Source organism: Mercurialis annua, linkage group LG1-X (assembly GCF_937616625.2).
Source record: "Mercurialis annua linkage group LG1-X, ddMerAnnu1.2, whole genome shotgun sequence".
Lineage (NCBI taxonomy): Eukaryota > Viridiplantae > Streptophyta > Magnoliopsida > Malpighiales > Euphorbiaceae > Mercurialis > Mercurialis annua.
This window is the reverse complement of record NC_065570.1, coordinates 70,287,957-70,341,486: the sequence shown is the minus strand read 5'-3', so window position 1 is coordinate 70,341,486 and position 53,530 is coordinate 70,287,957. Positions and strand designations below refer to the sequence as shown.

The window sequence follows — 53,530 nt, the reverse complement described above, 5'->3', positions numbered from 1 at the left end:
TATTATTTTTAATTTTTTGAAAAAGATGATATTTTTGTACTATTAATAACATTAATATCTAATTCGTATATAAGTTAAAAATGAAGGATTGTTTTAAACTTTTTTTCAAATGAAAAGAGTACAATTTAATGCTTTTGGGTAGAGATGAAACATAAAAACTCAAAATTGGGTACAAATGGTGTTTTTACAAGGTCAGGGTATAAACGAAAAAAAAATGCAAGGTGGGGGTTTTTTAAGAAATTAAGCCCAATAAATGCGACTTTATGTATATATAAATATATATTTTTGTCTTTACATTTCACAATAAATGCGACTTGAGGTATATATAAATATATTTTTTTTTCTTGTAAAAGCATATCTAATATATTACACATCTTGCCAACCATATCATGTTTATGAAATATGAAAATTTTGAATGTGTCATTGCATAATATACATCTGTCTTTCTTGGCTAATTTTATTTGACAATCCCTTCAAATTTCATCTCTCTTTCACTATAATTACTAAATTTTAAATTCATACTATATTCCTTTTCAATTTTTATCTTATATCACTTTTATCTCTACCTTCATTCCATCCCCATTTTCATCAAAAAATTATGACGCATCGGCTAGTTGGAGTCATATTTCCAACCGACAAATTTTCAAATGAAGTTATTAATATGATTTATATAACTCAAATTGACCGCCGCATCATTAAATTTCGATAAAAATAGAGTCGGAGTGAGATCAAAGATAATAATGATAAAAAATAGAAATTAAGAAACATATAATTATGAATTAAAGCTAATGGATTATAGTAAAAGAGAGACAATAATTGAAGAAGTGCCAAGAAAAGTTACCCGCCTTTCTTTATTCAGACTGTGTTTTTTTTGAAACCTTAATGTACTGTCCATCTCCAAACCCTAACATTGGAGTTCTGACAATTTCTCCATCCTTGACATTACTACACCTGAATAAATAATTAATTAGTCTACAATATATGTAAAATATACATAAAAGAAAATAAATTAGAAATATTATTACCTGTATTTGGTCACAAAGACATGCAGAAACACCGCAATCAATACCTTACTGAATTCTGCTCCGCCGCATGACCTCATTCCTCCGCCAAATGGGATGAAATGTTTTGCACGAACATTTGGCCCTAATTCCTGTTAAGTTGTTTATTTTAAGATATCAGATTAATTAGAACGGCAAAGATATTGTTGTAAAGTCGTATTAATTCGTAAACAAAACCATCAAACCAAAAATGTAAATTATATTTTTTTATAAAAAACATAACATAAATTAATCTATATATATTATATATAAAAACACGGATGGGGGGGGAGACATACAAATTTACTAAATAACCCTTTATAAATTATTACTAATTGTAGTTAATTAAAGGTTTTATGGTAATTGTCTAATTAAAAATATAGTAATTAAAATATAATTCAGTTAGAGTTTAATTTGAATAAGAAAATATTAAACTTACGTGAAGATATATGGTAATTATCTAATTAATTAAAGATACAACACAATTAAAGTTTAATTTGAATAAGGAGATTGTTAAACCTATCGTACAACAAAGATTACATAGAAAGGCAACTTGCTAAATTGTTTATAATGCGATAATGTTCCTCCAAACAAGTACAAATTGTGTAATACCAATAACCAAATTTGTTAGAAAAGAATTAAGCCTTCAAATTGCTTGGTATATACTAAAACATTCTACGTGCATGATGGACTATTGATTAGTGTTTTGATAAATTATTTTTGACTCTTTTTAATTAGCTATTTAAAAATATTATTCTAAAAAACCAAGTAAAGTCAAATTTTACCATATTTTTTTTAATTCGCAATAAATATAATTATTTGACGAGTCACACTAAAAATCACGTGTGAAATGCGTAAATAAAACAATTAAAGATATAATGTAGTTAGAGTTTAATTTGAATGAGATAAAGCAATTAAAGAGATAATGTAGTTAGAGTTTAATTTGAATGAGGAATGTTAAATCTACGTACAACAAAAATTATTTACAAAGGTAGCTTATTAAATTGTTCTAATTGGAATAGAATTAGGCTATAAATGAAAGAAAGGAACCAAGCAAACTCCACACTACTTAAACAAGGAATTATCAAAAAAATTAAATCAAATTCAAATTCAAATCTTATATTTACAAAATAAAATTATCTATTTAAAATTATCATTAAAATTAAAGTAATAATTAAAATAAACTATTTTAAATATTTAACTTTTACTATCTCACTTTTTATTTAATCAATTAGAATTCTAAATAAAGTAAATCATTTTAAATAAAATATTATTTTAATTATTATTTGATGTTTTTATTTATATTTTTTATAAATAAAATAAATTATAATTAATTCTTATTTTTATTTTTATTTGAGATTTTATACTTAATTATTAATTAAATATGAATATAATTATTAATTATCATTATTTGACGAATTATACTACGAGTCACGTGTGAAACACGTAAGAGATTTTCCAACCCAACAAAAAATCTAACTAATTTACTAATATACATAAAATACATTGGTATAATTATAATTAATTATAAGTAAATGTTGTAGATGTCAATTAATTTATTAATATTATATTTATTTATAATAAAAATCTATAATAGTTTTAATATGAGAGAATCACAAAAATACAAAAAGAAAGCCCACCATTTTCACTAATTACAAGCTATTATGAAAACATTTCATCCATACCATTTCACATAAAAATATTTCACTAATACCACCTTGATGCACCAGCTATTGGTGCACCAAATCAGATAACTGACCCGCGCATGACGCGCGGGTCGGTTCATGAATTGCATCCAATTCAGTAATGAATTGGGTCCAATTCATGTTGTATCCAATTCAGCTTTTACTGAATTGGATTAGACCCAATTTTTTTTCTACTTTAATAAAATAAATAATTTATTTATGCATTTATTTTATATCTAATTTTTTTTTGTATTTATCTAATATTTGAATTTTAAAATATTAATGTTAATTTTAATTTTAAAATATAAATATATTAAATTTTAAAAATATAAATTATAAAATATAAAACATATAAATACACAAAATGATACAGTTTTAAAAAACATAATATTATAAATTATTTTTCAGATACATTATTGATACATACTGAACACGAGTCTGATGCATAAATAATTTATTTATCATATGTATAATTATATATTAGAGATGTATATATCATGTGTAAATTATATATCAGTGATGTATTTATAAAGTACATTTTAAAAAATGTATCTATCATGTATAAAATTAGACTCTAATATCACTACATATAATTAAACTCTAATATCACTACATTTATTATTTGAAAAATTAGTTAATACGTTTAATTAAACTCTAATATCATTACATACAATTCACTTTCTCGATTAAAAATTTTGAAAAAAAAAGAAATATTCCACCTATGTATCGTCTAATTACTTAATTTTTCAAATAATAAATTAATATATTTGATATCATATAACTATAATTTATACATGCTAGCAATCATGTATTTATTTAAATATATTTAAAAATATATCTATCGTGTATAAATTATGTATCAGCGATGTATCTATTACGTACATTTAAAAAATGTATCAATCATGTATGAATTATGTATCAACGATGTATCTATTAAGTACATTAAAAAAATGTATCTATCATGTTTAATTTTTTTATATATAAATATCACGTATAAATTATGTATCAAAAAATGTATCACATATGTATCTGAGATGCATCAAATATATGTTGGAAATATATTAACTATTTATCGAATATTTTACGCTTCTACTCGCCTTTTGCCTTCTTTCCACCTAGGGTTTCCGGTCAAATCATAAAACAAACCAATCAAATATATATGAAACAATAAATATTTGGTTCATTTTAATTAGTAATGTTACATATATGTTTATAAACTTTTCTAAATATTAAAACGAATCAATCGAATTAGTTAGTTAATTCAATTAATGTATCAAATATGTATCTAGCATGTATATATTGTGTATCAGAGATGTATTAAAAATATATTCGAATTTCAATTAAATGTACCAGAGGTGTACCAAAAATATAACGGAGATGTAACAAATATATGTTAAAAATGTATCAAATATGTACCAAACATGTATCATAGAAGTATCAAATATGTATTGGAGAAGTGTCAAATATATAAATGAACCGATGGAATTAGTCAATTGATTCAATTAAACCGATAAAAATAAAGATAAAATATGTAGTGGAAATGTATATTTGAAATGTATCAGAGATGTATCCAATATGTATCAATTATGTATCGTTCGAATATGTATAAGAAATGTATCAAATATGTATCGGAGGTGTATCGAATATGTAATGGAGGTGTATCGAATATGTATCAGAAATGTATCAAATATCTATCAAAAACTCGATACTTTCTCGATACAAGATTTTGGAAACCCACCAATAAATATATAAATTATATATTAGAGATGTATCTATTAAATAAATTTTAAAAATATACCTATCATGTAGCGGAAATGTATCAAATATGTATAATAATATATATGAAATATATATAAAAATATTTTGACACATCTCAAAAATGTATCAAATAAGTATAAAAATATATGTAATAAAATGTATAAAAAAAATAGGAAAATTTGTTCGAACAATCGAATATTTATCAAATATATATAAATATATCGGCAAAAAATAATTATATAGTATATGAGAGACATATCAAATATGTATCGAAGATATAAACAAAAAATATTAATATATTTGTATTTTTAAAATCAAAATTAAATTTAATATTTTTAAAATTTAAATATAATAAATAAATTTTATATATTTAATATATAAATATATAATTTATATTAAAAAAATAAAAAAATTATATCAGGTGCACCTTTTGGTGCACCTGAAATTTGCTAAGAATGACCCGCACATGACGTGCGGGTCATTCATTATAGCAAGTGCACCAAATGGTGCACCTTAAAATTGTTGAAATAAATAAACAAGTGCACGTGCATGTGGTGACACAATGGAGGCTTTTTTGGTCTTAACATGTGTGATTTGGTGGATATGTATTGACTTTAGAGAAAGGTGGTGTTGGTTGAAAATTAATAATGGAAGATGGTATTTTATGAAAGAAAAATTGTAATAAAATAAACAAATTAATTAATATTGTATTAGGTGAAATAGTGAGTTATTATTGTGGTTTTCTTGTTATTTTCTCTTTTAATATTGATTATGAATAAAATACATTCACATAATCATAAAAAAAATTAATTAATACATAAACTGACGAGACACATTACGTGCCACGTGCGTAGCACGTAATGCAAAACTAGTATATTTAAAAGTATGATGAAATTGATAATAAGAAATTATCTGTACTACTTTTTAAAAAAATTATATTACTAACAAATATTTTTGAATTTACCGCTATTTTAACAGAAAAATAACTTAAGATGTTGAATTGTGTTTTAAATTTTATTAATTGCACTCTTCATCTTTTTTTTAATATAAATGACACAAAATGTGAAATTACCGAATCATAATATATTTATTAATTCTATTATAGTTGTGAATTCATTTTATCTTATAAAAATATATTGTAATATATAAAAATTAAGAGTTTCATGAGTGTTATCAGAAACGAAAAATGAAATGTCGAAATATAGAAGTCTGACAAATTTTGTGCAACATAATTGGGCTATAATAGCTAATTAGCAATCAATTGTCTATACTCAAAATACATAAAATCAGGAGTTTAAACTTCATAAATATTTTGATTTCAAGAAAATACCTTCCATCGCCATGGATCGAAGGCAAGGGGGTCTTTATAAATATCTGGATTCAGGTGGAGAGAAGATGGAACAATCATAATTGTCCAGCCTTTCGGAATAGTATATCCTGTTAAATTTACAGTGTTTTTAATTAATCATATGCTTGGTTAGAAATTGCACCTAGCTAAATCATTTTAAAAAACTTTAAAGAAAATAAATTAATTTGTGCTACCATTTGTATAAATGTCTTCCTTTGTTCTCCTTAATATACCAATTGAACCGCTCATCCGAAGTGCTTCATTAATCACCTGCAAATATAACCAAAAACAAAGTATTGACAGCTAAAATTAAATAATTCTGAAGACGATACTCCAATATTGTTTTATTATATAAATTAATATCTAATATCTCCATAACTATGATGAAATTATTAAATATTTTGAATTGAAATTTTTTGACTGTTTGGTCAGGGACGGAACCCGCCCTTTGGCTGAGATAGCGACCGCTCCCGCAAATTTTATTTTTTGCAAAGTTATTCTTTCAAATTTTGATTTTTATTAAATATGGTTACTTAATTTTAATTTTTATACAATTAGTCCTTTCAAATTTTATTTTGTATAAATTAGCCACACTATAATAGAAATTCTAGTTCCGCCCCTGAGTTTGGTATAGTAATCAAGCCATTGTAAACTCACATGCATGGTGAAAGTCATGGATTTATATTCCTTCCATGTTAAACCAGTTTCTTTGTTTTCCCTGTTGACAAGAATCTCCTCGTTTTCCCTCTGGCAATATCATATATACATGAAATCAAAAATTAAAATTATTTAGAAATCATTAAAAATCAAGAAATGTAATTAATTAACATGGTGGGAAAAGTTAAGTACCACTAATTCTTGCATGATGAGAGGATGTTCGGTGAGTAACTTAATGGCCAGAGTTAGAGTAGAAGGAATTGTCTCAGAGGTGGCGAGTAGAAGTGCAAAGATGACAAAAGTTATAAGATCGTTTGTTAATAAACTATTCTCAGCTTTTAGGTCTTCTATTAGACTGTCCAGAAAATCCCCTCTACTTGTTTCACCATAATCTCCTCTTTCCACCATTGTTTCTCTTATTATCTTCAGAATACTCTTCTGATTCTGAACATTCAATCATGTACTTCATAATTAATATCAGTCTGACAAAATTAATATCATCTGTGATTTGAAAGTAGAATAATATTTACAATTACGTACTATTATCTTAAACCAGAACGGTTACTGACATTCAATTTGTTACGTTTTGCTAATTGTATTTATATTTTTACGACGGAAGGTTACTATATAGGAATTCAGACCAATATATAATTGGTTTTGTGACGACATAAAACTGTGTGGTTTTACAACTTTGGGACGTTGATTCTGTCACTATAAAAGTAATTGTCGCTCTGAATTTCTATGGTAACCTCCTTTACAATAAACATAAAAGTTACACTACTAAGATATAAAACTTACCTGCATACACTTGTGAAAGGTTGTGCCTGGAATATTCAGAGGAAAAGAAAATAGGCCTTCTATAAAGCTTGCAAAAGTTTCACTTAGACTTTCTCCTTTTTGTTCAGAATCATAACTGAAGAGTAACTTTGAAGTGAAATCTAATATCATCTGAAAATAGGAAAAACAAAACTCATATTAATTAGGAGTTGGTGTCCTTATTATCTAACTAAAAATTGTAATTTTTATCATTTTAATCCAATCATAAATTTTGTTTTTTAGAAATCATATGTATAAATCTACAAAAATAAAGTTAAATTATAAAAAGTTTACTTATATTAAATTTCTTAATTATTATTGAAAATATTAAAAATTTATAGCAAATTAAACAATTAATTAGTAAATTGGGCTAAAATTATTACTAATTTTTAAACAAAAAATAATTATCAAAATGAAAAATGTTGAGTAAAATTATTAAAATGGCGACAATTTTTGAATTTTACCGTTAGACATAAAATACATGATAATAATGGCATATTCCTCTTAATTAGTATAAGGTTACGTACCGTGGAACTTGCATGTTTGACTTCAATAGAATCTTGCTTAGACCAAGCATGCAACGATTTATTAACCATGTCTTCCAATTGAGGAAGGAGCTTTGATTTAAGTCTTTCAGGACCAAAATGCTCTGAAACTATTTTCTTTATATGCTTATGTAAATATCCAACAAATCCCTCTTTAAGAGAACCATTTTGGCCAAGAAGCTCAGCAAATGAATCCAAATACCACAGTTCCACCAACTTTCCTTCTTGCTGAAGAATAAAATGATTGAAATCAGCATCCGATGACACTACTACCGGTCGTCCTGCCAAGCTTGTCTTGAACATTGGCCCGTACCTGAAATGGTACTTATCAATAAGCAACACATGATAGTATGATGATAATTACAAAATAAATTTGTTTCTTCACGTCCGCAAAGGTAATGCGAAAATAATTTAAGTGATAAAATAGTCAAAACTCGCTTCTCTTGTTTAGTTTAGGGTTTAGAGTTTACAGTATTTTTCTCATCTCTTAATCTTTTCATTTTATAATTATGTTATTGCTTCTATCTATATATTAAAGCTTACTTTTTGATTCTATTTTTCATAAAAACAGGCATGTCGAGAGACTTGCTTGGAATGAAGAACTGAATAGTCTCTCCGATGAGCGGCAAGCCCATCGAACCGGGAGGAAGCCTGCCTTTACAAGGAGGATTCCGCCACCTGAAAATCCAATGAGCAACATAAACGAAAATCACAAATGCGAAAACATAGATACCAATTGGCGACATTTTAACTGAAAAATATGTGGATTGAGAGATCAGAATGGTAGATGATAAGATAAAATGGGAAAATCAGAAGGTACATTTATAATTAAACAGAAGGAGTTCAATTAATTATGAAGATAAAGATGTATCAGTGGAGCATCCAACTGCCCTACGTCGACATTAAATTCATCTGTTACCAAATTATTTAGGGCTTTAACAGTTCGGCATGGGACTAACAGATATACTTCAATGCCTCCAGTGCCAGTGCCTCCCCTTGTTTTTTCCTCATTTCATAATCCTTTATTATCATCTTATAAAAGTTCATTCAATGATTCAGCTTCAACAATTAAATATTACGAAAAAATATAATTTTGTGGAAAACCCACAACCTAGCAAGATGCTATCAGCACATATAATAGTTGTAATTCATTGATGTTAAGTATAAATTAATAATAGTCAAAAGATTAATCACTCAAAAATATCCAATTCTTTTAAGTTTTTTTTATTTATGGTATAATTTTTTTAAATTTCAATTTTAGTCAAATTCGATAAATATAATTTAATTATAGTATTCAATTTTGTCAATGCAGTGCCTTATTTTTTTAAAAAAAATTATAGTCTAATTTTGATCTCCGAGTTTGAATTTTTTTAATAATCTTTTGATTTGTATATGAAATCATCGGTGCGCGGTCAATTTTTTTTTTTTTGAAGCTTTGTTTATCTGCATGTCAGATTATATCTTGATTTGGTCAAAATTCTAATAATAGTGATTGATGAATATTATTTTAGATAGATATTTTGATGTTATTTTATGTACGTATTAAATTTTTATTGGATGTGTTGTTTTAATGGATATAAAACTACAACGGGTTCAGGTTATTTAATCGAATAAATTTGGTATGAATAATCTATTTTCAGGTTCTTAAAGTATAGATGTTTTTTTCATCCGATCTTTAAATTATTTTTTGTCCTATCTAGTCCTTTGACTTAACGAAAAGTCATTTTTAGTTTTCTGTTTACCTCTACGAACATCAACACGAAAGGGACGAGAAGAAGAAGCAAAGGGATCGACGAGAAGAACGGTGCGATACTATTTTGAAGAAAGGAGTTTCTGTTTTGGAATGAGGGGTCTGCGTTTTCTGTCTGAGAAGAAGGATATTTGATGAACTAGGGTTTTGATTTTAACATGTTAACTCAAAATGATGTGTTTTGATCATTTTAAAACTAGGGGTGTTCAAATTCAGTTTGGTTGGGTTATGAGCTTATAACCACCCAAACTGAATTTCTAATATTCTTGGGTTATAACCCAAATAATTTGGGTTATGTTAGTTTAGTTATTTAAAACCAACATGGATTATATGGGTTATTTAACTTATTTTTTTTTTGCTTTTTATCAATTTAGATGAAAAATTTAAAACCCAAATTTCAATCTGATTTTTTTTTATATAATAAAAAAAAAATTCCAGGAAAAAAAATATTTTCAAAAAAAAACTTAATTTTTTTTTTTCCAGAAAAAATATATTTTGATAAAAAAAAAATTCCAGAAATATTTTTTTAAAAAAAATATTTATTTCCAGAAAAAAATATTTTCAGGAAAAAATTTTAAAAAAAAATAATTTTTTTTAAAAAAATTTTCCAGAATTTATTTTTTTTTAAATATTGTTCCAAAAATATTTATTTCCAGAAAAAAATATTAAAAAATAATTTTTTTTGAAAAAACTTGGTGAATCAATCAACAAATGTATATGCATTTTAAATAATATATAACCCAAACAAACCCAAATAAACCAAGAAACTCTTTTATAGTTGGGTTATAAAATTTCAATAACCCAATGGTTTATGATTAAAATGAATATAGTGGTTTGGGTTGGTTTCACATGGTTGGTTTGGGTGGGTTATGTAAATTTTGTACACCCCTATTTAAAATGACCATTTTAGTTGATTTGCCAAGATTTGATGTTGGTTCAATCTTTGATTAGTTTGGGTTGTATGAACTGCCAACTTAGCATCACCCAGAGACTTATGCTGAGTTGGCAACAACATGGCGGGTGACCTAGAAAATCTTTCGGTTCGATTTAGAATTGGATAAAAGGTTCTAAATATTTCAAAATGGGCTAAAAGTAGACGCTTTTAAAAATTTTGAATATAACTAACAAAACTCGTAAATATTTAATATTTTTATGGGATTAACCCTATTTTTAATTATCTTTAATTTTATATCTATAAAAAACAAAATTAAGCTTAATTCTATTTAGATAGAATGTATAAAAAAAACCCTTCAAATTATTAAAAGAACAAATAAATCTCTATAATTAATATTTTTCTGTTTTTGTTTTTAATATTTTAAAGTGGTGCAAATAAACTATACTCTAGGAGGAAAACCAAAAAATATAACTAGAATGTCAGGGGCTAAATGTTCTAAAATATAAACTAAAAAGGCTTTTGTGGTTTTTCAAAATAACAATCAGTTTTGTTGTTATTTATTAAAAAAAAAATTATTAAGAGTTAGGTTTTGCAATTTTAAAAACGAGTTTTGCTAAATAAGGAATTAGTATATAAGTTCAATTGAAATTTAAGAGCCAAGAAATTGGAATCATTCAATTGATTCAAAAAATTGAATAGATTTATACGGGAATTGTTAAATTACGTTACACTTTAAGGCACCGTTTGGATTGAGTGGTTTTGAAATCCATGGATTTTATTAAATCGATGGATTTTAAATGCATGAAATGTAAAATCAATGTATTTATAAATTTCACAGTTTGGATTAATTATAAAATTAATGAATTTATAAAAATATATTTAAAATATTTAAATTGTAATATAATCCACCATTCATTAAAAGTAATGGATTTCAATTTTCCCACTTAGAAGGTGGGAAATTAAACGATGAATTTTGAAAGATGATTCATGAATTTCTCTTACTATTTCTTTCACTAAAAGATGAATTTTCATAAAACTCAAGGCTTGTGCAAAATTTATGGATTTTACTCTTTCAAAATCCCTCCAGCCAAATAGTGACTAAATGTTTTTAGATAAATTCATAAAAGGAAAAAAAATAAAAAATAAAAACTTTAACCATTGTGTCTTCCATTTATACGTCCATATCCAATATGGCAAAAATCCATTATTGGTCTCAATTCAGTTGCTTTTCATACAGATATATAAATCAATTAATTTTGTAAATGAAAAAATTAACTCCCATTTTTATAACCTGGTACTCTGCCATATGAAAAATGTTTTACGTATAAAAGATTTGTTTAATACAGTTGACTTTTTAATAATTAATATACATGATATATTAAAAAATTATTAATTAGTAAAATTATTAATTTATAAAATAAAAATAGCTTTTTTATATATAATTTTTATTTTTGAAGATATTTTTTAAATTAATGAGCTAGGCATGGTGGAACGGGATTGGGTTGGATGTTACACTTACAGTCAACTCAATACAAAATCTGCCCTCCAAGCAAAAGTAAAGGCACCACTGACATAACATAGTAAATCAAATTTATGGGAGAAAATACATGAAAATTGACCACTGCAACTGTCCATCTCAAGGAAGAACATGATGGAGCTGAATGCATCTATTAAATGTCGATCTGTTTATAAAAATTAGAATAATTTTAGTAGTTGTATCTGAAATCTTCGAATTTATTGCTTCAGTGTATGAATTTTTTTTAATTAATAGGTCCAATGACGAAAAATATACCCACCATTAAGCCTTTTTTTTAATTTTATTCTGAAGTTATAATTTTGTTAATTGTTCCCAAATTCACATTTTCGAGTTTCAATTTGACCCTCACAATCGAATTGGACTCTTTTTCATTGAAAAAAAAATCATAAAAATCCTTTAAAAGTATTTATTTGAACTCTTTTCCACTCAAAAAAATAAAAATGAATGACTTGTTTAAATTTTTTTTGAATGGATAAAAAATCAATTTAATACTTGAGGTGGAATTGAAATTCAAAAGTATAGATATAGGTGCAATTAACGAAATTATAAACGTCAGGTGAAATTGAAAATGGTCTAAAAGATGAGTGGCTCTTTAGTCAATAGAGAAAACTTATATAGTATTTCAGATTGATTTAATTCAAGTAAATGTAGTGCTCCCCTCTTCCTAACTATTAAAAAAAATTAATCTTCAATTTTATGTCTAAATTTATAACTTGGAATCAAATAATTCATTTTTATTTGTTTGATCAATTAAAATTAATATATTCTATTTGTAAATCAACTAACGATAAAGAGTATACAATATAAATAAGTTCAGAGATTAAATAATCCAGTTAAATTTTTGATTGACCTAAATATAAATAGTATTGTCCTTTATTAACTTAATAATAAAAAATATTATACTTAATTGATTAAAATAGTTGAGAGTAAATTGCTTGATCCCGAGTAATAAATTCAGAAATCGGATTAACTCGTTGCTTATTTTGCAGAAATATTGACATAGAAAATCCTATTTAATTGACTTTCTATATTTTAAAAAATTATAGTTTTATATATTAAATTTGGATCTAAATTAACATTATAATGAGAATGTTGCAAAGTAAAAATCAACTAAGATCCTCTGGGAGTTACTTTTGTTCATTCAATTATGTGGCTCAAAAGCACTGTATTTATACATTTTTCAAGTGGCTAAGAAATAAACTAAAAAGATTTATATACTCTTTTGAAAACTTTAAAGAGTTTTTTTGCATCGTTTGAAAATATTGAGAGGGTAAGTGGTAAAGAAATAAATAAAATTATTATTTGTTCTTTTAAAAAAGGCAGAAGGTACAAAAAAACCCTTGTAGTTTTCATAAAAGTACAAATCAGCCTTTTACTTTTTTGAGGTATAATTAAGCCCTTTTTGTTTTCAAAAAGAACAAATAACATCTTTCATCCAGCATCATTGGAAACACTCATTAATGGCTGACATGTCTTTCATAATCATATAGGAAAAAAATTCAAAAATAATTTTAATGTTTAAAATATTTACCGAAAATTTGAGGGGGTAAGTGTCCCAAAAGTAAACTAAAAGGGTTTATTTGTTCAATTTTAAAACAACAAGGGTTTAATTGTTCAATTTTAAAAACACGAGGGCTTAACTGTGCCCCATAAAAATAAAAGGCCTGATTTGTACTTTTGAAAAAAAGTCGAGGATTTTTTTGTACCTTCTGCCTTTAAAAAAATTAAAGTTTTTTTAGCCTTATTTTCTATTCAAAAATTGTCCGTAAAATAACCAGAATTTTACAGGTCAAAATCAAAGTCCTTTTTTTTGGATAAACCCATCCGATTTTCAAGGTTTACCCCTGACTAATCTGGACCCGACCCGCGTTGCGCACCTGGAATGGTGGGTAGTCTACCATTGGGAATTTTCTGTATTCACAAAACTCGAACTCGAGACCTTATTTAAGCGATATCAAACCACTTACCACTTGAACCAAACCCCATTGGTCGAAATCAAAGTCCTTAACAATTAATCCTAATATATATATATATATGGCAAATTAACAACCAAACTTTATTTGAAATTAAGCAGAATGAATGGAAATTGTCTGAAACAAATCAAACAAATACTACCTCTAAATTATGTCCTTGGCAAAAGCAAGAATGTCTAAAGATATGATTGGAATGAAGAACTGAATAGTTTGTCGAATGATTGAAGCAGTACATTGTGGGTTCCTCCGTTTGCATATCCAAATCATGATTATCATCATAATCCATGCCATAACATAAAATAAAACCCACATTATAGTATTACTTGCAAATGATTAAAGAAATATTTTGTTGAAGATTAAAGGAAGTGGTGTAAATGTGTTGGTAGAACAATATATGGTTATTAATGAAAGTTCCCACTCAACTACTACTCTTTAATAAACAACTCCCCCTGACCGACCCTAGACCCAATTGGACTTGTTCACAAGAATTTGAGTTCTGTGGAGTCTTCAGTTTTGTGAGCGAAAGAGAAGATAAATTCTTAAAAATATATACCACATACGCGCTAACTGTTTATCCAGTCGGCTGGCTGGTTTGCTTCACACACTATTGTTAATGTTTTATTGCATTTTAGTATAATACATTATTATTTAATATGTTTCATGGAAATTCTATAGCCGCTTTATCTTTTTCATACAAATAATATACCGAGTTCTTGAGAAATAACATGAAAAAGTGCTACAGAGCAATTAGTGCAATGTAATGTTTGTTGGAGTTCGGCTGTTTTATCATGGGGACAACGTGTTTGTTAGACTTCTTGCACCAGAGAAGTAGAGCCGTAAATAAAACATCTTAAAGAAAACGACATAATTCACGACTCCATATTGTATGAATTATTTCAACAAAATCCATTTTAAGGCTTAGTTTTGTTTTTCTAAAAAAATAATTCAACAACTTATGTGTTATTTTGTTCAAGTGGTTCTAATTGATTTCCATTGTCTCCTGCCGTTGAACATTTTCTTATCATTAGAGAAGAGGAATTTTTAATGTTTATAAAAAAATATATTATAATTTTAGCATAATGTAACCTGAGTTTTTATATCATTTGAACTGTGGTTGAACATTTTTATTTTCTAGTGAACAGTGGCGGATCCAGAAATTTAATATGGTGGAGTCCATTTAAATAATAAAAATTTAAATTACAAAATATATAAATTTTAGCTACACAATATAACAATTTTTTTTATCTATTTACAATTTCATATTTGAGTCAAATTATTGGGAAAAAAAATTGTTGGCGAATCTTGCTTATACAATATTCCAACATAATTTATCGAATAAAAATATATACATAAATAAGGTTATTAATAACTAAATAAATAATTAAATAGATATAAACTTTTAAAATTAATATACATTTTTTTATGTTATGTTTTATGAAAATTTAATAAACATTTATAAACAAAAAATATAAGCAATTTATTAAATTTATGAATAAAATTAATTAAAATTTAATTTGTAAGTTTTTTGAAAAGAATTTGTAAGCTTTCAATGTTTTTTTTTTAATAAAAGCTTTCAATGTTAAATTTAATAATAATAGACATTTTTGCATTATTATTTCCTTTTTTTATTGTCAGATTGCAATTATAATTTTTAACACATAGGTACCATAACTCTGCCTTAATCAGAATTTTGTTTTATATCCTCTTATTTCACTTAAATACCTATATAAAATTTATTTTAAAGAAAAGGGTGGGGTTCATGGGTCCCACCATACAAATAGTGGATCCGCCTCTGCTAGTGAATATGTTGTGATGAAAAGTTTGTGTAAGATGGTGCGTATGATCCGACGACAGGTTTTTCTAGGGCTGGTGGAATTGTTAGAGATGAGTTGGGAAAAATAGACTCTTAATTAAATTAGTTATTATTTAGATGGTGTTCTTTTTAATAAAAATGTTGATAATATTATTTTAGCCATTGTCTCTTCTCTTGTACCAAGAAAAAGTTTGTGCAAGAGAGATAATGTATTATCTGAGATATTTTTGAAATACAATTAGCTCAATTTGATTTTATATTTAGAAAATTTAAAAATGTTAATTAATTAAATTAGGATAATTTTAGTTAAATATAATTATTTTAGTTTTAATTAAATCAGTTGGTTTTAATCGAACCAATTGATAATTAAAATAAAAGAAAAAGAAGCCCATCTTTCCCTTTTAATTCTGATATTAATAGAAAATTAAATGAACAAAGAAAAAAAAGTGTGAACCCATTAATTTTACAGTTGAACCTCCCTGTTGAAAATCCAGCTAAACTTAGCACTAAGCGGCTTCATCTTCTTAGCCTTCCCATCGGCTCGCTCCTGAAGCCTTCTGATCCTAGGCCCTAACCCACAAACAAACTCCTGTGCACGTCTTCCCTCATCCGTCATTCCTTCAAGCTTCTCCAATCTCCACCGTCCGATCAAAAACTCCAAAATATCCGCATAATCATCAGCTGTGTACACTCCCATCCTCTGAGCAACGGCTGAGAAATGTTGAAACAGATGTGGGTCCTTCCCATCATACATCAGGTGGGCCGGCATTGTGATTTTCTTGCGCATCATATCAGCTATGGCTAACATTGCGCCTGTGGGATCCACTTCAAGTAGCTTATCAACGATCGCAGAATAAGCATTCTCGTGACGCTTCTCGTCTGATGCTATGGTTCCACAGATGCGCGCTAGTACTGGATCGCCGCCCTCTTTAGCTAAACGCGCCGTATTGCCGTGTGACACAAATGTGGCTCGCTCTTGAAAAGATGTGTATACAAAGCCCAAGTAGGGGTTGTTTTCTGTTCCAGGGTCCTACACATGTTTGACACTACTATTAAATATTTTGAGAGCTGTTAAAAAATATTCTTTGGATAAAAAAATTGCTGTAAATAAACTGAAACTGTTTAAAATAAAATTTCAGATAGTTAAAATATTAAAAGCATATTTGTTTTAATGAAAAGAAAAAGAAAAAAACTAACCATGCCAGCTCCAATCAAGTATTGAACAGTTTTCTCAATAAGGAGCATATCAACCCGACCCGACAAATACAAATAGCTCCTAAGTAAATCACCATGCCGATTTTCCTCAGCAGTCCAAGCCCGAGTCCACAAGGCCCATGGGCTATCACTAACCCCAGTCTCATCTCTAACACCGTCCAGTGTATTAATCATAGTCTGATAAGTAGGCAATGCATCCTCAGTGATCATATCACCAGCCAGCACTATAAAATACTCATCGGGAAGCTCAGCCGTCCGATCACGTAGGGCCCTCACCTGATCAGTGAAATCATCAAACGGTAATGTGGGGTCCGGCAGAAAGTTTTGGGGTTGCCAGCATTTTTCTACTGGTTTAAGTAGTGGTAGCACATTTTGTGTAGCCCAATTCTCTAGTGACTTGAATATTTCTATTTTTTCTTGGGGCATTGAATGGGTCTTTTTCTTAGGTTTTATTGGTGCAGCCACGGCGGCAATGGGTTTTTGACGGCGGTTGTGGTGGTGATCGGAGTGGGCCCATTTGAAGCTGTGGTGGTGGTTGGTGAGGCAGTGAGAGGCTTGCATGTTGTAGTGGCACTGTTTTGGTGAGTTTGTACTTTGTAGTACAAGTGGAGTGTAATTGATGTATTATGTGGCTAGTAATTTATAGTGCTGAATTAACTGTCTTTTTCTAAAATATTTTTTACTTTTTGGTGAGCGAAATCCCGGAAATGCCATCTGGAATTGATGGAATTTACAATTTGGATTATTGAATTCTGTTGGCTGCAAATTATAAATAAATTATCAACTCATTTAAATAAAAAGTTAATTATGACAAACTATTACTAGAACATTTTATCATGAACAACTTTGGCGGTTTATTTATCATTTGAGTTAGCGGATAATAACCGGTCTATTTTTCCAAAATTAAATTATGTTATTTTTCTGACTGAAATGATACCAATTTTAAACCGAAATTAAATCAACTTAACTAACTAAAATTTTAAAAATATGAAATCGAACTAACTGAGTTAGTCGATTAATTAGATTAAACATATAAAATACATAAAGAAAATAGTAAAAATTGACATTAAGTTTTGAACTTTCATAACCTCAACCAAGCTAAAAAAAATTATTGAGGAAGCAAACTAATCGAATTCATAAAATAAATAATCAAATTTAATTGAAACAGATCGATCAAACCAATTAATTCAATTTAATAAACTGTCTACTCATCTCTAGTTATTTTAGGGAGTAGCATTTAGTGAATTGTGATTTGAAATTGGGAATGGGAGAAAAGATTAAGCAAGGGTCAGAATGGTCTTTGGCAAAGATGAGAAAACAAGGGGTGGCAGTGGTTTGTTCGAACTAGCTAAACACAAACTGTGGGTATTGGAAATGAATTAAGCAGAAAAAGATGAGCAGAAATTGAAGAGTTGAATAATTAAATCAGTTGAGGACTTAAGATGTTTAGTTGTGTTGACTTGACAGCACATTCTTTTTCTTTGGTAACATCGACAAAAAAAAGTTCTAGAAATAATGTCGCTATTGATGGAGTCAATAATGAACAAAGGATCAATTCACCCTCTCAACTTAACACGAAAAATCGAATAAATCATTTTGAAAATTTTTGGATTAAACTAACCAGCAAATTAATAAAACCGGATCAATTCAACTTGTAACTTAACAAAACCGGCTCAAATTCACCATTCTGACACAAAAAAGAGAGTGGATCACCTAATTAAAAAAAATTCTGATTAATCCTAATTTAATGCTAATTTGATATAATTAGAATTTTAATTAAATCTAATTATTCTAGTTAAATATCTAAAATTAATCAACTGAAAACCGTTGCCACTGACTCCGCCAGAAACCGGCCACCACCGGCCACTGTTCTCAAACGAGAACGGTAGGTTTGTTCTCAGACGAGAACAGAGACGAGGGGAGCGTCCGTTGTTGAAAATGGAGGGATATTGGCGACGGCGGAGGAATCCAATGAAAGGAAAAAAAAGAAGGGAAAAAATGGAAAATATGGTGGAAGGGATGTGGAAGAGGGAAGAAGAAAAAAAAATTTGGTCCTTCAAATTTAGTTTAAAAAATAAATTGATTTTTGAAGTTTTAAAATATAATGGGTAAAATTAAAATTAAAAATTATTAAGCATTAAATCAGAAACTAAAAATAATATTGAGTACTATTTTGAATTTTTTGTCCTTTAAAACCAGAGAGTGTGTTACACTTTCTGAGGAAGGATGTGATCTCTTCAATTTTATCCAATTGTGGGTCTGTTTGATCCAAAACCGTTTAAAATAACTTCTTTTGATATTTCATATCAAATTAAAGGGGTGAATTGATCCTTTGTTCAATTAGTAATAATGACTGGTTATAAATTTAACACAAAACACTCGTTTCATCTTCATCTCAGATTTTCAAGAGTAGTTATTATACTTTGAAAGATGCTTTATGATCCACATTTTATCATCCTCTTACGTAATAGTATTTCATTCGTCCAATTTTTTTTTCAAAATTATAGATCTCAAAGTCTAATTTTTAATTCATCTATTTTTTTATTATCACGTCAGATGGATTAAAAAAAACATTATATAGCATTACTCATTATATTTTTCACATATATAAATGAGTTAAATTTGATTTAATAAAATCGTAATTCATTTAAAAAAAACAAAAGATTACTAACTAATTAACGAACTTATTTAATTTAAATAAAAGTAAATTTTAATTAAAATTTTAATTATCACTTATGATATTTTATCAAATAAGTAAGTGGTTGTACACAATATTTTATTACATTTTAAATTTATAGCACAAAATGACTCTTAGAAGCCTATAAATTTACTTTTAATATTAAATTTATAAACTTCATTAGTTAATATTGCTATTAAAATTATGATGAGTTTACTTTATAATCAATATGGTTACCGCTATGGTTGGGTTAGAAACATATTGAATGAATTGATTATTTAATATATCAGAATGTCTGTGATAGAAGGTCGTTAATGAATATACAAGACAAAGTGAGACGTCTTCTTGTGATTAAAAAAAAGGGACGATGACAAAAGTACCTAAAATTTTAAAAATATTTACAAAAGTACCTGTAAACTTTTTTTATTTAAAAAAATACGACTGATTTAAAATTAATTACAAAAGTATCAAAAAATGAAAATTAATTACAAAAGTACGATTTGTATAATGTCGGTATAATTATGGTATAATTTTGGAATATTAAATCTATAAATCAGATAATTTAAAAATAATATTTGGTTTATTATTGGTATAATTTCAGTATATTTTTGGTATATTGATTATAAATTTTTATATATATTTTCTAATTGATAACATGTATTTTTTTTATGTGTATTTTTCACTATAGTTGGTAATGAACTAGAAAATTTGTATACTTTTGGTATACTGATGGTATAATTTTGGTATATTATTAATTTAATTTTCAGTATACGATTTGATGTAATTTTGATAAATTTTTATTTAATATTACTAAAATCTCAGTATGTATAATGTTGATATAATTTTGGTACAATGTTGATATAATGTTAGTTTATTAGTATACTAACATTATACCCACAGTATACACCGTATGTTTGATATTATTTTTTATTTTTTTGTACTTCTGTAAATATTATTAATATTTTTGTAAATGAAAAAAGTCAACATATACTTTTGTAATTATTTTCATTTTTTTTGGTAAATGGTGTAATTTCCTCTAAAAAAAATAAAATTGGGTTCTCGATAACTGTTCGAGTCTCGATTAAGAACAACTCCCTCCGTTTTTTAGAGGAAATTAGGCCCAGCACTTATAAAGCTTTACTTATTCTCAGATATACCGCCCAGTCATTCCTCCCTCAATTATACCGTAAGCTTTAATCTTCTTTCAAAATTAATTTATTTTTCCTACAATATTACTGCTAATTAACTTTATTAATACGGTTTCTTCAAATCATCTAATTTTTTTCTAATCTCCCTCCAGCGCCTTTCTTCACTTTCTCATCTCGGCTCGCCGGTGGTTACCCAAAAAAGCAGCTCGTTTCAAGATCAGTGACCTGTTACATTTTTGTACTTTTTTTCTTTACTCTACTTTATTGCCTTGTACTTTGACGTTTTTCTTAAGATTTTGATCTTTTTTTCTTAATTTCTTCCTTTCTTTGTTCGAATATATGAAGCAACCGATGAATTTGGAAGAAATTGAAGGAAATCGGATTGGCGATACAGAGTCGACCAAGATCATCATAAGAAATTCATGGAATCATTGAATCCTATCTCTATAGCCTGAATCGAAAAATTGTAGGTGGAATTAAACCAAAGAGGTGGGTTAGGTTTTATGGGGAAATTGTGTAAGAAATTTGATTAGAAGAAATTAAATTGATTATATTTATGCCAAAACTCACAATCTTCATTATCAGTTAGCTAAAGAACTTTAAATTCCTTATCTTATTGCTATTGGAACCTAATTCTTCTAATTTGTTAAAGAAAGATTCATACACTCATGTGGATGATGTCATTTTTCAATAAAACGATAGCAAACTGTTAATAAACAGTTAGTAAATTAATTTATCTTTTAGTAAACTAATAGTAAATTGTTAGTAAACGGTTAATAAATTAACTATATTTTATATTTAATAAATTAACTATATTTTACATTTAATAAATTAATTATACTTTATATTTAATAAATTAACTATTTTTTTAGTAAAACGATAGTAAACGGTTAGTAAATTAACTTATCTTTTAGTAAACAGATAGTAAACATTTAGTAAATATAATTATACTTTATATTTAATAAATTAGCTATAATTTTTAGTAAAATTAGTAAACTGTTAGTAAACGGATGGTAAATTAACTTATTTTTTAGTAAACTGATAGTAAACAATTAATGAATTAACTATACGGTTAAAAAATAAAATTAATAGTAAATTTGATTTTTAGGTAAACTGTTAGTACACAATTAGTAAATTGATAAAAAAAAAATTTGTTAGTAAACCGATAGTAGATTTATCCTTTTTTTATAAATAAAAACCGTTAGTTAACTGTTAGTAAACCCTTAGTAAACTATTTGTTTGTAAACCGTTAGTAAACTATTAGTAAACCAATAGTAAACTTACTGATTTTTGAAAATAAAAAAATCGTATTTTTCAACTCAAAAAGTGTAATTTCGCAACTTTTAAAAGTCAAACCGTAAAAATCAACCCAAACTGGTCAAACCGTATTTTTCAAAATATTTATACACAGTATGGGTATTTTTGAAAAACTCTTTTTTTTTTAATTGTCCATTTAGCAAATTTTATTTGTCTACAAATAGTTGTCCATTTAGAAATCCCATGTGATATTAGCTACTTACCTTCCAAGTTTACCCATCCCTAATAAATGACTCTATGTTTTAATTTAAAAGGCATTTATTAACTAATATGGATATATTAGTATTTTTCTTTATAAATTAAGACAAAAGAAGCACTATCTTGGTATGTGTAATATTGGCTAAATGGACAACTAAAAAAGAACGGAGGGAGTATATCTTTCGAATGAATCATTTATTTTTCATATATGAAGGAATATATTGACTTGTGATTGAGAAATATTTCATAATTTAATAGACAGTGAAAGATTTATAAGACAAATATTTTATATTAATAATTTTAATGTAATGTACTATTGTTATTAAAGCAATTTTATTATATTTAAATCTCACTATTTTAAATATTTCAAATTTAAACCTTCTCTCCCTAATTATATAAAATACAGTATAATTATATATTACTCCAATTCATCTTGTATTTTGCTAGTATATTTTGCATAAAAAAATTATTGTAATATGTAAAATTTGAAAAATAAAAATGTTAGATATCCTATAATTATGGTAGTCACTGGTCATTGATAAATGCAACTATAATTGAAAAAGAAAAGACAAGAAAAAGACAACCTTAATTAGGGGGTGTATATAGTGCATTAGTCATACAAAGTTCCATAGAAAGTTTATTAATGCTCAATTGTTTAACATGGACATGTAAAGGAATAAATTAAGTAACAAATGATGAACAATTATTTAGTGCTAATTAATAAACATTAAGCCTTGCTTTCAATTTCCAAAGATTTATTTTGACCATGACCAAACTTCATGTTTTCTTCTTCTTGTTTCTTAATAACTTCATCAACATGAAGATCATCTTCAATCTCCAGAACTACAGATTTGGGACCACGAGGTCCATCCACTATAGCTTCTTTAACCTTCAAGTGTTCATCAACACGAATCAGATCAGTTTCTTGAAGTTTCTTGTTTCTTTTCTTGATGAAGCAGCATAGTGCAAATGCAAGAAATGCAAAAAATAGAACACCTCCCAGTGAGACAAACACAACCACTATCACGGTGGTGCTGTCATTGCTTGGTGGTGGTGAATGGGGGATGTCAAAATTGTTTGAAGAAGCCATGAGAGGAATATTAGTTGATATTATAAGGTAGATATCTATGGAGAAGATGATTGGAATGTGTTAGGGGAGATGAGTATTTGTAGTGTGAGGCTATGGATTATTTTGAAGTGACTTGACTCTCATTCTAAGATTTTATTGTTTGCATTGGAAAACACTTCTTTGTTTTTGCTTCTCAAGCTTTGCTGCTTTCTAAACCCCAACTTCAAGGATTTATAGTTGCAGAATTGGCGGACAACTTCAAATTATATGGCTTTGTAATAATGTTTATAAAAGAAAAATTAGACTTATTTAAACGGCAAATAATTTTTTTCCCCGAAGATTTGACCTAACATAACGAGTCACAGGACGAATGTAAAAATTATTAGGATTAATCTATTTTAAGGCCCCTAAAATATACGGTTTTTAGTTTTAAAGTCCCTCAACTTTAAATTAGCTCTGGTTGGTCCATATCCTTTAATTTTTCGTATTTATAAGTGCTTCGATGGATGTCCGTTAAAAAAAGTTATACGCGTTTGACGGACATCCATCGAAAGGCCTATAAATACGAAAAATGAAAGAACAAGGGGCAGAAAGAGCTAATTGAAGTTGAGGGGCTTTTTAAACAAAAATATATACTTTAGGAGTCTCAAAATAGGTTACTCCATACTTTATTTACATAAATTAAATATATTTTTAATTTTTTTCACATTATGACCATATATCATTTAATTCTCAAATAAAATATTAACGTCTTATAGATTTTTACAGTTTAAAATTTATTTATTTTAAATAAAATTCTAGAAATCTTTTCAGAATTTTAGAAGTTTAATTAAGATCATAAATTCATAGAGGAGCCTAATTGCTCCACGCCCTAAATCATAAGAACCTTATATGAAATTCAAAGGTGTGCGTCATCCGTCCAACTGTGGAGAAAGTGTCATCACACAGATTTCACATGTGTTCTCAATACAGAAATTTACATTGAAAATTTGCTTTTCAAAAAAAAAAATCAATTTCAAGAATGTATCAGACTCTATCACCATTACAAACATTTCAAACAGAACACGATCATCAATTACGCCTAAAAAAATGACTAACAAGATACAAAGTATTTTAAAGATTTCATGAATTGCTTATTGGCAACTTTTCTTGAACTTTATGTCCCTTACGATTTCGAGTAAGCTGAAGTTAGACGGATAGAAGCTCCCACAATTCCAGCAGGATTCACTTGAGCACGGAAGATAGAGCCGAAAAGAATTATTATTCGGACATCAGATATGACAATAGAATTTCATTCCACATATCAGGTACTCCGGGTAGACAAAAGTGGCTACAATCAGGCACCAGTGGATTGTCGCTCCATGCACCGACGTGTGCATCGCTCCTGAATGCTCCCATAGGCGTCACATGTAGAACTGTAACAGGAAGTGACATTTTATCAACTTCTTTGAGTATTATGTCTGAAACTGGGCTACGGTCCTTCCCTCCTGCTTTTGACGAAGGCCGCCTTGTCACTTTACAAGAAAGACGGTTCCGGCCACTGGCAAAAAATGAATACCATCAGTCTACTTTTGCATATATTCACACAATGCTAAGTCACACGTAAGTCATGAATAAGGATATTCCCGTTGAGCTTTGATGACAGTTACTATATGAGGTAAAATATTCCAGGAAAAAGCAAACTTCTGTTACCAATCTGCAATACTTCTTACCCTAAGAAAATAATGGAGATTGGAAGTACTCATCTCCATTAACTCGTCAGCATAAACTCTACATCAAAGGAGTTGTTTCCACTATTTTAGAATTCAGGCTACTAACTGCTAATGATTCATTAGTGCATATTTAGTATTAGACATGTAAGATGGGCTGAAAAACTGCTTTACACTGCCTATAAATATTCAAGAAACAGAAGAAATCAAGCAAGGTTCAAATATACACTAACTTAAGCATCAAAGTGATTTCCATTAAAAAAACATCAGAGCGATTTTCCAGGCAAAAGCCTGGACCCCTGTCATTTTTATTGTTTTGCAGGTTATACTCAAATAAAGATCATTGATGAACATGTAAACAGTGCCAAATGCAAGATCAATTGAAACAGAAAACAGAGGTGTCACGTCCTCAACTTTGAGGCCATAGGTGAATAAAATCTTTGACAAGTCATTCTCAAAGTAGACTACCCAAGCCTATGTTTGTTCAGTTGGCTATGACTATGAGAATCCGAAAAACCTTATATTTGTTAGATTGTAGAACAAGAGAAAATGATGGGGCCATTAAGTGCAGTAAAACTACTAGCAATGTCAGCAAAAAAACAATAAATTTGATTTATTCAGACCATTGACAATTTACCATGATAAAGAACAAGGAATCAAATATATGGAAGCCAATTGAATGAAAGATTGCACACCTCCAATGGGAAGATTCAAAAGTACGAAAGAAGACTTTTGTTCTGTTTGCATTGATGAAATTCTCAGCCCAGGATGCCCAAGTGCTTAACGATGTTCTGAAGGCAGCTGTCGTAGGCAATCCAAGCTTCAGCGAACCACCAATCTGAAAATAACAACCCCTGTCTGAGAAAAGATATTAGTAACACTTCAAATTTATCAAAAAAACTCGGTTGTCAAATGCAACACATAGACTAATGATTCTAAAGGTCTCACATATAGACTATGTTGCACGGAAACTTTCCGAACCCTACATTTCGATGTTTTGTTTCTATTTCTGCAAGCGGTTATGAAACTCCAAAACTCTATATTTATAATCTTGTAAAACTTATCACTTTGTATACTTTCTGCTATATTTCTGTTTCCGCACTACATAACATATATATTAATTATTTATAGGTCTTAAAGAAACAAATATAGTAGCGAAAATCAGTTCAAAGGGAGGCATATAACTTACATCTCAAAAAGTTTACTTGGTGTCCACCAATGCCCTGAATTGAATATTAGAACATCTGAATCAATCCACTCGTTGCTAATATCATCCAACTTGTCAAGCTTGAGAGTTGATTTAACCCTCTTAGGAGCATGCCTAGGCCTCGGACCAGGCTGAACTAAAAAAACTGATCTATAAAAATCAATTCTTAAATCAAAAGAACTAAAGTTTACACCTAAAAACCTAATTTGCTTAGTGATCTTATTCCCATTAACTTCATAAACACTCCTTTTATCTTCTACACCAGTCATGAGCATACATATCAAAGACTCCCATTGCGTTCTACTCAATGAATCGCCAACAAAAACAATCCGTTTCCCACGCAATTTTTCAAGAGTTTGCTGCACATGAAATCTTGGGATGTCACAATCCTTAGGCTTCCATCTCCATTTTGTATAACCTCTATCTATTCTGCCATTAGCCAAGCAATTAAATCCTTGCTCCACAAAAGGACATTGTGAAGCATTATAAAGAGGGTAAGTTTCATCTCGGATCCAGCTTCCTCTAAAAACGTTACACTCATTAACAGATCCATTACCGGACTTAGAAACCTCAAAATCATGAAGCTGAAATCTTGGGAACAAAAATAAATAAGCACATGCCATGGCTACAAGGAATGACAGAAATAATGAACCAACTGCAAAAACTCCATTGAATGATTGAAAGCTCCATAATTTACAATGCCCTTTTATTAATCTCTTGATAAAAATGAAAATCTTGGTGTAAAATGGCTTTAAATGGCTAAATGAATTTTGCATAAAACCATCAATAATCTCAATCATTTTTTCTTTATTTCACCAATCACCATAGATGAACCATAAAAGTCAAAACTGACTGATCAAAGATGACCTGTAGAAGTGAAAATCAAAATCAATGGTCCTATTTAAGCACAATGAGATCATAAAAACAGAATCAAAACAACCACCAATAAGTGAAAAAGTAAAAAAAATACAAAGATAGAGTGTTTTACAGGATTAAATAGTTGAAAAGAAAGAACTTACAGTTTTTTGAAGTGGGTATTGCAAGAAAGCAAAAGTTAGCAAGATGGGTACTGCTTGCTTGCAGTTGCAGCTTTTTAATATTACTGTAATATCCCGTAAATTTTTAAATTTATTTTTTTTATTTCCGACGTGGTTCCGGATGTATTTTGTGGGGTATTTGAAGTTTCGTAAATTTATTGTGGTTCGATTCATCCTCGGTTCGGTTTTAAAAAAAAATATATATTCTCCTTTGGGTCTTGGTTCAACCAAATGGTTGAACCAAGGGATAAACCAGGTCTCTTACGAGACCTGATGAAATCCCGTAAGGTCCCGTACGGGACTGGGCCTGTCCCGTACGGGACTGTGCAAAATTTGCACTGGTCCCGTTCGGGACCAGGCCTTTCCCGAACGGGATCAGGCCAAATTTTGGCCTTTCCGTTCGGGAATGGCAGCAGACCCTTGACCCTTCCATCCGGCCCTGTTCGATCACATTTTCGGCTCACTTCCCTTCGTTATTTAAAGTCGATTTCTTCACAAAAACCCTAGATCACGCTGCAAGGTAGCCCTTGACGTTTTTGGTTTGTTCTTTCGCTGAGAAACGAAGCCGATATCATCCACCAAAGATCGCTGTTCAGTAAGTACCCTTGATTCACTTGAATTCAGTTTGCTCTTGAAACGTCTTTCGGTTTTCTGATTCGTTCTCTTTCGTTTCTAGATCGAAATTGATTCCGTTCGATTCCAGACGATCTAGACTCACGTATCTACGTTTCCCTACCTCATTTTCGCTGAACGGTACGCCGTCGATCTCGTTTCAATCGCCGCACGATTTCCGTTTTCTGTTTTGTTCAAGCTGTTCTTATTTCTTTTTGATTGCTGCCGATTCCTGTGTGAGATTTGGATTTGTTTTTGTTGAGTTTATGATTACAAATACATTGGATATGATTAGGGGTTAGTAGTTAAAGCCTTTGGAACGAATTTCACCATCGTCTTGTTTGTTTGATTTTGGCCGATTATGTGTTTGGTTACTGTCAACGTTTTTGAGTTTTGGGGAGTGCTTAAGTTGAGTTTTTGGTTTGATTTCATGCCTTAGATTTGTGATGAAATTAGTTCTTAAGGTTTAGATGTTTCGGTTTGAGATTTCAAGTTCAGAAACTTGAAGTTAGGGGCATGAATGGGGTTAGGCGGGCTGCTGTGTTTTTGAATAAGGAAGATGAGGTTTAATAGCCACTTTAGCCACCAAGTTATTTTGCTTAAATAAAATCAATCCTTTAAGTTTAACTTTAACTAATAACTTGGGTTTTGTTTTGAATATAAATTAAATAGTGGAAATGATAGATATTTATAAATTAAGTTAATATAATTACTCGGGTAATTATATTTGTTTTCAAATGTCGTTTTGTCAAAAGTTGGCTAAATTATAATTTAGCCCCTAAACTTATTTTATAACTTAATTAAGTGGATTGTCGGCTAATAACTTTATTGTTGGTTTTAATTATAAAATTAAAGTAATTAATTTGATTTTTGGAAATCAAATTGGCAAAAGTGCAATTTAGTCCCTAATTGGCAAAACTACAATTTGGTCCCTAATTGGTTAAAGTACAAATTAGTCCCTGAACTTTATTTGACTTATATGATTAAGTTTTAGGGGTTGTAACTTGGGTTACTTGAAATTGAAGTTATTGAGTTCCGCTTTTAAAATGGATTATTATTTTGTTAAATTGTTTTATAAATATAAACTCGGGTTTATATTTGGTAAACGTTTTGAGTCGGATTAGACTTGGGTCATCCGACAAGTGAGGTTAGCTTGGTAGTTATTTGGTAACTCGGCAAACCCACTATTTGTAAATTATTTATTATTTAAAGTTATTAAATAATATTTATAAATTGGATTTTAAGCGGGAACTCAATAGACTTATATTACTTGGGCTTTATTACCTTTTGACTATTTTTGTGTTACGTTGGATTGTTATTTACTACGTGTTAATTGTGCTAGTCTTACGTGGTGTCTAGTACTCTCTAGAGTTAGGGTCTGATTTTAATAATTATTTTATTTGTCTAGACTCATCTACTGTTCGTGCTTCTGAGGCGAACCAGAGTTAGTTGCTTGCCGGTATTTCACGTGGATTAGCAAGCAGTGAGTTTATATTTACTATTTACCGCTTTATTAAGTAAATTGTTATTTTAATATTAAATATATATACTGTACGTATATTTCGAACTGTTTTTATATTATGGCTCTTAGTTGGAACGTGCTACCTAATGGGCATCATTAGGACTGCGTGCGCACCGGTATTGATCTGGGTAAGGTATTTATGGAAATGTGGTAACTCGGTGTGAGCATAGCTCTCGGGACCAGGTAGAGTAACTCGGTGTAGCTCAGCTCTCGGGACTCTGGTATAAGTGTGGTCAGTGGTAACTCGGTGTAGCTCAGCTCTCGGGACCAGACCTATTGGATTATGATTATTATTTAGAATTGTGGATTAGGGTTCCAACTATTATCCGTAATATCGCTATTAAATGTTTTAAACGTTTTTAAAGGTTTTCCACTTAATAAATGTAGATAGTGGTATGAACTCATCTCAGTATATCTGACCCCGTTGTTTTCCCAATTTTCCCCAGGGTTATTATCTGAGAGAGTCTGGTGATCTCCGCATTTACTTTTCCTCGGAGGTTCCTTTTATTTTAATAAAATTGTTAAACTGTTTTATTCTTAGACCGCAGTAGTAACTAGACGTCCTTGTTATTATTATTTATTTTGTCGGATTGGTCTGACTGGTTATATTGCTCTAGCATGTTATGTATTTTTTTTGGATTATTTATGTTATGCCTATTTAGACCCAGAATTGATTAAGCATGTTATTTTAACTGTTGATTATTATAATTGCTAGATTAGGCTGAAGTCTCGGTTGCCCCCGAGCATTGGTTTTCTGCAGGTTTACGTGTTATGAATTAAATGAAAGGCTAGCTACGGGTTTCGGTACTACATTACCCATACCCTAGCGCCGGTCGCGATTCATGAAATTGGGTCGTGACAAACTTGGTATCAGAGCTTTGGTTTCAAACCAAGGCCAATTGCTTGCTATGTGTTTACTCTGTTAAGTTTGGTTGTGTCTTAGGAACTACTGCGGATATAGGATTCTGTCATGTCTTTAAAAAACGTCATCTTTTGATTTTAAAACATTCTGCCTACACCAATAGGATTGCGTCGAGTCAGTCATTATTTGTTGATTTGATGCTTTTAATTGTTAATGCTATTTCACTTGGGTGAATATTTTATTGCTGTTGATTTCTTGGGAAATCCTTTATGTTGCTTGTTTTGTTCATACTTGGGTATGAAATATCTGTTATTTAACTTTTTGTTGTTCAATCTTAGGATATGGACAATGTTATTCGTACTCGTGCTCGTGCTGCGGCAGAGCAAGAAGCTGTGGCTGATGATGCGATTTCCATGGAAGTCGATCAGAACGCACCACCAGTTCAGGCAAATGCTGGACGTGGTCGAGGTGGAGGTGCTGGCAGAGGTAGAGGTGCTGGTAGAGGCAGAGGAGCTGGTGCTGGTAGAGGTGGAGCTAGAGGGCGCGGTGCAGCAGGTGTTCAGGCACCGAACGTGCAGCAGGCACCAGGGGTGCAGCAAGCACCAAATTTGCAAGCGTTCGACTTCACTACTTTCTTGGCTGGCGTTGTCGAGATGCAGAACAATCAGGCTCTACTGCAGAATCAGTGTAATATACTGGGTCAGTTAGCGCAGCAACAGCAACCTCAGGTTGGTGCTGTAGCTGGTATTGGTGGAATTGCTGGTGTCGGTCATGTTCCAACAGACAGAGAGTTGGTGATGACCTACTTGAAGTTGAATCCGACTTCTTTTGATGGTACTGGGGATGCTCTTGACTTTTTGGAGGAATTTGAGTACAACAGTCAGAGGATTCAAGCGTCTGATCGTCAATCAGTGATGCTTGTGGAAATGTCGCTGAAAGGTCCAGCTAAGGATTGGTATCGCGATAACATCAGGCCAGTTATGGATACTTTGCCTTGGGCTGATTTTGTGACCAGGTTCAGAGGTTACTATCTACCCTTCTCTGTTACTGAGAGTTTCAGAGAAAAGCTGCTCACTTTGAAGAAGGGGGATAGATCAGTGACAGACTACACTACTGAGTTTGTACGTTTGGGGCGGTTTGCTACAGATCTACAGGGTGATCAAGAGCGAGTGAACGACCGCTATGTTAGGGGTTTAGGCTCGGAGTTTCTTCCTTTGCTGATAGGGACGAACATGGAGTTTGCTCGGTTAGTGGATAGTGCGCGGCGGATGGAAAATTCGATGGTTCAGTTTGGGACGATCTCTGACCCTTTCCAGAATCAGAAGGGAAAGAGTGACGTTCCTAGTGGGGGGCAGCAGGCCCCAGTGCAGCATGGTAGTGGGAACTACTACAGTGGCTCTTCTCAGGCCAACAGGGGGAGTCGACGGACTCACAACAAAGGGAGGCATAGTGCCAGGAGTGCTCCGTACAGTTCCAGTAGCAGTGGGAGTAACCGTGGTTCAGGACGCGGGTACAGTGGTGGATCGAACATTCCGTTCTGCCAGAATTGCAGACGCAGGCACTATGGTCAGTGTCAGTTAGCTCCTGGAGGTTGTTTTACTTGTGGCCAGCCGGGTCATTTTTCTAGGGAGTGTCCGACATCTGGACAGCAGATGTCTAACTCCAGTGTGGCGCAGTCATCTTATCAGCAGCAGAGACCTGCGTTTACACAGTCTGTAGGGTACTCTCAACCTGCAGCATCTTTTGGTGGCCAGCGGGGTCGTGGTTCTGGTGGCAGAGGTTTTGGTGGCCGTGGTAACGGCGGTAGAGGTTCCAACGGTTATGGTACTGGACAGAGTTCGCAGCAGCAGCCGCAGGGTCAGGCCAGAGTGTTCGCACTTACTCCTCAGGATGCGCGTGCATCAAATGCTGTGGTGCAAGGTACCATTCCGATTTCTTTTACTGATGCTTTGGTATTATTTGATGCGGGTGCGACCCATTCGTTTGTTTCTACTTGTTTTGCTGGGAAATTGGGTAGAGCACCATCTGTTTTGAATGAACCTCTAGCTGTGTCTACACCTATGTCTGAAGGTGTAGTAGTGGACGTTGTTTATCCTTCGTGTCCGGTGGTTATTCAGGGTAGAGAACTATGTGCTGATTTGATTGTTCTTGACGTTCTTTCTTTTGATGTTATCTTGGGGATGGACTGGTTGTCACGCCATTATGCTTCTATTGACTGTCGAGAGAAGTCAGTCGAATTCAGGATTCCAGGTGGTCTACCTTTTTCCTTTCAGGGAGAAAAGGCAGAGACACCTAAGAATCTGATTTCCGCCATCAAGGCGAAGCGGATGTTAGGCAAGGGTTGCCAGGGTTTTCTTGCTGTGGTTCGTGATTTGGAGGCTGGTGGTAGTGATATGCATAGTGTACCGATAGTGAATGAGTTCACTGATGTGTTTCCAGAGGAATTGCCTGGATTACCACCTGATCGTGATATTGAGTTTTGCATTGATGTGGTTTCTGGTACAGCTCCGATTTCGATACCGCCGTATCGGATGGCTCCTGCAGAGCTGAAAGAGTTGAAGGACCAGTTACAAGAGTTGTTGGATAGCGGGTTCATCAGACCGAGTACTTCTCCGTGGGGTGCTCCAGTTCTGTTTGTGAAGAAGAAAGACGGTTCCTTTCGACTCTGTATCGACTACAGACAGTTGAACAAGGTTACTGTCAAGAACAGATATCCTCTTCCTCGCATCGATGATTTGTTTGACCAGTTGCAGGGTGCGAAGTGTTTTTCCAAGATTGATTTGAGGTCTGGGTATCATCAGCTTCGGATCCGTGATGCAGATGTACCTAAGACTGCTTTTCGGACTCGTTATGGACATTTTGAGTTTCTGGTTATGTCCTTTGGTCTGACGAACGCACCAGCAGCGTTTATGGATATGATGAACAGAGTGTTCAAGCCGTTTTTGGATCAGTTTGTTATCGTTTTCATTGATGACATTTTGATCTATTCTCGGAGTGAGGAGGAGCATGCTTACCATTTGAGGACTATACTACAGACGTTGCGTGAGCATCAGTTGTACGCTAAGTTCTCAAAATGTGAGTTCTGGTTGGATCAGGTTACCTTTCTAGGACACGTGGTGTCGAAAGATGGGATCAAGGTTGATCCGAAGAAGATTGAGGCGGTCATGGATTGGCAAAGGCCAAGGTCAGTTACCGAGATCAGAAGTTTTCTGGGTTTAGCTGGTTACTATCGTCGGTTCGTGCAAGATTTCTCCAGAATATCTGCACCTTTGACTAAACTGACACAGAAGGGTGTCAAGTTTGAGTGGACTGACAAGTGCGAAGCGAGCTTTGAGAAGCTCAAAGAGATTTTGACTACAGCTCCGGTGTTGGCATTGCCTTCTGGCATTGATGGTTTCACAGTGTATTGTGATGCGTCTCGGATTGGTTTGGGTTGTGTTCTGATGCAACATGGACAGGTGATTGCCTATGCTTCCAGACAGTTGAAGAAGCATGAGGTGAATTACCCTACTCATGATTTAGAGTTAGCAGCTGTGGTTTTTGCGCTGAAAATTTGGAGGCATTATTTGTATGGGGCTACTTGTGAGATTTTCACTGATCACAAGAGTCTGAAATATATCTTTGATCAGAGAGAGTTGAACTTGAGACAGAGGAGGTGGTTAGAGTTGCTGAAAGACTACGACTGTACTATTCAGTACCATCCTGGTAAGGCTAATGTGGTAGCCGATGCGTTGAGTCGCAAGTCTTCGGGCAGCTTGGCTCATATTTCTGAGATTGGGCGTAGACCCATGGTTAGAGAGTGGCACAGTTTGATAGCTTCGGGCTATGGTTTTCAGATTTCTCAGACTGGTTGTCTGTTAGCACAGTTGCAAGTGCAACCCGTTTTGATTGATCGGATCAAAGCTTTACAAGCTGAGGATCCACAATTGAAACGGATTATTGAGGAAGTTCAGCAGGATGGAAATTCTGAGTTTACTTTTGTGGATGGTGTTCTGAGACATGGTTCGAGACTGTGTGTTCCGGATTCAGATGGTTTGAGGGACCAGATTCTGGAAGAAGCGCACAAGTCTGCTTATAGTGTTCATCCGGGTTCTACTAAGATGTACCATGATCTTAAGGGTACCTACTGGTGGAGCGGGATGAAGAAGGATGTCGCTGAGTATGTTGCTAAGTGTCTGACGTGCCAGCAGGTGAAGCTGGAGCATCAGAGACCTTTTGGCTATCTGCAGCCACTACCTATTCCAGAGTGGAAGTGGGAGCGGATTGCTATGGATTTTGTGGTTGGGTTACCACGTACTCGACAGGGATACGACTCCATCTGGGTGATAGTTGACCGTATGACCAAGTCAGCTCATTTCCTTCCAATTAAGGTTTCGTATACTGCATCGAGGTTGGCTCAGTTGTACATCGACAGGATTGTCAGTTTGCATGGTGTACCGGTTTCTATTGTTTCAGACAGAGGTTCTGTGTTTACTTCGAGGTTTTGGAAGGCGTTACAGGAATCCTTGGGTTCTCGGTTGGATTTCAGTACAGCTTTTCATCCTCAGACTGACGGTCAGTCTGAGAGGACTATTCAGACGTTGGAGGATATGCTCAGGATGTGTGTTCTCGATTTTCAGGGTAGCTGGGATACTCATTTGCCGTTGATTGAGTTTTCTTATAACAACAGTTACCACGCGAGTATCGAGATGGCGCCGTATGAGGCTTTGTACGGACGCAAGTGTAGATCTCCTATCTGTTGGGAGGAGGTCGGAGAGCGTAAACTCTCGGGAGCGGAGATTATTCAGATTACCTCTGAGAAGGTACCGTTGATTAAGCGGAGGTTAGAGACTGCTTTTAGTCGGCATAAGAGTTATGCTGATCCGAAAAGGAAAGACATTGAGTTCCAGGTTGGTGATTTCGTATTTCTTCGGGTTTCGCCTATGAAAGGCGTGGTTCGTTTTGGCGTCAAGGGAAAGTTAGCACCGAGGTATATTGGTCCTTATGAGATTTCGGAACGGATTGGAGCTGTGGCTTATCGTCTGGTTCTACCGCCAGACATGTCGTTAGTGCATCCTGTGTTTCATGTTTCTATGTTGAGAAAGTGCATTTCTGATCCTTCGCACGTGATTGTGCCTCAGAGTGTTGAGATTGACCAGGAGCTGTCCTATGAGGAACAGCCAGTTGAGATTGTCGATACGCAGGTGCGTAAATTGCGGAACAAGGAGATTCCGATGGTCAAAGTTCTCTGGCGCAATCATTCTGTAGAGGAGTGTACTTGGGAGACCGAATTGGATATGCGGAATCGCTATCCTTTTCTTTTTCCGTGAGGTACGATATTTGATTTTCTGTGACCTTTGCAGTTTTTACTTGTATTACGTGTTGTTCTGATGTGATTTACTTGTCGTGTTAAATTCGAGGACGAATTTTTAATTAGTTGGGGAGAATGTAATATCCCGTAAATTTTTAAATTTATTTTTTTTATTTCCGACGTGGTTCCGGATGTATTTTGTGGGGTATTTGAAGTTTCGTAAATTTATTGTGGTTCGATTCATCCTCGGTTCGGTTTTAAAAAAAAATATATATTCTCCTTTGGGTCTTGGTTCAACCAAATGGTTGAACCAAGGGATAAACCAGGTCTCTTACGAGACCTGATGAAATCCCGTAAGGTCCCGTACGGGACTGGGCCTGTCCCGTACGGGACTGTGCAAAATTTGCACTGGTCCCGTTCGGGACCAGGCCTTTCCCGAACGGGATCAGGCCAAATTTTGGCCTTTCCGTTCGGGAATGGCAGCAGACCCTTGACCCTTCCATCCGGCCCTGTTCGATCACATTTTCGGCTCACTTCCCTTCGTTATTTAAAGTCGATTTCTTCACAAAAACCCTAGATCACGCTGCAAGGTAGCCCTTGACGTTTTTGGTTTGTTCTTTCGCTGAGAAACGAAGCCGATATCATCCACCAAAGATCGCTGTTCAGTAAGTACCCTTGATTCACTTGAATTCAGTTTGCTCTTGAAACGTCTTTCGGTTTTCTGATTCGTTCTCTTTCGTTTCTAGATCGAAATTGATTCCGTTCGATTCCAGACGATCTAGACTCACGTATCTACGTTTCCCTACCTCATTTTCGCTGAACGGTACGCCGTCGATCTCGTTTCAATCGCCGCACGATTTCCGTTTTCTGTTTTGTTCAAGCTGTTCTTATTTCTTTTTGATTGCTGCCGATTCCTGTGTGAGATTTGGATTTGTTTTTGTTGAGTTTATGATTACAAATACATTGGATATGATTAGGGGTTAGTAGTTAAAGCCTTTGGAACGAATTTCACCATCGTCTTGTTTGTTTGATTTTGGCCGATTATGTGTTTGGTTACTGTCAACGTTTTTGAGTTTTGGGGAGTGCTTAAGTTGAGTTTTTGGTTTGATTTCATGCCTTAGATTTGTGATGAAATTAGTTCTTAAGGTTTAGATGTTTCGGTTTGAGATTTCAAGTTCAGAAACTTGAAGTTAGGGGCATGAATGGGGTTAGGCGGGCTGCTGTGTTTTTGAATAAGGAAGATGAGGTTTAATAGCCACTTTAGCCACCAAGTTATTTTGCTTAAATAAAATCAATCCTTTAAGTTTAACTTTAACTAATAACTTGGGTTTTGTTTTGAATATAAATTAAATAGTGGAAATGATAGATATTTATAAATTAAGTTAATATAATTACTCGGGTAATTATATTTGTTTTCAAATGTCGTTTTGTCAAAAGTTGGCTAAATTATAATTTAGCCCCTAAACTTATTTTATAACTTAATTAAGTGGATTGTCGGCTAATAACTTTATTGTTGGTTTTAATTATAAAATTAAAGTAATTAATTTGATTTTTGGAAATCAAATTGGCAAAAGTGCAATTTAGTCCCTAATTGGCAAAACTACAATTTGGTCCCTAATTGGTTAAAGTACAAATTAGTCCCTGAACTTTATTTGACTTATATGATTAAGTTTTAGGGGTTGTAACTTGGGTTACTTGAAATTGAAGTTATTGAGTTCCGCTTTTAAAATGGATTATTATTTTGTTAAATTGTTTTATAAATATAAACTCGGGTTTATATTTGGTAAACGTTTTGAGTCGGATTAGACTTGGGTCATCCGACAAGTGAGGTTAGCTTGGTAGTTATTTGGTAACTCGGCAAACCCACTATTTGTAAATTATTTATTATTTAAAGTTATTAAATAATATTTATAAATTGGATTTTAAGCGGGAACTCAATAGACTTATATTACTTGGGCTTTATTACCTTTTGACTATTTTTGTGTTACGTTGGATTGTTATTTACTACGTGTTAATTGTGCTAGTCTTACGTGGTGTCTAGTACTCTCTAGAGTTAGGGTCTGATTTTAATAATTATTTTATTTGTCTAGACTCATCTACTGTTCGTGCTTCTGAGGCGAACCAGAGTTAGTTGCTTGCCGGTATTTCACGTGGATTAGCAAGCAGTGAGTTTATATTTACTATTTACCGCTTTATTAAGTAAATTGTTATTTTAATATTAAATATATATACTGTACGTATATTTCGAACTGTTTTTATATTATGGCTCTTAGTTGGAACGTGCTACCTAATGGGCATCATTAGGACTGCGTGCGCACCGGTATTGATCTGGGTAAGGTATTTATGGAAATGTGGTAACTCGGTGTGAGCATAGCTCTCGGGACCAGGTAGAGTAACTCGGTGTAGCTCAGCTCTCGGGACTCTGGTATAAGTGTGGTCAGTGGTAACTCGGTGTAGCTCAGCTCTCGGGACCAGACCTATTGGATTATGATTATTATTTAGAATTGTGGATTAGGGTTCCAACTATTATCCGTAATATCGCTATTAAATGTTTTAAACGTTTTTAAAGGTTTTCCACTTAATAAATGTAGATAGTGGTATGAACTCATCTCAGTATATCTGACCCCGTTGTTTTCCCAATTTTCCCCAGGGTTATTATCTGAGAGAGTCTGGTGATCTCCGCATTTACTTTTCCTCGGAGGTTCCTTTTATTTTAATAAAATTGTTAAACTGTTTTATTCTTAGACCGCAGTAGTAACTAGACGTCCTTGTTATTATTATTTATTTTGTCGGATTGGTCTGACTGGTTATATTGCTCTAGCATGTTATGTATTTTTTTTGGATTATTTATGTTATGCCTATTTAGACCCAGAATTGATTAAGCATGTTATTTTAACTGTTGATTATTATAATTGCTAGATTAGGCTGAAGTCTCGGTTGCCCCCGAGCATTGGTTTTCTGCAGGTTTACGTGTTATGAATTAAATGAAAGGCTAGCTACGGGTTTCGGTACTACATTACCCATACCCTAGCGCCGGTCGCGATTCATGAAATTGGGTCGTGACAATTACTGATCTGCTCTTAAAATTAAAACACACCACAACAAGCTTTGTCGGTGAAATATAACTAGAAAAGAACATATATTTTGTTGTCCTGACACGTGTTCTCTAGTCCTCCGTTGCTTTGAAGTCAAAGGAAAAAGAAATCTGATTTTCAAAAAAAATTTAGATAGACTCGTTATTGAACTGGCCTTTCACATAATAACAATATTATTAAAATAATGGCATTATCATAATTTTATTTATTATATTTTACACTTTTAAATAGTAATATTACGATAGTGCCATTATTTTAATGACGTGTCATAATGTGATAAATTTAATCTATTAATAATATGATGGACTGAGTCTACCTAAAAAAAACTTCTGATTTTCTAGTGTACCAGCTTTGAGTTCATCTAAACTTGGTTACACTTAATTTCTATTTAACATTACATTTTTATCCTCATGTGTCTCAATTTTGTACATTTTGTAATCGGTTTCTTTTTCTATCTAATACCTACTTCTGGAAGAAAAAAAACTTACAAAAAGAGAAAAAATTTAGTTACCATCATGAAGTAATTAACAAAATAATGAATTTTAATAGAATGTTTAAAGAAGTGGGAAAAAAGCAAGGACAAGCTTAATTAAAAAACAAAATGATTAAGAGAGCTACTAATTGTGAATTAGCATTATAAATCAAAGTCTTCATCAATTTTAAAATTAATAGTTTAATATGAAAAGGAAAAGAACAAAAGAATAATTTTATTGGCGGCATTAGCATAGAGCAACAGGCGCACGCAAAGGTGTATTTATTGACAAAATTAGAATAATGAACATTATTTTAAGGTTTGGGCATAGCATAGATTGATGTAATCTAACAGCTGGTTAGTTTTGGACATTGATTTCTCAACTAAACTCAAACACATACGACACTAAAACTCAAAGATTAGGGCAGTCTTATCTACTTTTTTTATTATAAAAGATTATAATTTTAAAAAATAGAGATTTATAATTTATTTAAAAAATGTACTTCTAAATTTTAATCAAAACTTTCAAAAGAAATAAATCAAAATCAAAAACTGATTTGGCAAATTGTATCAAACAGGACATAAAATGTTTATTTTCACACTACAACCGATGACTTTTAGCGGCAATTAAGTTTGCATAGCGGTAATTTAAAAATGAGATTAATTAGGAATACAAATTGAATGTTAAAATTACACATTAATTTTTCATAATCAAAAAGTGAATATACTCTGAGTGTCTCACGGATGCCTCCGGGTACAAGTGATGGTATTCAACATTAGCCAAAGCTTGAATTTTAATTCAACCAGCCTAACATAGATACCCCAACTCTCAATGATTTTTTCCCTCATCCGAATCGGAAGGCAGCCTTAGGGGTGTAAATGAACCGAGCCGAGCCGAGCTTTGCAGTGTTCATGTTCGGCTCGTTTAGCGAACAAGGTGTTCATGTTCGGTTCATGTTCAGTCGAGCTTTGAACAGAGTGTTCATGTTCGGTTCGTTTAAATTTTATAGTGTTCATGTTCGGTTCGTGTTCAGCTCGTGTTCGTTCGTTTAGCCGCTAAACGAACAAGTTCACGAACGAGCTCACGAACGAGCTCGATAAGTACTAAACGAGCTCGTTCACGAACAAGCTCGCGAACGAACTCGATAAGTACTAAACGAGCTCGTTCGTGAGCCCGCTCGTTTAGCGGATAAACGAACGAACACGAACTTTTAAACGAACAAACACGAATATGAGCTGAATAAATTAAAAACAATCTAATCGAACTCGTTCACGAATATGAGCTGAATAAATTAGAAACATAATTATACAAATTAATCTAGATATGAATTAGTTCACGAACACCTAATCGAGTTTTCAAACGAGCTTGTTCGTGAACTATATACGAGCTCGTTCACGAACTTGTTTACGAACTCTTAGTCGAGCTCGTTCACGAGCTTGTTCATGAACTCTTATTCGAGCTGTTCGCGAACATAAACGAGCTGAACACCACTATGTTCATGTTCGGCTCGTTTATATTAACGAACATAAAATCAAATTCGAGCTCGGTTCGTTTAGAATACGAACGAACATGAACCGAGCTCTTGTCGAGCTGAACACCGAGCTGCTCGCGAACGGCTCGGTTCATTTACACCCCTAGGCAGCCTCAAAGAGGAAGGCCTCCTTGACCGGAAAATCATAAAGCAGAGACAAAGAGAGAATTGATCAAAAAATAGAAAACGTAACCCTTCCACTCCCACATACATTTTGACATTCAATTTAAATCAACCCTACAAAGTTTAAAAACCGCCTTAAATATGCTACTGTAGCAGCTGTCTCTATAAAATATAGTAAATGCATGGTAATCAAAAACCATCAGGGTATATACAACGACTCTTAACCGCCCCTATAACAAATTTAAATAGACATGTCTAAAACAATCATTATTAATATTCTAAACATAGTTTCATAATATTATAGTACTAACAATGCGCATGGTAAAAAAATTGACGCATTATATTTGCTTGATTCATGTTCAATTGATAATGTGCCAGATTCAGCAGGGTAGAACTTGAAGTCAGTCTTTTGTAAACACTTGCAGGAAGTGGCATCCACATCACATCAGATCGATATATCAATAAACCACCAATATTTTCGGCATGAGCGTGCACTCATGTATGCACATTAGAAAGACAGAGAACCGCCGGGCCTTTCTAGATTGTTCATCGCCGCTAAAAAGCTCTTGAAGCACTTCCTCTGCTTCCATGTTGTCCCGCTGTATGCTTCCAATCATATTTTCTGACGAGAGCAATTAGGGTTATATATGTTGCCTTCAAAAATGGAATAGGAATGGTGTTTCCAGCTGCATATATGGACCAAAGCTGCAAAAGAAAAAATCTAATAAGCAGCCACAAGAGAAACAAAACTAAATAGCAAGAAGCAGATTTTCCATTCTTCTAAATTACAGTGTACACTTCAAACTCCATAAGCAGGTGATCCAAAATTCCAACCAAATGAGACAGGAATACCAAAAGGTTAGAGCTAAAATTCCTTTCCAGCTTACACCATCTTGTTCTACCAAAATAATGAACACTTTGCTATGATTAGAGCTAAAAGAATATTGTCAGCTCAAGTTTCTGAAAGCAATAGCATATAGCAGGATTTGAACTAAAAAAAGCTTTATAGGCCTAAAAGAGATACCATCAGTTTCATCAAAACATGTGAAAATCATACAATCATATCCAAAATGAAAACCCCAAAAGCTTTATAGGTTTAAGTGCCTACATTCAAATGACAACATATCTCCATGATGATTCTATCCAAAGACTCTAAGCAAACGTGGATCTCTTAGAGAACTAACTTGAGCTGGCCACATTAAACATGGGATAAATATGGAAATAAGATAACAATTCATCATTGCCCAACACTTGAATCTCCTTCTTGTTGACAGAAGTTAACCATCAAACTCCATCGATTTGGAATGAACTAACTGCTAAATGATTTAATTGGACAATACAAACAAATTCTCCAATTGCTGGTGAAATTTCACCACTGGGACCATGCAACATAAATTTTAGAACATCGAACTATAATTTGAAATTCATACACAAGTTTCAAGAAAAAAAAGGCAGAAAAATTTCCATATATAATGGTTATGTTCTAACTAAATTTGGAAGAACGGCATGCTAACATAACATTTACATATATTATTCATTGAAATTTCTGAAGAAAAGAACTTGTTAAATTTTGAATCGAAGCAGCATGATGAGAATCAGTACCTGATTATAGACGGAACTACATTTCCTCAAGTTGAAGGAGTTACATCAGCATTTTTACAGAAACTAATCTGCTGCGAAATGAAAATAAATTTATGAATACCTAAATAAACAACTAATTGAAATTATAAACTGGTGATTGAAGAATCAAAATTAGTTTATTGAAACATCAAACAGAAATTTGAAAACGATTATTTTTATCTAAAAAATATATAAATAACTTGCAGATATTACCTCGAATGATCAAAGATTGTAGGTTGATAATATATTCAAATGAAAGTACTGATGTATTTAAGGAAATAGAAGAGAAGGAAAAGAATTGGCTCTGAAGAACGATTATATCGATTAGGTGAATTCAGTTTTCTAAGCGTATTTAATTAATGAATGTATGTCTATTATCCCTATCCCATATTTAGAAACAGTTTAAACCGGCGTCTACTTACCTGCACAATAACAACCGTCTCGATAAACGCCGTTACATTTACGAACACACAATCAGTGACGCTTTATAAAAGAATCTCTTCAATTTCGCTGCTGAAAGTCCTTCTCGGTGTAGTGTGACATAGCATTTATATGAGACTTGTCATTAGCAAGAACAAAACTCTAGCTCAATTTCTTCCCCCAAATTTGTCCTTTTTCCAATGTGCACAGAATTAACATTCTGCAATTTGAGTTTCTCAACAGCTTCTGGGCCCTAATTAGTTTCTTCATGTGCTCTGCAAAGTCAAGAAAGGCTCAACAAATTAAGTGGGGATGCATGCTTAAGATATCAATGACGAAACATTTTAGCACAATCAAAAATTCAAATGAAGCAAAACCTTTGATTTTGGCTGAAAACTTCAAGTTCATCTCAATGATATCAGTGGCTTCAGATCTAAGTTAAGTGTGTGTTCTGATATAGGAAAATCTCTGCATCAGACAACATATTTCTAGATTTGGAAGGAGAAAGGAAAGGGTAGAAAAGCTTTTATTTATCACCTTTGACATCAGAATATCATTGGCATCATGACATGCAAAACATATGGAAACAGCTTGATTCATGTGCACCTGCAAATTCGTCAACGAATAACTTACGAGGTTGACCTGCTGTATATAACACGGACTGTAATGATATGTTCTTTTACCAAGCTTAGCTTCATCATCCGTTTCAGCATTCTACAGGTTATGGAGAAATGCAAATTCTTCCGCACCGGAACCAAAACTCTAATCTATGAAAAAACAAAAAGCACTCCTGATCAGTGGCTCGATCTACACAAGTTCTGCAAATGAAGGTAATCGATAATAAAAATTTAGCCTTCTTCAAATAAAATCATGCTAAAGAAAGCTTGAGCACATGGAAACCATGACCAAAAGACAACATATAGCATGCAAACCAAATGCTGAAACTAAAGATGATAAACATAAAATGCTGAAATGATATATATATATATAAAGTTTCAGTTTTTAATTTAGCATTTCCAGAAACAAAAAAAAAACACCAAATTTAGTACTCGACAAGTTTCCATGCAAAATAGAAGACAACCATTACGAGATACTACTTGTAAATTTATATCTTCAGAGCTACACAATTTTACCTTTATCCACCAAAGTACCTTCCATTGTTTTGAGGCAAGCTTTAGTGGGGACTTCTTCACTGCTTAAGCAGCCAGGGATCGACAAAAATGATTTTTTCACTATTGCTCGATAAAAATATCCATAAGAGTAGAATATCCATCTTCTCTCATCAGGCCTGTCAAATCTTTTAGAAGTACATCAATTTGCTCAGCACTAGAATGATGAGACATGTGTCCAGCAACAAAATAGTTTGTCTCCTCTCCTACTACAATCCAGCTACATCCAGGAAACTTCTTCACTCCTTTCTCTTTCATTCCCCTCCTTAAAATATTAACCCCATCCCAGTTTCCTGATGCAGCATAAATGTTAGAGAGAAGCACATAAGGTGAAGAATTTTGAGGTTCAAGCTCGATGAGCTTCTCAGCAGCTCGTTGACCTCTAACGTCATCACCGTGTATCCTGCAAGCCCCAAGCATTGTATTCCAAATCATGTCATGAGGTTCAAAACTAAGTTTGCAGATGAATTCTTCAGCTTCTTCAAGATAACCCCATCTGCCGAGAAGATCAACCATGCAGGCACAATGATCCACTCTAGGCTGAATCCTATAGTAATTCACCATACTATCAAAGATTTGACGGCCTTCAGAAATTCTTCCTGCATGGCTGCAAGCAGTGAGGACGCCGAGAAATGTGACATCATCTGGCGTAACATGTGTTTGCTTCATCTCATCAAAGACTCTCAATGCATCTTCTGCATACCCATGTTTAGCAAATCCAACTATCATTGAGTTCCAAGAAATGACATTGTTTTTACTAAGCATTTCTTCAAAAATCTGAGTGGAACTCCTCAAATCTCCACATTTAGCATACATGTCTATAAGGGCACTGCAAGTTAATTCATCTAAATCAAAACTAGTATGAAAAATAAGTGAGTGAATCTCTCTACCCTCTCTCATAGAAGATAAGACAGCACATGCTCTCAGCACACTAACAAATGTCGCTTGGTCAGGTAAAGAATTGCAGCTTCGCATCTCTCTATAGAATTGTAAAGCCTCTCCACTGCAATCATTTTGAGCAAGTCCTGAAATCATAGCAGTCCATAATATAGTGCTTTTTGGATTTGAAAACTCTGAGAAGAGTACGCCTGCATCTGTTTTTCTCATGGATCTCATATACATGCCCAAGAGTGAGATACCTAAGAACTCATCATCATACTGAAGGCCCCTTTTCAGAATAAGACAATGAATTTGAGTTCCTAGATTCAACAGCTGAGGTCCGCCACACGCATCTAAAAGGCTAACAAAAGTAATTTCAGAAGGATTCAGTCCTTCTGCTTGCATAATTTTAAACAAAATTACTGCCTCTTCTAAAATAATGGGAGCATATCCTGCAATAAGCGCATTCATAGAGACCACACTACGCTCAGGCATGCATGACAGAATTTTACGTGCAGAACCAAGCTCATCACACTTAGCGTACATGTCAATAAGGGAGCTTCCAGCATAAAGACTAGTTTCTAGACCAGATTTGACTGAGAGACATTGCATTTGTTTCCCCTGCTCGAGACCTTTAACATTTGCACAAGCACTTAGAATACTGGCCAGAGATACTTCATCAGGCATAATCCCAACTGAATGCATTTTTTGGAACATAAGGAATGCCTCAACCTCATCTTCTTCCTGCACATATCCGACAATAATTGCATTCCAAGATACATTGTCTCTGTGCTTCATGAGCTCAAATTGCTTTCTTGCATCGTCAAGCACCCCGGATTTAGCATACATATCAATCAATGCATTTCCAACAAATAAGTTTGAGGCAAACTTATTTTTGATGATGGCTGAATGCAATTGCCGCCCCCCTCCCAGATGCTCCAAACAAGAACATGCACTCAAGATACTCGTATATGTAAATTCATCTGGATAAAAACCAGAGCTCTTCATATCGGAGAACAATTCCATGACCTTATGAGCACACCCATTTTGTGCAAAACCTCCAAGTATGGCATTCCACAATATGACATTTCTCTCATCCAGAGTGTCAAAGATTTTCTTTGCTGCTTCAATCTTCTCGCACTTGGCATACATATTGATCAATGAACTTCCAACATAGACATTAGAGTCTAAACCTTGTTTCATTGCTTCTGCGTGAACTAGCAAGCCAAAGTCAAGAGCAGTTAAACTCGCAATTGCACTCAATACACTTCCTAGTGTAGATCTTGTAGATTTAATACCAACTCTCCTCATTTCTTGAAACAACTCAACCGCCTTTGCTTCATGGCCTCTCTGGGCATGTCCTGAAATCATCACATTCCACGCTACAACATTGGAATTAGGCATCTTCGAGAACAAGTCAAATGCATCATCAAGCCTTCCTAAACCAACATATGCATTCATGACAGTAACAACGGCCACCTGGTCCGGTTCACGGCCAACCCTTTTCATTTCTTCGAACACTTGCAATGCCTCCTCAGGTAAACCAGCTTTAACATAGCCAGCAATCAAAGATGTCCAAGATACAGTATCCAAATCCACTCCACCATCAGCCACCCTCCTACAGTCACTCATGCTATTACACTTAGCATACAAGTCAATAAGAGCAGCAACACAAAAAGACCTAAACATAAAACCCATCTTAACAACATGGCAATGAATTAATCTACCAGACTCAACACTCTCCAATCTCGCACAACTCGATAAGACAATAGCAAAAGTAAACTCATTAGGCCACATTCCATGACTCCATAGTGTAGCATAACACTTAAGAACCATATCAAGAAACCTCAGCTTGGAATACATGGATAAAATAGAGTTCCAAGCAAAAATATCTCTATTTTCAAGCGTATGAAACACTTTTTCTGCAGAATCAACATTGCCACATTTGGTATAAAGGTCAAGAATTGCATTGCCCAAGTATCCTTTAGACCAAAACCCAAGTTGAAGAGTTTGAGAATGAATAATTTTGCAGGTTGTTGACAAGTGAGATAGTCTTTGAGGCATTTCGTCGAACAGGTGTTGGGATTTGAAAATTTCGCATTTTCTGAGACAGGATTGCAAGATATGGTTAAACCTGTGGAATTGAGGAGTATGAGGGAAGTGATTTGGGTCGAATGGGATAGTGGAAAAGGTGAGGTGGAGATGGCAGTAATGTGGGTTTGAGGGTTCAAATGTTCTATAGAAACATCTGAGACGCATGGCCTCACAACACTGAACAAGTGAAGCGATTGCAAAGAAAGAAAAGTATTGATGGACTAAATGGGATCGTAATATTATAAGGGTTTAGTTGTGCCTGCGACATACTATAGGGGTGTATTTGTGCCTTTTCCCTTAGAACTTTGGTAAATTCGTAAGAAAAAAGGGTTTAATCTTATTTCTACTTTTTTTGAAAAACTAACTGAAAACTCTTCAATTTTAAATCAAATTATCCATAATTGTATTTTTAAAACGCATGAAATATAGTTTTTTTTCATAGTTTTTATCTTTAGTTTTTGAATAAAATTTCTTTCTTGGCCAATTTTGGTCTACATCTATAAATTATTTTCGATCATAGTATTTTAATTGAGATTAGGTCTAATCTAATCGAAATTAAGAGTATTTTTTTTTCATCTTTCGAGATGAAATTGTTTTTTGCGGTGCAAACGACTTGGATCTAAACAATTATAGGCAGCATCTTCCGACGGATTTCATCAAGTACAGGTATATTTTGCGTCAATATCGATGTTGTTTTTAATCTTCAAGAGAACAGATGTATCACAAAAGATGTGATCAGTCGTGCATTCGAAGTTAGACTTCCTTAAATCGTTCAATAAATCTAGATTTTATTATTAGATCTAGTTTTAGTCTACAAATTTGAGTGACCCTTGGTGGTTAGTTTAGCCCTAGTCGATGACTGTATTTTTACAGCTCTCATCATCTTTTCTAGAATAGTTGACTCAGTATGTTGAGAAACCGTTCATGTAATTTTCGTTATTATTAATGGAAATTTTAGCCTTTGTTAAAAAAAAGGGTTAATTGCAAATTAATATACAAACTTTACCCCAATTTGTAATTACAACACGAACTTTAAAACTTGGCAAATTGGTACACCGATTTTTATTTTTTGGCGAATTGATACACCGAACTGGAAAAACACTAACGTGGACATTGTCATATACATCCACGTGTCGTTGTATGATTGGTCGGTGTACTAATTTGCCAAAAAAATAAAAGTTGGTGTATTAAATTGCCAAGTTTCAAAGTTCGTGTTGTAATTGCAAATTAGGGTAAAGTTCGTGTATTAATTTGCAATTAACCCTAAAAAAAACGCGTGAAATATAAATTGAAAGTGAAGAATGCGGAAAAAATTAGAAAATTCTTTAATCGTTGCGAGAAAATTATCCTAAATCTATTTTTTGCAATAAAAATATAAATTATGGGATAATCTAACCTAAAAATAAAGAGTTTTTGGGTTAGTTGCTCAAAAAAATAAAAATTAAATTAAATGGCCTTGTATTAAAAGTTGAGGGGCCGTGTTGACTCTTTGTTCAAATTTGTAATATCTAATTTGTAGGGTTACAGTATTATTTTTTTCTATAAATTAAAATATTTCTAGATGTCTATGGTTTTTGGTTAAAATATGTGACCCCTACAAAGATTCTTATATTAATATTAAGGATTGGGATTCTCTCAAGTTTATTTGAACTTGAGAGGGTTATGTTCACGATCTACATTGTTCATTACAAAATGAACGGTGTTGATAAAAAAAACACAATTTTAATTAAATTGATATACACCGTTTATTTTATAATAAAGGGTGTAGATCGTAATCCCAATCCGAATATTAATTGAAAAGAACTAAAGTTGGGTGATATAGAGAGGTCAATATTTAATAAATTGAGCTCAATTCATGTTAGACTAAGAAATTCTTACATAAATGTTATAAGAGAGAATCTATGTAAGCATTTAAGTTTGACATCATTTTGTTCATTGAACTTCAAAATTGTTACCATGATAAGTCCTCAAAAGTGCCCCAAAGTCATTCTAAACTCAAAAAATCCATTCAGAAGTCACTGCAAACAAACAAAGACACAAACCTTAACCAAATCAAGAAACTAAAACAAACGGTTCAACCAAATAAAAATTCCAATTATGAATTTCCATTCCAATTAGATACAAGTACCAGAAATGAAAATCATATAACATCTACCTCCCTCTAGCTACAGTTGAAATGCCCCTATGTCTTTCAAATTATTTTCCTGAAAAACAGTTACTCCCTTTATTGTTTTTCAATGTAAGGAAATTTCCACAACTGTGCTTGCTTCTGAAACAACAACATGAACCAATTCTTCAACCCTCTACTGGAATCTGTGAAGTAGCAGGCAATCTTCGGCCACGGATAAACGAACTGAATAGATGTAAAGCTCTTGATGGTTGTGCATAAGGAACCATATGAGCAGCACCCCTTACTGTAACAAAACTTAACAGGTTTCCGTATTCTGTTGCCCAACCTCCAACCTGTGGATATAAAATAAGCAATGCAGCAGCAGATCGTCAGATAGCATAACACCGACAAATGCTAAATCGAGAAGCTATGGAAGTATGTGTTTGTGTTTTTACGTACCTGGCCTTTGTGAAACCAAGCTCCATAAGGTACTGTAATCTTGAAGTTGAGATCATGTGCTAGTTCGCGAACAAGTGTTCTCGACCCCAGAAGAGGTACAACGGAATCTTGGTCACCACTGCAATGTTTAATTCGTTAATGATGTCATATTTATAATCGCATTATAAATAAGAACAGTGAATATGCATAACTCTATAGAAGCTTACCTAAAAACCCAAACTGGAATATGATTATTGATTATCTTTTTGAGAATGGGAAGCATGTTCATATTACCATCAGTATCACTGTAATTTAAAACACTGCTCAACAAACAAAGATGCAAAAGTTAGTAATACTGTGAATTGGTATGCATAAACAAGAGCTCATTGAGTAAAGTAACACAATAGGAACCATGTTGCAGATTGATTTAACCAGAAAATAGATAAAAAAAAATATTCAGGAGTTGTTATTTGAGAAGTTGTAATTAAAAGCTCTTACATTGCTTGGAAGCACGCCGAAAAGTTTTTCTTACCTACTGCACATGGACCATCTATATGGTAGACTAGTTCGATTGGCGTGAAGTGCCTTCTGAACCTCAGGAAGGTTGAAATAGAAACTCCTCTCCATGGTCATACAAACATCAACACCAACACTTATCTTGGTAGCCTGAGTAAAGTTGAAAGCAGATAATCTATGAATGAAGTGCCAAAAGCAATTTCCAACAAGAAATGAAAGAAACAATTAAGTGGGATCGAGAAAGACATAAACTCACCACTTTCCTCAATCGCAGCTCTTGCTCAACTATAGATGGATAACAAACATCTAGGATCACATCATAATTGTTTATGTAGTTACCGACAATGCCATTTGCTTGAGAGATGGCATCATTGCATGAATCCGACACGTTGTGTGGACTTGCAAAGGTGTAGTCATCAAATTCACAGTCATTCATGACCTTGAGGCCAATCTCATCAGAAATCATCCCATGAGACCAAAAGAATTCATATGTTGCTGGAACATCACGATCAAGTCTAAGAAGCGGATTTCCAATCTAAGCAGAGGAAATTGCAAGTCAAATGAAAAAAAGGTGGAGAACATGTACATATGTTTTAGTAAGCACACAATACCAAAGAAACGCCAGAAAGCAGAATTCAAATATTAGAAGTGTCGGGTTTCTTACAGCCACTCCTTTAATATTGAATTTGAAACCAGTTGACTGTGCATTATGATCCAATAGAACCTCAGCCAGTTGAGGTATGTAATGCCCTATATAAACAAATTTGTAGACATAATTAAGGAATTGATGGACAGAGCAGCATTTACATGAAAAATGTAAATATGATTGTTAATCTGTTATGAGCATAACTTTTGCTGCACACTGACATATTTTTCTCTCTTAAATTAAGCATTCTTTAGTGTTATTTGGCAAAAACTGTCTCAAAATTAGTAGAAAACAAAAACTGAAATTTGGCTGCTATATTCTATACACCTGCATAGCTCTCTCCAGTGAGGAACAGGTCCCGTGATTTGAATTCCGGGAACTTCTCAAACCACTTCAATAAGAAGTCACGCATATCCTTCGCTGTTAGGAGTAAGAAGCACATTTAGAATCTCAGAACAACCTAACATGAACAAACGAGCCACAAATCCTTATTTCTGTATTGCACATTGTTGGTTACTTTTCTTGATCACACAAGTAAGCATAGATGTAGTTATTAAGACTTGTCTAGTACCAGTTTGAGCATCCCCAGTATTGTAATCTGAAGTTGTATTTGAGTAAGACCATCCTACTCCAGCAGGAGACTCGATAAAGAGTAGGTTTGATGCTGCAAAAGATTAAACAGCAATATAGAAATAGAAAGTGACAGTCTTTCAAACTCAGATGTTTTGAATAGGAATAGTATGCTACCTCTATTCCAGGACATTGAATTTCTTCGAAGTCCACGGCCATTTCCTTCCGGAAAAAATGGACCCAGCTCGGTGAAGGCGCCTCCACCAATTGAGGAACAACCAGGACCTGAACATGGAATCTCACTGTCAAATGTTCCACAAGTAGAAGACATAGGATAAAATAATTATTCATAAGAGTTAAAAACTTCTGACTTCATTTATACAACTTTTGATGCTTAGTTATATATCAATTTCAGGCCATAAAAGCAGAATAAAGCTTTTACCTTTGCTTTGAATGAAGGTGCATTATAACTAATTTGAACACTTGAACTTTATGTTACAATTTTGAATACTATAGACACGTTTGTTAATCAGAATTGTAACATTTTGAACATCTTTTTTCAGCAAAACTAAGCAATCAATGTGACAATTGTGCATGCTTCATAGGCAACTACAGTTAATGGAAGTATCCAATGTTTCTAAAAATTCAAGATTTGGCACTTGTGAGATATTTTGAATAGAATAATGAGAAGGAAAAGAGAAATAGAAACAAGGACATGAATGATGATAAGAAGTACATCTTAAAAAAGAAAATAAAGGAATCACCTTGAGCTAACAAAAGTTAATAAAAAGAAACAAAATTTAACAAGAAACAACCCATTTACCAAGAAAAGACAGCAAACAAGAAGAGCACCAAAATCAAAAAGAGAAAGAATTAGAAACCTCCATTGAGCCAAAGAGCAAGAGGCTTGATATTTGGGTATTTATCAGCTTCAACAAAGTAATAATACAAGCTTCTACCATTCTTGACATCAACATCAATGTAGCCAGCATACTGTCTGAACCCAACTTTAGGCTGACCAGGCAAATTCACAACCAAATCCTCAACTGGGTACCCTTCAACTACTTCAAAACTCAGTAAACAAAGCACAGCAACAATGCTACTGAACCTCCACCAACTACTAAAACCCATCTGGCCAAACCCCATGAAAGTTGTCCTAGTTTTAGTAGTTGTTGTAGCAGTAGAGCACCCACAACCTTTTATTCATTCAAAGAAAATTCATGTTCTTGTTAAAAACATAAAAAACAAACAAAGAAACCATAAAGAAAAAGAAAAGTATTAGTATGATGATGAAACCGAATTCAAATCGAAAGAGAAAGCACGTGAATGCTTAAAAAAGCCGACTCATGTAATTTATAGCTCAAGATCTATAGTCTTTTTTTACTAATACAAGAAAATTGTATTACTATAATAATACACTTCAGTGTACAGCCGCATGAATTAATTATGTAGTGTATGTGTAAAGTATATACAGCTTTTGTTACAGAGATAGACGTTATGCAGTAAGAGAGACGTTGTAAATGTCAAAATTTAAATGGTGACCTGAAGTAATATCCATTTGAATGAGCATCTCCTAAATGTGAGTTTTTATTCCATGCAATTAGGCCATATTATATTTACAATAAGTCTGAGTATTTGTGATATTAAATTTTTAATTTTTATTTATCTTTTTAATTATTAATATTTCAAATGATTAACCAATATTAATTTGTTGTACGAATGATATGGCGCAACAATTGCGTTATATAATTTTCCCCTAAATATTGATAAAACTTATGGAACCTAACAAATTTACCCGCTCATTCTCAAACAAGTCAAAACTACTCCTTCAACAAGTGGCCTAATTGGTGTGTCTATCGGTTCAATGGCGGATTTATGATTTTTTTTAGATGGGACTTAATTTTTAATTCATCTCTACCAGTTCGAATTTAATGTCCCTCTAATCCATAATTCACTAAAACATTACTTTTATTAAGAGGTCAAATTTAACGTCCCTCTAGAGCCTACTATAGCAACTATAGTTATGCCTAAGGGTAGGCGAAAACCGATCAAATCAATTAACCGAATCAAAATCAAAATATTAAATGTGAAATGATTAATACATCGAAGAGTTTAAATTAAATTTGATATGTCTAATTATGGTTAGTAGTTTAGGTTTAAGATTTG

At 32.7% G+C, this 53,530-nt stretch overlaps 6 protein-coding genes and 1 long non-coding RNA gene across 11 annotated transcripts; 1 reads left to right on the top strand and 6 right to left on the bottom strand.

The window, feature by feature from the left end:
- Positions 1-293: 293 nt before the first annotated feature.
- Positions 294-8,610, bottom strand: LOC126687535 (beta-amyrin 16-alpha-hydroxylase CYP87D16-like). The gene is made up of 9 exons (XM_050382099.2): positions 8,393-8,610; positions 7,832-8,162; positions 7,287-7,436; positions 6,681-6,932; positions 6,489-6,578; positions 6,026-6,101; positions 5,814-5,920; positions 1,026-1,153; positions 294-951 (listed from the first exon to the last, which is right to left on the bottom strand). Exons 1-9 carry the CDS (start codon positions 8,593-8,595, stop codon positions 852-854), a joined length of 1,437 nt encoding a protein of 478 aa, XP_050238056.2. The 5' UTR covers positions 8,596-8,610; the 3' UTR covers positions 294-851.
- Positions 8,611-16,190: 7,580 nt separating this feature from the next.
- LOC126679498 (stearoyl-[acyl-carrier-protein] 9-desaturase 6, chloroplastic) lies at positions 16,191-17,668 on the bottom strand. The gene is made up of 2 exons (XM_050374542.2): positions 17,015-17,668; positions 16,191-16,847 (listed from the first exon to the last, which is right to left on the bottom strand). The coding sequence occupies exons 1-2, from the start codon at positions 17,591-17,593 to the stop codon at positions 16,281-16,283; spliced, it is 1,146 nt and encodes a 381-aa protein (XP_050230499.1). The 5' UTR covers positions 17,594-17,668; the 3' UTR covers positions 16,191-16,280.
- A 3,159-nt stretch (positions 17,669-20,827) lies between these two features.
- On the top strand, positions 20,828-21,530 carry LOC126665027 (uncharacterized). The gene is made up of 2 exons (XR_008790349.1): positions 20,828-21,095; positions 21,203-21,530. It is a non-coding gene; the product is annotated as an uncharacterized LOC126665027 (long non-coding RNA).
- A 1,452-nt stretch (positions 21,531-22,982) lies between these two features.
- LOC126664759 (protein TRACHEARY ELEMENT DIFFERENTIATION-RELATED 6) lies at positions 22,983-23,527 on the bottom strand. Its single transcript, XM_050357302.2, has one exon. The coding sequence runs from the start codon at positions 23,460-23,462 to the stop codon at positions 23,100-23,102; it is 363 nt and encodes a 120-aa protein (XP_050213259.1). The 5' UTR covers positions 23,463-23,527; the 3' UTR covers positions 22,983-23,099.
- Positions 23,528-24,365: 838 nt separating this feature from the next.
- Positions 24,366-27,462, bottom strand: LOC126665465 (protein trichome berefringence-like 7). Its single transcript, XM_050358284.1, has 4 exons — positions 27,377-27,462; positions 26,340-27,224; positions 25,846-26,004; positions 24,366-24,981 (listed from the first exon to the last, which is right to left on the bottom strand). The coding sequence occupies exons 2-4, from the start codon at positions 27,155-27,157 to the stop codon at positions 24,702-24,704; spliced, it is 1,257 nt and encodes a 418-aa protein (XP_050214241.1). The 5' UTR covers positions 27,158-27,224; positions 27,377-27,462; the 3' UTR covers positions 24,366-24,701.
- Positions 27,463-41,024: 13,562 nt separating this feature from the next.
- On the bottom strand, positions 41,025-47,438 carry LOC126657289 (pentatricopeptide repeat-containing protein At3g09040, mitochondrial). Of its 5 annotated transcripts, none has more exons than XM_050351964.2 (7): positions 44,076-47,438; positions 43,626-43,760; positions 43,480-43,548; positions 43,320-43,393; positions 42,945-43,217; positions 42,505-42,575; positions 41,025-41,607 (listed from the first exon to the last, which is right to left on the bottom strand). In XM_050351964.2, the coding sequence occupies exon 1, from the start codon at positions 47,247-47,249 to the stop codon at positions 44,175-44,177; it is 3,075 nt and encodes a 1,024-aa protein (XP_050207921.1). In that variant the 5' UTR covers positions 47,250-47,438; the 3' UTR covers positions 41,025-41,607; positions 42,505-42,575; positions 42,945-43,217; positions 43,320-43,393; positions 43,480-43,548; positions 43,626-43,760; positions 44,076-44,174. The 5 variants fall into 5 exon arrangements, with proteins under 5 accessions (XP_050207921.1, XP_050207915.1, XP_050207933.1 ...); XM_050351958.2 differs by having other exon boundaries at positions 43,626-43,709; XM_050351976.2 differs by having other exon boundaries at positions 43,626-43,709; positions 44,094-47,438.
- Positions 47,439-49,157: 1,719 nt separating this feature from the next.
- Positions 49,158-52,893, bottom strand: LOC126664663 (serine carboxypeptidase-like 42). Its single transcript, XM_050357170.2, has 10 exons — positions 52,246-52,893; positions 51,542-51,649; positions 51,366-51,458; positions 51,122-51,214; positions 50,813-50,898; positions 50,405-50,683; positions 50,165-50,298; positions 49,860-49,952; positions 49,654-49,771; positions 49,158-49,547 (listed from the first exon to the last, which is right to left on the bottom strand). The coding sequence occupies exons 1-10, from the start codon at positions 52,508-52,510 to the stop codon at positions 49,380-49,382; spliced, it is 1,437 nt and encodes a 478-aa protein (XP_050213127.1). The 5' UTR covers positions 52,511-52,893; the 3' UTR covers positions 49,158-49,379.
- Between the last annotated feature and the right edge of the window lie 637 nt (positions 52,894-53,530).

Bases quoted from the DNA above. Each gene is read 5' to 3' on its own strand.
- LOC126687535 (XM_050382099.2), bottom strand. From the start codon at position 8,595: ATGTCGCCAATTGGTATCTATGTTTTCGCATTTGTGATTTTCGTTTAT. The intron at 5,921-6,025 runs GTAGCACAAATT...TAAATTTAACAG, and splicing joins GGAAGACATTTATACAAATG to GATATACTATTCCGAAAGGC. The intron at 1,154-5,813 runs GTATTTTCTTGA...ACAACTTAACAG, and splicing joins TCGATCCATGGCGATGGAAG to GAATTAGGGCCAAATGTTCG.
- LOC126657289 (XM_050351964.2), bottom strand. From the start codon at position 47,249: ATGCGTCTCAGATGTTTCTATAGAACATTTGAACCCTCAAACCCACAT.
- LOC126664663 (XM_050357170.2), bottom strand. From the start codon at position 52,510: ATGGGGTTTGGCCAGATGGGTTTTAGTAGTTGGTGGAGGTTCAGTAGC. The intron at 51,215-51,365 runs GTACTAGACAAG...TACTCCTAACAG, and splicing joins TACTGGGGATGCTCAAACTG to CGAAGGATATGCGTGACTTC. The intron at 50,684-50,812 runs GTAAGAAACCCG...TCCTCTGCTTAG, and splicing joins TCAATATTAAAGGAGTGGCT to ATTGGAAATCCGCTTCTTAG.
- LOC126665465 (XM_050358284.1), bottom strand. From the start codon at position 27,157: ATGATTGAGATTATTGATGGTTTTATGCAAAATTCATTTAGCCATTTA. The intron at 26,005-26,339 runs GTAAGTTATATG...TTTCTCAGACAG, and splicing joins CCAAGTAAACTTTTTGAGAT to GGGTTGTTATTTTCAGATTG. The intron at 24,982-25,845 runs GTGTGCAATCTT...ATTTTTTGCCAG, and splicing joins TTTGAATCTTCCCATTGGAG to TGGCCGGAACCGTCTTTCTT.
- LOC126664759 (XM_050357302.2), bottom strand. From the start codon at position 23,462: ATGGCTTCTTCAAACAATTTTGACATCCCCCATTCACCACCACCAAGC.
- LOC126679498 (XM_050374542.2), bottom strand. From the start codon at position 17,593: ATGCAAGCCTCTCACTGCCTCACCAACCACCACCACAGCTTCAAATGG. The intron at 16,848-17,014 runs GTTAGTTTTTTT...AAACATGTGTAG, and splicing joins ACTTGATTGGAGCTGGCATG to GACCCTGGAACAGAAAACAA.